This window comes from Anguilla anguilla, chromosome 1, assembly GCF_013347855.1.
Source record: "Anguilla anguilla isolate fAngAng1 chromosome 1, fAngAng1.pri, whole genome shotgun sequence".
NCBI classification, from domain to species: Eukaryota; Metazoa; Chordata; class Actinopteri; order Anguilliformes; family Anguillidae; genus Anguilla; species Anguilla anguilla.
Genome location: NC_049201.1, coordinates 73,120,310 through 73,178,017, shown reverse-complemented (window position 1 = coordinate 73,178,017; position 57,708 = coordinate 73,120,310). Strand labels below are relative to the sequence as shown.

At 40.8% G+C, this 57,708-nt stretch overlaps 4 protein-coding genes across 9 annotated transcripts; 2 read left to right on the top strand and 2 right to left on the bottom strand.

Moving 5' to 3' along the window:
* Positions 1 to 5,531: 5,531 nt before the first annotated feature.
* On the top strand, positions 5,532 to 21,301 carry LOC118237061 (carcinoembryonic antigen-related cell adhesion molecule 1-like). 4 transcript variants are annotated; one of them, XM_035435482.1, is made up of 9 exons: positions 5,543 to 5,790; positions 7,858 to 8,136; positions 8,900 to 9,157; positions 9,609 to 9,717; positions 11,690 to 11,712; positions 11,850 to 11,920; positions 12,220 to 12,265; positions 12,371 to 12,422; positions 12,606 to 12,969. In XM_035435482.1, exons 1-9 carry the CDS (start codon positions 5,655 to 5,657, stop codon positions 12,610 to 12,612), a joined length of 981 nt encoding a protein of 326 aa, XP_035291373.1. In that variant the 5' UTR covers positions 5,543 to 5,654; the 3' UTR covers positions 12,613 to 12,969. The 4 variants fall into 4 exon arrangements, with proteins under 4 accessions (XP_035291382.1, XP_035291373.1, XP_035291364.1 ...); XM_035435473.1 differs by lacking the exons at positions 9,609 to 9,717; positions 11,690 to 11,712; positions 11,850 to 11,920; ... (1 more) ...; positions 12,371 to 12,422; positions 12,606 to 12,969 and adding exons at positions 17,707 to 17,824; positions 19,902 to 19,924; positions 20,062 to 20,132; ... (1 more) ...; positions 20,568 to 20,619; positions 20,803 to 21,301 and having other exon boundaries at positions 5,545 to 5,790; XM_035435464.1 differs by having other exon boundaries at positions 5,552 to 5,790; positions 9,600 to 9,717.
* On the bottom strand, positions 14,432 to 37,761 carry LOC118237053 (NXPE family member 4-like). The gene is made up of 7 exons (XM_035435452.1): positions 37,693 to 37,761; positions 28,918 to 29,046; positions 25,966 to 26,615; positions 25,346 to 25,407; positions 23,860 to 24,078; positions 23,189 to 23,555; positions 14,432 to 14,953 (listed from the first exon to the last, which is right to left on the bottom strand). The coding sequence occupies exons 1-7, from the start codon at positions 37,744 to 37,746 to the stop codon at positions 14,785 to 14,787; spliced, it is 1,650 nt and encodes a 549-aa protein (XP_035291343.1). The 5' UTR covers positions 37,747 to 37,761; the 3' UTR covers positions 14,432 to 14,784.
* LOC118237079 (fibrous sheath-interacting protein 2-like) lies at positions 32,145 to 39,266 on the top strand. The gene is made up of 8 exons (XM_035435504.1): positions 32,145 to 32,489; positions 33,246 to 33,407; positions 34,256 to 34,345; positions 34,590 to 34,729; positions 35,490 to 35,544; positions 35,883 to 36,002; positions 36,717 to 36,928; positions 38,701 to 39,266. Exons 1-8 carry the CDS (start codon positions 32,436 to 32,438, stop codon positions 38,714 to 38,716), a joined length of 849 nt encoding a protein of 282 aa, XP_035291395.1. The 5' UTR covers positions 32,145 to 32,435; the 3' UTR covers positions 38,717 to 39,266.
* Positions 39,267 to 46,137: 6,871 nt separating this feature from the next.
* LOC118222894 (nectin-3-like protein) lies at positions 46,138 to 51,670 on the bottom strand. Of its 3 annotated transcripts, none has more exons than XM_035408819.1 (6): positions 51,374 to 51,670; positions 50,575 to 50,919; positions 50,022 to 50,136; positions 48,480 to 48,565; positions 48,317 to 48,348; positions 46,138 to 46,845 (listed from the first exon to the last, which is right to left on the bottom strand). In XM_035408819.1, exons 1-6 carry the CDS (start codon positions 51,429 to 51,431, stop codon positions 46,696 to 46,698), a joined length of 786 nt encoding a protein of 261 aa, XP_035264710.1. In that variant the 5' UTR covers positions 51,432 to 51,670; the 3' UTR covers positions 46,138 to 46,695. The 3 variants fall into 3 exon arrangements, with proteins under 3 accessions (XP_035264710.1, XP_035264727.1, XP_035264718.1); XM_035408836.1 differs by having other exon boundaries at positions 48,480 to 48,535; XM_035408827.1 differs by having other exon boundaries at positions 50,022 to 50,133.
* Between the last annotated feature and the right edge of the window lie 6,038 nt (positions 51,671 to 57,708).

Genomic DNA, 57,708 nt, shown 5'->3' with positions numbered 1-57,708 from the left:
CCCCATGGACAGTGAGGAAGATGGTGAGGGAGGCCATTAATAACCCAAGGATCACTGTTTAAGAATTGCAGAGATTAGTTTGTTTCTTGAGGGCAAGAAGTCTAAAAAAAAAACATAAAATGTCACCTCCATACCAACTAACTCTTTGGAAGGGTGGCACAAAGACAGCCCTTACTGAGAACAATAAACAAAACCAAGAATCTGGAGCTTGCCAAACCTCATTGGAATTATGACTGGAAGAGAGTGCTATTGTCAGGTGAGACCAAAATTGAATGTTTTGGCCATACACACCATCGATATGTTTGTCGGCAAAAGAGGAATGCATACAGGAGAAGCACCTCATACCTACTGTCAAATATGGAGGTGGGTCATTGATATTTTGGAGATGTTTTGCTGGCAGTGGTCCCGGGGCACTATTTTAGATTAATGACAATGAATTCAACAAAGTACCAGGAAATTCTGGCAGAAAATTTGGTTGTCTCTGCTAAGACATTAGGACTTGGTCATAGGTAGACTGTCCAGCAGGACAATGACTCCAAATGACTCAAAATCTAAACATCCATGTTTTCCAATGGCCATCTCAGTCTCCATACTTATATTCCATCCAAAACCTGTGGTCTGAACTGAAGAGGGGGGGTCCATAAGCACAAACCCAAAGATATCAATGATTCTGAAAAGTTCTACATGGAGCAATGGTCAAAAATCCCTCCAAATGTTCTCTAACCTTATCACAAATTATAGAAAAAGACTCATGGCTGTCATCTTTGCCAGGGGTGTTTTCATAAAGTGTTAAACCAGGGGTGCCAATAATTGTGGAACCTGTTTTTTGGGGAAATATTTTTTTTATTTAAAAAATTTAAGACTTACGTTTACACGTGTTGGGGGGAAAAAAGCTTATGTCAATAACTGTATTATTTTTAGTTTAGCATTTTTGTGCATTTTTATCAAGGATGCCAATAATTCTGGAGCCCACTGTATATTGCCAAAAGAGGGGACACATTTTGCTGTGTTGCTGTATCTTCAGCAGCATGTGTTGATGTACTGACATTGGAAAATATTGCATGTGCTAATTGCTGCACATTCATATACATTTATATATAAGATAAACAGCTGAGCTCAGATATTATTGATATGAACCATCAGTTGTGTCACCACATCTTCTTACACAAAATAAGTGGATTACAGTTGTAAAGGCTGGTGTTGAAGTGTAAAATCTTTCAACATCAGTGCAGATTAATGAGAGGATCTGCCAATCAAAAACCCAGAGAAAGACCTTTTATAAATACATGTTTACTGAATTCATTTGTAAGATGCATCGCTGATTTTAAATTAAAAGCCAACTTAAGGCCACAATTCAATTCTACAGAATATAATACACATTTTTTAATATACTGGTGACGCACAATATGGAAATTATGCGGCTGATACTAGTAACTGGGCTCCAGATGGCTGTCCTGATGCTGATGCCTCCCTGTTCTGCATTATACCACAAATGCAAACTACAACAAAGCTTCCGCATTCATGGCAGAAGTAGATGAGCACAGATAATAACTTATGAAGAAAATAAATGATAAAAATGACCAAATGAACATAAATAATTCATTTCTAAATTATGATTATAAATAATTAATTAGATGTCTGATTAGGATAGTTTTTGATGTAATTTACAGCATCAGTAGCTCATCAAATGCATTGCGTCTCTGGTGCATGTATGTTGCATCATCATTTAATCCATAATCTTAGTATTGGGGTGAAACTGATGAGTTCTAATATGTTTAAAATGGTGATAAGATGAGTTGTGATCAGGTGATAGAGTCCCAATATTATAGTGCATCTCCAGTATATAGATTACCTGCAGTGGGTGCATCCTGTGCATCTGTGCTTTTAAGCCCACTTTTGACATTAAAATAGAAGGTCCTGGGTTCAAATCCGGCCTGTGTGGAATTTGCATGTTCCCCTTGTGTCTCTGTGGGGGTTTCCTCTGGGTACTCCGGTTTCCTCCCACAGTCCAAAGACATGCAGGCAGGCTAATCGGAGACTCTAAGTTGCCCATAGGTATGAATGGTGTGTGTGTGCCCTGCAATAGAGGGTGTATTTTGACTCTTGCCCAGTGCACACTGGGATAGGCTCCAGCACCCTGGGTAAAGATAATTTTAATGGAAAATGTACTCCGTTAGAGTTCAATTATCACTGTTCATTTCGATGTGCACATCCCGCCCAAAACCAGTGGATTAAAGTTTGAAAGGCTGGTGCTGAAGAGTAAGACAACTTATTTCCTTTGCGGTCAAGAACGTCCTTATCCCTTCAGTTTCTATCACAACTGAGATAACAAGGCCAAAAGAGGAAAACGAATTCATAAAAGATCCACTAACCATGGTTTTCATTAAAGATGAGGCTACCTGTCAGAATACTGCTGTCATCTGAGAAACAGTGCCATATGCCAATGGGACTGTGCTCCACCGGTAAAATATCACGGTTGTGCAAGTTACTGGAGGAACTACCAATCAGAGCCTCATAGAAAGGTCTTTTATGAATGTGTTTACTTGAATTAATTTGATAGATGGATCTCTGATTATTTTAAATTAAAGGCTGACTTAAGAGTGCAATTCAGTCCTGCTGAAGATGTATACGCCTTTTGTATATAACGGGGATCTACAATATGGAAATTATGCGGCTGATATTAGTAGCTGATATTGGTCAGGCCGTGCCTTCCTGATGCTGATGCCTCCCTGTTCTGCATTATACCACAAATGCAAACTGCAACAGAGCTTCCGCATTCATGAGAGAAATGGATGCCAACTTATGCATAAAATAAATGGTAAAAATGATAAATAAATAAAAAATAACAGAGGTTCAGGTGCATCTTGGCTCATGCATCTTGTATCATCATATAATCCATAATCTTAGTATTAGCCCGATACTGATAAGTTCAAATAAGTTTAAAATGGGGTTAAGTTGAGTTATGATCAGGTGACAGAATTCCAATATTATAGTGCATCACCAGTATGTAGACTACCTACTCTGAGTTAAAGCGGTGGGTGCACCCTGTGCGTCTGTGCTTTTAAGCCCACTTTTGATACTGAAATAGAAGGCGTGGGGCCACACTACAGTCTAGAGGTCTGCAGAAAGAAGCACTGTTTTGAGGAAAAAAGGTTGCTTTTGTGTGCTTTCCTGACCTGATGATAATGTTGTGGTGATGTCATGGACCTACAGTTGATTGAGCATTTCTGACTGAGATGAAAATATATTTTTTTTAAAACCTCATCAAACACATGAGCATGTTTATACTTCAGCTGTGCGTGGAAAATATTTACAGGAACTTTTTCCCTCTTTTCCCTCAGGGTGCTCTTCTGGTCTAGTTCTCCCACCAGGACCTTTGACTGGAGCAGTAGGAGGAAATGTAACATTCAAAACAACCATTAGCCCAACAAGTCCAGAACTTTTAACAATAGCTTGGTCTTTTAATAATGGTTCTGGACGTGTAAGTGTAATTGCGTCTGCCCCTGGTGGCAGTTCCCCAGGGCCAGGGTACGAGGACAGAGCGAGCGTGAACAGGGTCACTGGTTCTCTGGAGCTCAGACAGCTGACACTGGGAGACTCTGGGCAATATTCTATGACCCTGACATCAAATACTGGTGCAACACAGACGGGGCAAACTACACTGAAAGTGTACGGTGAGTACCCAGCATGGAAGCTATATAGACCATCCCAGTACCTTTAGCAAAGTCTGTTTTTTCTGTTTGCTTATGGGCATAAATTACTTGTAAATGTCTGAATTTGTACAGACATTATAAATGTAAAATCTTCAGTTGGAGGAGAGATTTCTGATCCCACATTGCTTTACAAAAGTCAAGACTTTTTCAGTAAATTTATTTTTTTTAATCCCATGGTGATTTTTAAGGGTAAAATGTGGTGTAAATCCAAGAAAACTCCCTTCTACAACAGCATATTATCCCTGTTGCCTCAATATTCTGATACACAAGATCTGCACTTTACTAATTGTTAAATTGCCTTGTTAAAATGGTTTTATCTCAGGGTATATTCTAGAGCAAGAAGTGTTCATTGGATGCTTTAAAATAGGAATGATGCTTCATGCATCCATGTCCTACTGTGGTTTTTCTATTTACATGTTCACAAAGTAAAGAAATGCATTTTTTTTTTTTTGCTTTGAGTGTTGAGTGCCCTTTGACTATAACAACAATAATTTTCATAATAAAATGTCAGTGTTACAAAACAGAAGCTGCAAAGTAAAGTTAAATCACCTCTAATGGACTTTATGAGTCCAGTAGGGATTAGCCTAAATGTAGTCCATTTGAGTTAAAAGTTGCTTTATAAAGAGTTGATTTTACCTTTAGCATTTTGTAGTGTGCTTGTGTGATTTTGTGTACCTGTATGTGTTATGGTCTTCATGTGTCAACATTGTCCATTGCAGTTGCCATTTGAGAAGACATACAGTATGTGATACAGTAGATCGAGCCATTTTAGTGCAGATCACTCAAAATGTGTATGTTTAGCCAAACTTACTTTGGTACCTAAAAATCAAAAAAGAATCTATTGTAAATATTTTCTACAAGAATGGGTTCCCAGTGCATTATAAGGCAGAACATAGTGCTTTAATTTGCTTAATTTGCAGAATGTAATGCTTTTTATAGTGCTTTTCATATTGTGTATGCAACATGTATTGAACTGTATTCAATTGCATGGGGTAGCTTTCTTTGTGAGCGGTTAAACTTCTTCATCATCTTAACCACGTTCTTCCATATATTACTAGTCTTACTCAAGTAGTCACAATCAAACTTCTCTAACTTACAGTCTTTATGTTCATGAATTTGCCTACTGTTTACAAATCCACTCTTGGTGAAGGCTTGAGCATAAAGGGAATTGGCTGAGGAACTAACCATGCTCAACTCAAATATTTACTTGAATTGTAGTGACGAAAAACACAAGAAGTGTGAAGAAGTACTTTTGTGTGCACTGATAGCAGAAATCAACAATGTAGTGTCATCAGTCAAGGGTCATGGAGTAACCCATCATCAGTTTCTAGTAAAGCTCAGTAAGAACAGATGCCATTACTAAACAATCAGTATTTTGGTGAAACTTTCAAACGAATGAGTCAAAACAAAACCGAGTCAATGAACAGAAAGAAGTTTATTCCCATTCCCAAGTTTCTCCTCAGTACAAAAACGCCAATTTAGCAGTCTGCTCTTTCTTTCTGAAGTTTGTTTCATTGTTTGAATTACCAATGCTTCAGTTATGTAGGTGCTGTAATCAATACAGTGATTCCAGACATTAATGACTGGCCATTCTTATTGCTTAATAATACATTGATGCTTTTTCCTTTACCTTTTGCTGTGTTACTGTCACCTTGTTAGCAGTGGTAGAGCGATCACTGAGCCAATGCTGTCTTGCAGTTGGGCTGGTTGATCACTGATGATCAATTGAATATGAGCCAGTTTTTGCTTCAGCCTTCTCAAATTCTTGCCCATTTGTTTGTATTGTTAACACAAGCAATGTGTTGTAGTTGGACCGGATAATGTTCAGGTGACTGTGGACCCTTCGAAGGAATTCCAAACCCCAGGGTCCAACGTCACTCTGTCCTGCTCAGCTCAGTCCAGCCCTCCTGCAGAGTTTAAATGGGCTTTTAATGCTGGACAATGCTGAACACAGAGGGTCAGAAACTGAAGCTGGAGAACATTCAGGAGAATCAGAGTGGCAATTATACCTGCTGGGCCCATAACATCGAAACCCTGAGGTTTAAGCCTTCTGACCCCTTACTGATCTCTGTCATGGGTAAGTAAGAGGCATATAGACAACACTGGGGGTTTAGACATCTAGACATTAGAGATCTCGCAGTAGGTGAAGATACTGGTTGTGTTACTGTAGAGGTGACTAGAAGAAGACTGAGATGTTGCCACAGAATAAACAAGGTTTCTGTTAGTCAGGGGACCTTGCTCTGTTGTTTCATAAGAGGACACTGTTAATTGGTTATTGAATCAGGCAAGACGTTTCCATGTCCAGCAAGCAAAATGACAATCCATGAATAATTGCTGCGATTTACTTCTCTACTTAGACCGGAAACTATCAGTATAGTCTTAGTGCTCTTATTTTAAGAATGTGGGAACCATTGCATGTCCAAATGGCATATCATATGTTGTGGTATAAGCTAAAAAACATCTGAAGGTATAAAGAGGATAACCAGGAATTGTAAGTCAATTGAGGATTCATATATGGTTGGCAAAAGGATTTTTTCATTGTCGGACTGTTTCTTTTTGTGAGAAGCAAAATCTTGCAGTGTAATATGAGGTGGGGATACATATGACTGAAAATCATTGAAAGTAATATAAAAAATACAATAAAAACATTGCTCTTGACTGGGTGAAAAATTTGGTTTAACCAGCTGTGTTATTGCTGTAAGGGAAAATGAAAGTACTATAGACTGAATTGTTCATCGTTAAGCATTTTGTAACTGGCTTATTTAATTACCCACCAAAGTGTTCCATTTGTGCTTGTGTCCTTGAAAGTGCATTGTGTAAATAATGCAAATGAAAATAAGATTATAATTTCAGACTGTACTGTAGCTCCTCTCTTCTAAGAAATGGTGCATGATAGCGTACCTGGTTTTACTCTTTGCCCACCATTCAGTGTCACAGCTCTATGACTGGCTCATAGGGGATCATGGGAAAACATCAGAGATCACAAGCAGAAGCTGATCTTTTTTTCTATGGGTGTATATGTGTCTAAAGATACTAGGCAAATTTGTATGAATGCATATTATTTTGAAAGAAATTGATATGAGGAGCTTCAGTTTTAAGTCCAAGTTTAATAGGATCCCTATTAGCTGACACCAAAGAAAAAAGCAAGTCTTCCTGGGGTCCAAACCAAGACATACAACATAAATGAGTTTCCACCAAAGATTTTAAGGCAGTGCACATATGTTTGACAATAAAGCTTTGGCCGACCAAAACGAAAATTAGAGTTTAAAACTGACAGAGGGAGAGAAACTTTGTGTTGTTTGAAAGACTGGCATCCCTCAGACTCAGTGTTCCAGAGAGCAGGTTTCTCACAGACACAGTGATTCAGAGAGCTGGTTTCTCTCAAACTCAGTGTTCCAGAGAACAGGTTTCTCATAGAATCAATGTTCCAGCGACCAGGTTTCTCATAGAATCAACGTTCCAGCGACCTTGTTTTTCATAGAATCAATGTTCCAGTGACCATGTTTCTCATTGAATCAATGTTCCAGAGAGCAGGTTTCTCTCAAACTCAATGTTCCAGAGAGCAGGTTTCTCTCAAACTCAGTGTTCCAGAGAGCAGGAATCTCACAGAATCAATGTTCTAGCAATCAGGTTTCTCATTGAACCAATGTTCCAGCGACCAGGTTTCTCATAGAATCAATGTTCCAGAGAGCAGGTTTCTGAATGAAACTTAGTGAGTCAGAGACCAGGTTTCTCATGGATTCACTGTTCCAGGTTTTTCAGACAAAGTGATACTAGATATTTCAGCAGGTTGCTGCTAATGAGCAAACCTGTGAGGGAAATTAATGGCAACAAAATATTGATTTTTCACACCATAGATATCTCCATAATCTCTGACATTACAGTTGTTTTTTTTTAGGTGGGAACTGGTAATGTTCAGATTTTGTATATGTAATTTTGAACGGCTCATGCATGAAATCGGTTTGTCATTCAGATACCGAATTCTGAATTTCATACATTAGAACTACAATTTTGACCAACATTCCAATATTTCATGCAATGGTTTAACATAAGGATTCAGACACACATTTTGGTGTTGAAATGACTGAAACTATTACCTACTCATTTTTTGAGTGTGTGCACTCGTGTTCTCTCTCCTATGTAGAGAAGATATCTGGCGCCAGCATCACAGGTCCCACAGAAGTACTGATCGCAGGTACCAGCTCTGCCAAACTGAGCTGTCAGGCAACTGCTGGAACCATCATCTCCAGGAAGTGGCTGAAGGATGGGAATCCACTGTCTCCTAGCAACAGAATCACTTTCTCTGGTGACAACAGCTCTGTGTCCATAGACCCTCTACAAGGCACTGACAATGGACAATACCAGTGCAGACTTACCAACCCTGTGAGCACCGATTCTGTCAGCTATAACCTTACCGTCAACTGTGAGTAGAGTGAATTGTGGTCTATATTTATTTTTAAACTCTAGAATGTCTTTTATTTGTCTTTTACACATTTCAAAACTACAGTGGAAAAATAATTTCATTGTGTAATAGTTTTGACTGTGCATAGTTTATTTCGTTTATTGTTATAGTCCTACGACAAATTCAGTGGACCTGTTGTATCCCTCGTACTTTTCCCCAGCCCATTCGGACTGGGAAATGGTCACATATGCACCCGAGTAGGTCCCCTATTGTGGTTTGGTAATCACCTGGTCCTTCTGACCATGGTATGGGTCTGGCAGTGAAATCGCCTTGCACCTGGCCCCACGTTAACTTCACGTTAACTACTCAGTAATATTAATTTTAGAAATGTTACTTTGGTAGATGTGTGCGGAGGTGGCTTATCCGTCTCTTGACCTTCCTTTTCTTAAAATCGTTTCTCTGTCTTACTTCGCAAGAGAGCAGGCTGGTGTTTGTGGTCAGCACATCCTGTAGCACGTCTTTGCTGCAGGCCTCTTTTGCACACACACACACACGCACACACACATGCCAAAATGTAGACGTATGACACACATATCTTTACATTGAATTTGACCAACACAATAGTTTGTTGTTATAGCTCCACTAAACAAACTTCAACCCATGAACCCAAACCTGGCTGTCACCGCTATGATGAAGCTCTTAGTGTCTGTACATCCCCGACATTTCTGACAGCTGTGTTCGCTGGAGTGTGCTTCACTCTAACTGGCTGTGCTGTGAGTTACAGATGGTCCAGAGGATGTTGTCATGCAGGGACGCAGTGAGATAGAAGTTGGTCATACAGTGGTGCTGACCTGTTCTGCATCATCTGTACCTCCTGCAACATTCACCTGGACTCTCAATGGGACAGAGACTGCTGTGATAACAGAGCAGTTTACTGTGGAGAATGCCGGCTTTAGTGACAGCGGGACTTACACCTGTGTGGCTAAGAATTCTGTGACTGGCTCAAATATTTCCTCAGCTCCCCATGTTTTAACTGTTAAAGGTGAGATACTGATATTTGAAAGCTGAAATGCAACATGAATGCAAATATCATAGTAAGTGTAAGTGTGTAGTGGATTGTACAGTATGAGTGAAGAGTTAAGTGTTCGTGGCTGTGGAAGTGTAAGAGTATCCCACCCTGTCCCATTGGTGTCCAACAGTCATAATAAGAATTAAAATTCAGTGACTTTTCTAAATGCCTTTATGAAATGATCATATTGTCTCTAAAAGGCAGTTTGGTTAGTTCCACTTTTTAGCTCTTACTTCATTACTGATTGTGTTAGTTTCCTGTTCTCTATGCATGTCTCTGTATGCACGGAAGTCCCTCTAAGTTAGAATATCTGCTAAATGAATAATAATAATAGTAATGACATACTGAAATATATTAGCAGCATTGCTAGCGTGTGTACAGCACTGTTTAACCAGCACTGTGTGGCTATGCACAGTTTCTGCAGGACCCAACTCTGAGTCCCAACTAGGGGCAATACTTGGGGGCACTTTTGGCGCATTGGGGTGTGTCGCAGTGGCTGGTGGGGCTCTTGCTTACATGAAGAAGAGAAAGAGGTAAACACACTGGTTCTCTCTCATTTACTTTTCCTTTGTTGCACTTTATTGCATGTGCACATTTGGGCAGTTCTGCCCTAGGTCTCCGGAATGTCATCATTTCACATTATAATTTAGAATTCTGTCTAAAGAAAAAAGAAATGTCTTCAGCAAATCTATGATATATATCTTATTATCTCTAAAATTGTTGCTCAAGTAGATTTTAAGTAATCAAAAAAGTTCATTTTTTACATTATATTGAATTAAAGGTATGTATAGCTACTATATAGGATTTTGCAGCCCTTGTGGATTCTGTATTTGTAAACCCCACTCACACCTCCTTCGTCCTCAACCCCACCCACACCTCTGTTGAGGACACACCCTCGAGCACTACAAGAAATATGTCAAGCGAAGAGCTGCATGGTGGTCAGAGATATTGAAAATAACGTTTTTAGCAGTATAGACAATATAAATGATTCCATATAGATGGTAACAGTAATTAGGTAGTGCTATAACTATCTTTAGAGTGAGTGTACCCCTTAGCGTGCAGGAACATGGTATGGTAGCGACTCCGTAGTGCCGTAGTGTATTTTGTGTTTTTCCTTGTGTGGTATTTGGCTATTCTAGGCCCTGTTCCACAAAGCAGGATTACTGAGTTAGCTGGATAACTGCACTGAGAAAAACTCGAAACCCTCCAAAATCTGGAACATGAACTAGATAAGAGTTGTTCTGGGTTTTACTCCACACAGTTATCCAGCTACCTCAGTAATCCTGCTTCCTGAAATTACCTCTGGATATATAGTTAAATTTGGGATATAAAAATGTAATTGCTAGTGGAATAAGTATTAGTTATCTGTAGCCTTTTCATAATTGTTAGCAACTTTGTTAGCTTTGTTAGTGAAGTTTGCTACACATAATCTTAGCTAGGTAGCATGCATGCTGTGTCAAATTCATTTCCCTTGATTGAAATAAATTTACCAAGCTAGCTAAGTTGCAACTATAAATGCAACAGCAGTTCCCACAGGGGGGGAAGACATCTTGATGGAAGAACATAATCCGATGCAAAAGCTACCAAACCATAGGCATCTAGCTGCTTAAGGTGGACTACCTAGCTAATAAATATGACTTATAGGTCTAACAGTAAACAGGCTAACGGCTCTTCGCTTTTCATGCCCATGGCAAACTTCAGCTTAGCCGCCAGGAAAAGTAATTCTAAGGTTGACTCTAGTTTTTGAACTAGCCCTGTCGGCTTGTCTTTTTGCTTCACTGTATCCAGGCTTCTTTGCATTTTCCGTTCCAGCAGCTGACTAGCAACAAATACTTCACATTGGAATCTGACCCCAAACCACAGGCTCTGTAGCCATGCCCATGCCTCCCCACATAGAAAAGAGCGCCATGCCCATGCCTCCCCACATAGAAAAGAGCGCCATGCCCAAAAATGTTCCGAACACATTTCAGAATACCAAATACAGGTAAAAGGAGCACGAATTCGGCCAAAGTGTGTAAATACTGAGATTGCCAGTGCATCATAGATATGCCTTGGCATAGTTATTTTATTTTCAAATAGAAAATACTGCATAGTATGCCTTTAATTTAGCAGGTTCTCCTATCCTGAGCAACTTAAATTTTAAGAGAAAAAAATAATACATTCACCTGATTTGCATTTACACCATTAACCTAACATGAGGAAGAGTGCCAGATCTGGCCAACATCATACCTAGGCCAGCGAGTAAAGATGTAAGAAGTAACAGCTTGTATAGCCACAGTGTCTGTGTGTGTCAGTACAATTGTGTCAGATGGTAATTTAGCATGGTTTAGTAATGTGAGCTTCTGATGGTAATATAGCATGTACCCCTGTGTCAGTAACGTAATGTGTCACTAATGGTAATGGCAATAAAGTGTGTCTTTGTGTGTCAGTCTAGGGAAAAACTACACTCACTGTTTCTCTCATGTTAAAATGTACAATAATGCACGTCTCTGTGTCTTCCAACAGGAGGGACAGCCCATCCAACCAAGGTGAATATGCCTGTTTTGTTTAAGGGCTGCAATGGACATTTTGCCAATATTTGTATGAATTATTTTGTATTTGATCAGTGGAATTATGGGCACTAATAATCATTTTCCATCTGTGTCAATCTGGTTTGTTATTTCAGATCATCAGGCCGCTGTGTATGAAAATACCATAGATTTGAGTCCGCCTGTTGTTTACGAGAACCTTCCTACGGTGAGAGACTGGAATTTGAATTAATTTAGCCGGAGTTGCTACCCTCCCCACTGCACAGCGCGGACGCGTCGCCTCCTGTCCCTCTCGGTTCAATCATTAATCAACAGGATCACCGCTGAAACATTTCAGAGACATTTCTGCACACATACAAGCGATGTACTCTCGGCACACAAGTGTCTGAGGTTTGAGTGTTTGGCTTAAAGGTTTATAATGACTGGGTACTGCCCATACTATTTTTGTAGTCGTTATGACATTTTGGGCAAAAATGTAATGTTGGTTCCTTTGCTGTTGTGTTCAAGGGCTCAACTGATCTGCCCTGTCCTGTTGATTCTGAAAACAGACCTGGTAAGACCCTGCTCATTTTGGACCATGTTAAAAGTTGTAATCGTTAGATTGGGAACAGCTTTTTTCAAGCAACTGTACCAACAGCTTTCTCCCTCTTGTTTCTAGATTATGAGGAATTGCGATTCAAAGATACTGCTACCTACAGCAACCTGAACAGGTTTGCTTATAAATATCTGATTTAAGTATTCTTTGTAGTCCAATCAAAAGTTTGTGATACATCATTTTAACTGTACTTTTAATTCTGTTGTGTGTAAATCACAGTGAAATTGCAGCAGTCATGGTAAAAGTCATATAACCTCTCTAATCCCTCCTTGTTTCTCTCTCTCTGTCTCTTTTTCAGTATTTGAAGAATGGCAGGACTCTTGTGTGTAGATTATAAATGACCTTTGTCATTCATTTTCACATTAGCCACAAGATCAGCAGAGATATGAGCTTATGTGTGGATGTGTGTTTGTGTGTGTGCATTTGTGTGAGCAAGTGTGCCTGAATGCTTACATTATTCTAGGTCTTTGGTTCTTATCCATAATTGTATTGATTTAGTGTATTTTCATTATTTGGTTTAATTAATGATTAATGGATGGATGGCTGGATAAACAATACCTTATTTATCTTGCTGAATGCTAAGCACGTATTTAATAAATGTAAAATTCTGGTTATTGAAATGTAAATGTAAATAAATGTGAAGTAACATTTTTGTTGAATAATACAGTCTAAATGCCTACACTTTTTTCTGATTCTCTTCACTAACTTTATACCTGAGACTCAAAGGTTTTGTAACATTTTTTACAAAACCTCTGTGATAGGTTCTGTGATATTACCAGTAAGGAGTAGAATGAGGAAGTGGAGTACAAACACAAATGCGATATGCAGAAGTCAAAATAGAAGAAGTAAAGTAAAAGAAGAAGTAAAAATTGAATGGCGAGAATTTATTGACTGCAAATTTTTTAGCAGCAGTTACAGTAGTAACTTTCTCTTTCATTTTTTTAATCATTTACTGTATATGAACGTTGAGACTGTCCTCTTATCAACCTGCTAAGCTCTGCTTTCAGAAATCGCTTACAAAGATTTAATTTCCCCTTAATTCTGAATTCTATCAAAATGGGTTAATACACAAACCTAAAAGCAGTCATTAAATAGACATATTGGGTCACAAAGGCAAATTCTTGAAACTTTATTTCAGCAAAAGAGGAAGTAAACTGCAAATCACTTCGAGCAGCTGATTAAAGGTAGTTTCCCATCAGGCAGAGATTAGCTTTTCAATGGATTACTGTAACCCCTCTGACTTTGACCCGACTCACAGGTGAGGCTTTTTTACTTGTTTACAGGAACAATACAAATCAAACAGACATCCATCATTTTACAGGTTTACATTAAAACTAAGAATGTTTTGTTTAAAGTTTTATGTTCATAAAAGATCGGGTGAAATTATTCTTGTAAAAGTGGGTAAGAAAGATAAGGAAAGATAGCTCTTTCTAAATATAAGATCATTGGTTTTTGTGCTGTTTAAAATTGATACTTTAAGCATGTTTCTGTTTGGTAGATGGCTTTAGTTTCATTTATTATTAATTTGCTCAGTTTCACAAGGAAACTGATAATATTTGTGTAGTTACTAATTAACTGTATGGTATGTGCTCTGCCCCCTATTCTCTCCAAATTGATTATATGACCACTTGATAATATATTTTGATATTTAAATGAATTATTATTAGTAATTTATGTGTACAGTCTATGGATTTATTGTATAATCGCAATACTCAACACACACTTTCCTTTGGTAAGAGTGCACAATATTTCTCAGGCAAAACTACATGTAAATATGGTTCAATTCACATAGCAAATACTGAAATCTATATTTCTTCATTAAGGCATGCAATATCAGATTTCTAGTCTATGCCCATGTAGGCAATCATACTAAAATAATTACATTTATTTTTATAACCTTTTCTCTTCAAGGAGCTGTTCTGGTCAGAATTCGCTAACACTAAGACCTTTGAATGGAGCTGTAGGAGGAGTTGTAATAGAAATTCAACAGGATCAGAATGACTTATGACAAAATAATTCAACTATATTTCAACACCAGGAACATGGAGTTTGTGTGTCCTGTAGCTATGTTGGGTGTCTGATCACCAGTAATTCTAGTGTGCTGTGTCTCCAGGTAATGAAGTAATAAAGCGTTCAAAGAAGCGAAAACCCCAAGACACCACAGGTTTGCATACCTTTACAAGACCTTCAGCATGATGTCCTTTGATGGTTTTGAGGGCGGGAGCAGATAGAGAGAGCATTCCTATACTCAAACAGGAATTTGTGATCCTATTCGATCTCAAATAACACTGCGTGAACTATGAGCAAGTTTGCCAGATCAAACTATCTTTGTCTGTCACTAAAACTGTCTGTCCCTCAAAGAGAATAATGTAAAGACTAGATATCCAACACTATAAGCATATCTCCAAATGCAATTCATAAAAAAAGTACCCAAATACACACATTTACAGAGTAACCTTTCAGGGAGCACACTGCCCCTAATGACAGAAGAACGACAGGGCCACAGCCACCTCATTAGAGACAATGAGTCTTTTAGGGTGGACGGCAAAAGTGTTGGCGGCCACAGTCATGTCCCAGGCATCCACCAGAGCCACATTCATGTCCTCGAACACCTCCCTCTGAGCCCGGTTCTGCATGTAGCCATACCAGTTACTGAACTGTGTCAGCTTTGACTCCCTGCTGTTCTCCAGCTTTACAATGACTTTTGCCTGGGGGTTGCGGGCTCGTAACCTCAGGATCGCCCGGCGGATATTTCGTAGCCTTCGGATAAAGACCTCGGGGGGGTAGGGCCGGAAATGCTGCCCAATCCCAATGACCACTATCGCATCCTCCTGTGCACCACCAACTGCTATGCTATCCAGTACTTCTGGGATGGGGACTGATGTCTTTATGTTGACTTCACGATAGCCAATCCAAGGATGAGAATGCCTTACCCACAGGACAGTGATGTTGTTATGGACATCAACAGCCAACTGTGATGTATCCTCCACTTTTTTTATGAATCTCAGGCCTGAGGAAACATAATGAATAAATAATTTCTGTCACCTGTGGTGCAAAGCACAGGAGTGGACACCTGTGCTTTGCACCATAGAAATCCAAACCCACTCCCAAATGGCAGTAATTCAAAAGAATGCTCAGGAACTAATACATCATATCAGGTGCCTCTTAACCATGGCCAATGTATCACAGGAGCACACATTAGATTGCTGACTGGGACACGGCAAAGTGGCGACAGGGTACACTGACATTCTTGCCTTCAGCAAGTATAAACCCAAGCTGATGTATTTTTCCCTTAGACTTGTACGAGTCATTACCTTTCAGCTTTCCTTCCAAATGCTCTATCCACTGACGCATAGTGGAGTCACCCAATAGGTAGAGAGCCTTTCCCTTTAAGCACCTGGTAATGGCCTCTTCAGTGAGGAAGGGGCCTGTCTGACAAAATGAAGAAGACCACCTGTTTGAATAGAAATATCCCCCAGGAAAAGGGGAATTCATTCCTGCCACACACTTTTCAGTTGGTCTGGGGGCTGCATCTGAAAAATAGAAAAAGACAGAGAGAGAAAGAGATTGGAAAGTTCTACTAATTGGCTCAGAGATGTTCAGATTTTATTTTGACAGGCACACAGACATGAATCTGGCTATGGTTTTAAAAGGATTGGGTAACTGTCATTATTTTTAATTGATCTACAGAATATCATCTTAGCAGTTAACGCTAGGGATGTGCTGTTATATCGGCCAACAATCAGTATCAGCCGATAAAACTAACAATTTGCACGATGTTCTTAATTATGCCCGGCAATGTTTGCCTGGGTGCAGCAGAGGGCAGCAGCAGTCCGGGCGGTGTACGCCACGATATGCGTGCACTGACAGGAACTTTCTATGCTGTGTTAAACTATGCATTTGTCACATTGTAAAGATTGTATCGGTGAAAGTAGTATGATTAAGAAATAGCGCGTAGCTATTCGGTACATTTTGAAGTTGGCATCCCGGGGTTCGACCGAATCCGTGGTAGGCTATTAAATCTACCATGTTACAGCAATTATTTATTTTTTTGTAAATGTGTATTGGCAAAGCATAGGCTTATATTCAAACAGGACTTTTTTCTAATCAGTTTATTTTCCCATTTAAGAAAGAAGTAATTCTTACTAATTATTGTGTAATATAAGTATGAAATTAACATGTTTTTAAATGTATTAAATATATGCATATGTAAGCACATTAAATACACTGCACAGCCAAAAGTAGGACGACACCTGACATCCAACATCTCAAAATTATGGGCAGTAATATGCAGTTGGTCCACCCTCTGCTGCTATAAAAACCTCCATTCTTCTGAAAAGGCCTTATACTGGATGTTGAAGCATTGCTGCTGGCTGACACCGCCATGATGAAGCTCTCAGTATCTTGTCTGTACATCCGCAACATTTCTGACAGCTGTGTTCACTAGAGTGAAGCAGTGTGCTTCACTCTAACTGGCTGTGCTGTGAGTTACAGATGGTCCAGAGGATGTTGTCATGCAGGGATGCAGTGAGATAGAAATTGGTCATACAGTGGTGCTGACCTGTTCTGCATCATCTGTACCTCCTGCAACATTCACCTGGACTCTCAATGGGACAGAGACTGCTGTGATAACAGAGCAGTTTACTGTGGCGAATGCCGGCTTTGGTGACAGCGGGAATTACACCTGTACGTGTAAGTCCCGAGGAGAAGAATTTCCTCAGTTCCCGTTTTTTTGACAGTTAAAGGTGAGATACTGATATTTGAAAGCTGAAATGCAACATAAATGCAACTATCATAGAAAGTGTAAGTGTGTAGTGGATTGTACAGTATGAGTGAAGAGTTAAGTGTTCGTGGCTGTGGAAGTGTAAGAGTATCCCAACCTGTCCCATTGGTGTCCAACAGTCATAATAAGAATTAAAATTCAGCGACTTTTCTAAATGCCTTTATGAAATGATCATATTGGCTCTAAAAGGCAGTTTGGTTAGTTCCACTTTTTAGCTCTTACTTCATTACTGATTGTGTTAGTTTCCTATTCTCTATGCATGTCTCTGTATGCACGGAAGTCCCTCTAAGTTAGAATATCTGCTAAATGAATAATAGTAATGACATACTGAAATATATTATGTATTTAATGTGATATATAATCACATTAAATATAATACAATAATGTGCCTGTACAAACATGTAATAATATGAATGGTCTGAGTCTATAGCACAATGTATTACAACAGTCTCACAGTGTGCACAAGTGCTCAGTTGAAGCCCTGTAGCATGTTTACAACTGGAGAGGCATGTAGAACCTGTTTATTACGCTGGCTGAACTGTGTTCATGCTGTAATTAGCAGCATTGCTAGCGTGTGTACAGCACTGTTTAACCAGCACTGTGTGGCTATGCACAGTTTCTGCAGGACCCAACTCTGAGTCCCAACTAGGGGCAATACTTGGGGGCACTTTCGGCGCATTGGGGTGTGTCGCAGTGGCTGGTGGGGCTCTTGCTTACATGAAGAAGAGAAAGAGGTAAACACACTGGTTCTCTCTCATTTACTTTTCCTTTGTTGCACTTTGTTGCATGTGCACATTTGGGCAGTTCTGCCCTAGGTCTCCGGAATGTCATCATTTCACATTATAATTTAGAATTCTGTCTAAAGAAAAAAGAAATGCCTTCTGCAAATCTATAATATATCTCTTATTATCTCTAAAATTGTTGCTCAAGTAGATTTTAAGTAATCAAAAAAGTTCATTTTTTACATTATATTGAATTAAAGGTATGTATAGCTACTATATAGGATTTTGCAGCCCAGTGGATTCTGTATTTGTAAACCCCACTCACACCTCCTTCGTCCTCAACCCCACCCACACCTCTGTTGAGGACACACCCTCGAGCACTACAAGAAATATGTCAAGCGAAGAGCTGCATGGTGGTCAGAGATATTGAAAATAACGTTTTTAGCAGTATAAACAATATAAATGATTCCATATAGATGGTAACAGTAATTAGGTAGTGCTATAACTATCTTTAGAGTGAGTGTACCCCTTAGCGTGCAGGAACATGGTATGGTAGCGACTCCGTAGTGCCGTAGTGTATTTTGTGTTTTTCCTTGTGTGGTATTTGGCTATTCTATGGCCCTGTTCCACAAAGCAGGTTTACTGAGTTAGCTGGATAACTGCACTGAGAAAAACTCAAAACCCTCCAAAATCTGGAACATGAACTAGATAAGAGTTGTTCTGGGTTTTACTCCACGCAGTTATCCAGCTAACTCAGTAATCCTGCTTCCTGAAATTACCTCTGGATATATAGTTAAATTTGGGATATAAAAATGTAATTGCTAGTGGAATAAGTATTAGCCAGCCATAGGTCTATCATAAATAGCTACATGGGGCGTTTTGGATAAAAGCGCTATATAAATGCAGTCCATTTACCATTTACCATTTAGCTAATATACATGTAAAGTGAATGATTTTTTTCATGAAGTTATCTGTAGCCTTTTCATAATTGTTAGCAACTTTGTTAGCTTTGTTAGTGAAGTTTGCTACACATAATCTTAGCTAGGTAGCATGCATGCTGTGTCAAATTAATTTCCCTTGATTGAAATAAATTTACCAAGCTAGCTAAGTTGCAACTATAAACGCAACAGCAGTTCCCACAGGGGGGGAAGACATCTTGATGGAAGAACATAATCCGATACAAAAGCTACCAAACCATAGGCATCTAGCTGCTTAAGGTGGACTACCTAGCTAAAAAATATGACTTATAGGTCTAACAGTAAACAGGCCAACGGCTCTTCGCTTTTCATCCCCATGGGCGAACTTCAGCTTAGCCACCAGGAAAAGTAATTCTAAGGTTGACTCTAGTTTTTGAACTAGCCCTGTCGGCTTGTCTTTTTGCTTCACTGTATCTAGGCTTCTTTGCATTTTCCGTTCCAGCAGCTGACTAGCAACAAATACTTCACATTGGAATCTGACCCCAAACCACAGGCTCTGTAGTCATGCCCATGCCTCCCCACATAGAAAAGAGCGCCATGCCCAAAAATGTCCCGAACACATTTCAGAATACCAAATACAGGTAAAAGGAGCACGAATTTGGCCAAAGTGTGTAAATACTGAGATTGCCAATGCATCATAGATATGCCTTGGCATAGTTATTTTATTTTCAAATAGAAAATACTGCATAGTATGCCTTTAATTTAGCAGGTTCTCCTATCCTGAGCAACTTAAATTTTAAGAGAAAAAAATAATACATTCACCTGATTTGCATTTACACCATTAACCTAACATGAGGAAGAGTGCCAGATCTGGCCAACATCATACGTAGGCCAGCGAGTAAAGATGTGAGAAGTAACAGCTTGTATAGCCACAGTGTCTGTGGGTGTCAGTACAATCGTGTCAGATGGTCTCAGATGGTAATTTAGCATGGTTTAGTAATGTGAGCTTCTGATGGTAATATAGCATGTACCCCTGTGTCAGTAACGTAATGTGTCACTAATGGTAATGGCAATAAAGTGTGTCTTTGTGTGTCAGTCTAGGGAAAAACTACACTCACTGTTTCTCTCATGTTAAAATGTACAATAATGCACGTCTCTGTGTCTTCCAACAGGAGGGACAGCCCATCCAACCAAGGTGAATATGCCTGTTTTGTTTAAGGGCTGCAATGGACATTTTGCCAATATTTGTATGAATTATTTTGTATTTGATCAGTGGAATTATGGGCACTAATAATCATTTTCCATCTGTGTCAATCTGGTTTGTTATTTCAGATCTTCAGACCCCTGTGTATGAAAATACCACAGATTTGAGTCCACCTGTTGTTTACGGGAACCTTCCTACGGTGAGAGACTGTGGAATTTGAATTAATTTGGCCGGAGTTGCTACCCTCCCCACTGCACAGTGCGGACGCGTTGCCTCCTGTCCCTCTCGGTTCAATCATTAATCAACAGGATCACCGCTGAAACATTTCTGCACACATACAAGCGATGTACTCTCAGCACACAAGTGTCTGAGGTTTGAGTGTTTGGCTTAAAGGTTTATAATGACTGGGTACAGTCCATGCTATTTTTGTAGTCATTATGACATTTTGGGGAAAAATTTAATGTTGGTTCCTTTGCTGTTGTGTTCAAGGGCTCAACTGATCTGCCCTGTCCTGTTGATTCTGAAAACAGACCTGGTAAGACCCTGCCCATTTTGGACCATGTTAAAAGTTGTAATCATTAAAAGTTGTTTTTTCAAGCAACTGTACCAACAGCTTTCTCCCTCTTGTTTCTAGATTATGAGGAATTGCGATTCAAAGATACTGCTACCTACAGCAACCTGAACAGGTTTGCTTATAAATATCTGATTTAAGTATTCTTTGTAGTCCAATCAAAAGTTTGTGATACATCATTTTAACTGTACTTTTAATTCTGTTGTGTGTAAATCACAGTGAAATTGCAGCAGTCATGGTAAAAGTCATATAACCTCTCTAATCCCTCCTTGTTTCTCTCTCTCTGTCTCTTTTTCAGTATTTGAAGAATGGCAGGACTCTTGTGTGTAGATTAAAATGACCTTTGTCATTCATTTTCACATTAGCCACAAGATCAGCAGAGATATGAGCTTATGTGTAGAAGTGTGTTTGTGTGTGTGCATTTGTGTGAGCAAGTGTGCCTGAATGCTTACATTATTCTAGGTCTTTGGTTCTTATCCATAATTGTATTGATTTAGTGTATTTTCATTATTTGGTTTGATTAATGATTAATGGATGGATGGCTGGATAAACAATACCTTATTTATCTTGCTGAATGCTAAGCACGTATTTAATAAATGTAAAATTCTGGTTATTGAAATGTAAATGTAAATAAATGTGAAGTAACATTTTTGTTGAATAATACAGTCTAAATGCCTACACTTTTTTCCGATTCTCTTCACTAACTTTATACCTGAGACTCAAAGGTTTTGTAACATTTTTACTGTAACTGCTGCTAAAAAATTTGCAGTCAATAAATTCTCGCCATTCAATTTTTACTTCTTCTTTTACTTTACTTCTTCTATTTTGACTTCTGCATATCGCATTTGTGTTTGTACTCCACTTCCTCATTCTACTCCTTACTGGTAATATCACAGAGGTCCAGTACTACAATTATGTGCAGTTTTTTAATAATTTACTTCATTACTCCATATAGATGTAACTTTCTCTTTCATTTTTTTAATCATTTACTGTATATGAACGTTGAGACTGTCCTCTTATCAACCTGCTAAGCTCTGCTTTCAGAAATTTCTTACAAAGATTTAATTTCCTCTTAATTCTGAATTCAAAATGGGTTAATACACAAACCTAAAAGCAATCATTAAATAGACATATTGGGTCACAAAGGCAAATTCTTGAAACTTTATTTCTGCAAAAGAGGAAGTAAACTGCAAATCACTTCGAGTAGCTGATTAAAGGTAGTTCCCCTTCAGGCAGAGATTAGCTTTTCAATGGATTACTGTAACCCCTTTGACTTTGACCCGACCCACAGGTGAGGCTTTTTTACTTGTTTACAGGAACAATACAAATCAAACAGACATCCATCATTTTACAGGTTTACATTAAAACTAAGAATGTTTTGTTTAAAGTTTTATGTTCATAAAAGATTGGGTGAAATTATTCTTGTAAAAGTGGGTAAGAAAGATAAGGAAAGATAGCTCTTTCTAAATATAAGATCATTGGTTTTTGTGCTGTTTAAAATTGATACTTTAAGCATGTTTCTGTTTGGTAGATGGCTTTAGTTTCATTTATTATTAATTTGCTCAGTTTCACAAGGAAACTGATAATATTTGTGTAGTTACTAATTAACTGTATGGTATGTGCTCTGCCCCCTATTCTCTCCAAATTGATTATATGACCACTTGATAATATATTTTGATATTTAAATGAATTATTATTAGTAATTTATGTGTACAGTCTATGGATTTATTGTATAATCGCAATACTCAACACACACTTTCCTTTGGTAAGAGTACACAATATTTCTCAGGCAAAACTACATACATAAATATGGTTCAATTCACATGATAGCAAATACTGAAATCTATATTTCTTCATTAAGGCATGCAATATCAGATTTCTAGTCTATGCCCATGTAGGCAATCATACTAAAATAATTACATTTATTTTTATAACCTTTTCTCTTCAAGGAGCTGTTCTGGTCAGAATTCGCTAACACCAAGACCTTTGAATGGAGCTGTAGGAGGAGTTGTAATAGAAATTCAACAGGATCAGAATGACTTATGACAAAATAATTCAACTATATTTCAACACCAGGAACATGGAGTTTGTGTGTCCTGTAGCTATGTTGGGTGTCTGATCACCAGTAATTCTAGTGTGCTGTGTCTCCAGGTAGTGAAGTAATAAAGCGTTCAAAGAAGCGAAAACCCCAAGACACCACAGGTTTGCATACCTTTACAAGACCTTCAGCATGATGTCCTTTGATGGTTTTGAGGGCGGGAGCAGATAGAGAGAGCATTCCTATAGTCAAACAGGAATTTGTGAAACTATTCGATCTCAAATAACACTGCGTGAACTATGAGCAAGTCTGCCAGATCAAACTATCTTTGTCTGTCACTAAAACTGTCTGTCCCTCAAAGAGAATAATGTAAAGACTAGATATCCAACACTATAAGCATATCTCCAAATGCAATTCATAAAAAAAGTACCCAAATACACACATTTACAGAGTAACCTTTCAGGGAGCACACTGCGCCTAATGACAGAAGAACGACAGGGCCACAGCCACCTCATTAGAGACAATGAGTCCTTTAGGGTGGACGGCAAAGGTGTTGGCGGCCACAGTCATGTCCCAGGCATCCACCAGAGCCACATTCATGTCCTCGAACACCTCCCTCTGAGCCCGGTTCTGCATGTAGCCATACCAGTTACTGAACTGTGTCAGCTTTGACTCCAGCTCCCTGCTGTTCTCCAGCTTTACAATGACTTTTGCCTGGGGGTTGCCGGCTCGTAACCTCAGGATCGCCCGCCGGATACTTTGTAGCCTTCGGATAAAGACTTCAGGGGGGTAGGGCCGGAAATGCTGCCCAATCCCAATGACCACTATCGCATCCTCCTGTGCACCACCAACTGCTATGCTATCCAGTACTTCTGGGATGGGGACTGATGTCTTTATGTTGACTTCACGATAGCCAATCCAGGGATGAGAATGCCTTACCCACAGGACAGTGATGTTGTTATGGGCATCAACAGCCAACTGTGATGTATCCTCCACTTTTTTGAATCTCAGGCCTGAGGAAACATAATGAATAAATAATTTCTGTCACCTGTGGTGCAAAGCACAGGAGTGGACACCTGTGCTTTGCACCACAGAAATCCAAACCCACTCCCAAATGGCAGTAATTCAAAAGAATTCTCAGGAACTAATACATCGTATCAGGTGCCTCTTAACCATGGCTAATGTATCACAGGAGCACACATTAGATTGCTGACTGGGACACGGCAAAGTGGCGACAGGGTACACTGACATTCTTGCCTTCAGCAAGTATAAACCCAAGCTGATGTATTTTTCCCTTAGACTTGTACGAGTCATTACCTTTCAGCTTTCCTTCCAAATGCTCTATCCACTGACGCATAGTGGAGTCACCCAATAGGTAGAGAGTCTTTCCCTTTAAGCACCTGGTAATGGCCTCTTCAGTGAGGAAGGGGCCTGTCTGACAGAAGGAAGAAGACCACCTGTTTGAATAGAAATATCCCCCAGGAAAAGGGGAATTCACTCCTGCCACACACTTTTCAGTTGGTCTGGGGGCTGCATCTGAAAAACAGAAAAAGACAGAGAGAGAAAGAGATGGTTGAACACACACATTGGAAAGTTCTACTAATTGGCTCCGAGATGTTCAGATTTTATTTTGACAGGCACACAGACATGAATCTGGCTATGGTTTTAAAAGGATTGGGTAACTGTCATTATTTTTAATTGATCTACAGAATATCATCTTAGCAGTTAACGCTAGGGATGTGCTGTTATATCGGCCAACAATCAGTATCAGCCAATAAAACTAACAATTTGCACGAATGCCCATTGTTTAAAGACAACCGATGATCAGCTCCAATTATGTCCTGTCAATCAACAGGAAAATAAGTCTATTGTTCATTTGCAATCCATGAGTTGTTTTCATTGCCCTGTCAGATACAAAATAATTGCACTTTGTTTTCCATATTCAGTGTTTCCCCTGTAATTGTACAGGCGTAGTGGGCTGCCATGGACAACAAAAGCCTGTTTTTAAAATGCCAAAAATAACTGCAAAAATATCTATTCATTTTGAAGTCAATAATCATTTGCACTTGGGATACTCTGTGGGGCGCTGATCCAAAACATGAGTCAACCTCCATGCTGTTAGAGTGGAGTTGACCGGAGGCATGTTGACTTTCTTCATCTTCATTGATTTGATGTAATATTTTTGAAATTTTCCTCCTTGTGCGATTTCACCCAATTGTGAAAAGGAGGCATGTGTATCTCTTTGACGCTATGAGTGACAGCAGTTGGAGGAAACTCATGGCAGTTTTTTTTTTTTGGCACACTGGACAGGTCAAAGGTGAGAGGTCAGCACAGTCAAATCAACTGTTATTGTAGAGAGCACTGCCTGCTAACATACACATGCGTGCGTGTGTGTTTGTGTGTGTGTGTGTCTGCGTGTGAGGCTGTTGGCGAAAGACATGAGTTCCCTCACTTCACAGTTCCCTTATAAATTCCTTTGTGAGCCCTGATAACAAATTTATGATGAAATGATTTACAGCATTCATAAAAATACTGACAGCTGACCACAGGTCAGAGCACACAGCAAGGTAAAATCAAGTGTACAATATTACAATTTGGAGAGGTTTGGTGCCATTTAGAGAGGTTTTGGGGACACTTGGGCCAACCTTTGGGAAAACGTACAGTACAGTATTATGGCTCCCAATGAAAGAACTATCAATTATATCCAAATAGTCATCTGTGAATTTTTGATTTTTTGATTTATGAAATTTTCATTTTAGAAAAAGCACATTGAAGTATGAGGCGCAGGCAAAAAGGTACATACCAGAACAACCAAAGACTGTCACAGGGTTGAATCTGTTTCTTATTTCGATTCCTGTGTTTTCCCTTCAAAATACAATAATAAACAACATTTAGATGTCTAAACAAACTTTCGCAGAAAACTCAGGATCTTAAACTCACCCACATTAGCTGAAGTTCAACTGCACTCAACACAATTTTGGCTGGTTTATTCATTAGTCAAAGCCAGCAGATATTATAGTAGGAAGGCTCCAAGCAAAGGCCAGTCATGCAGAAGAGTTTATACTGTGTTAATATGAAATTAAATGGTCATTTACCTCCCATTCTATATGCGTGGTCTGAATGTGCAATCGTCAATAATGTACTAGGATTAATAATCAATAATGTAAAAAAAAAAAATTTTTTTAAACTTCAGTCCCTTGATGGTGTTCTGCCAAATCAGGAACATCAAAAACAGAAACAGGATATAATTCCTCTAACATAAGCTGGCTAAATATTTCTCAATTAATCATAAGTATGAAATAAGATGCTAAATACCAACTCAAAACATTTTTGAGTAGCAGGTGAGACTTCACCAGCTTAAGTGTAAACTGCCATATTGGGCAGCATGAGTCCAGCACGCATACAGCATTGCGGATGCCTTACTGGGCTAATAGCTGAGCTTCCTCCTTTGTGCGATGAGGACCTGGGGGCATGTAGGACTTCATGATGGTCAGAGAGTCACAGGGAAGGGTCTGGGGCTTGTAGCAGGCGTAATATTCTCCCTCCTCCTCCTTCCTGTACTCACACAGGGGCCTGTCTGAGCTCAGCCGGAGGGCGCACTGAGACGTCTCCCTCTTTTCCCCACTGATGAAGGTTCCCTTGTGCAGGGCCCTACCGTAGTCCTGCATCCAGTCTCTCTGGAGGACCCTAACTGCCTCAGAGGAGTGGATCAGACGCACAGAGACGTGCACCTCTCCGGGCCAAAACAAGCGGAAACGCACGCGGTAGGAGCCGCTGAGGAGGTCAGTGACCTCTCCTGATGCACATGCCTGGAGCTCTGGAGAGTGGATCCGGGCCAGGATGAAGTCTCCTCCATAGGCTTTTGGACACCCTGCATAGTTCCTCATCTCCACCAGCACGTTCAGCGTGTCCCCCACACAGTACTGGGCCCTAGGCAGCTCTAGCCTGACCTCACTGTGCTGAGCACTGGAAGAGTTGTTGAAAGAGGTGAAGCTGGAAGTTGACGGAGGCCATGATAATGAGAATATTACTTCATCTACGGTCATGTCTTTGTGGGGGGTTTTAAATTGCTCCTGCAATGACAGAACATTACAATACAGATTAAATTCATGATCATCTGAAGCCTTTTTTTGACATTTTATGCAGATGGATGCTCAAAGCAGAGGATTATGTTCCAAGGAGCAGATAAATCTATTCCCTATCGTCCCCACCCACCCAGAACCGCAGTACAATTAAATATAGTATTCATCTTCAGCTTCCCTTTCACTTTCATTTTTAAACTGATTGAATCTAGTTTGTTTGAGAATTAGCCGATTTATATTCACTATGAATAATTCGAATAAATACAATTTTCTATATCTGCATATTTAAATAAAAACCAAGTTTACGCGCTTGCATAATTCCTGTGAATGCCTTGAATTGTTTTTCCGAGTGTATGGTCCTGTTTTATATGATCATGGTAAAATTGCATAGATTATCCCATTGGCTAAAAATGCAAATGTTCCTTTCTCTGGACCTAATTGTTGTCCCATTAGTGTGCTACCAGTTTTTGGCAAGAGAATAGAACAAGTACAACACTATTTTATGGTTAATAATTGTAACACAGACTTCCAACATGCATATGCATATGAGGTGCACTCAACATGCACTGCTCTGACACAAGTCACTGACGACTGGCTGAGAGAGATTACAGGGATATGTACTCTGGTTATATGATAAAGATGGAAAACAAAAGCAACTGTTGGTAACGTTGATGTAATAGTGATTTAGCCATAATAGGTGGCTTTTTTCTCTGTGGAAAGCCTTTTGCTGGTCTCACAGAATGGAGCAATGAATTGTGTGGTGTTGTGCTTTGTCGGTTTGTGTTGTCTTTGACGTTTAGTCTGATAATATCCTAGGTACTTAATGTTGTGTTTTGTGTGGACCCCAGGAAGAATAGCCGCCTGCTTCCACTGGAGCTAACGGGGATCCTAATAAATGGAATAAAATGGTAGCAAATGCAAACAGCAATAATCAAATGCACAATAATAACGTGATTTTGTTTATCTGAAATAGCATTTATGTCTCCTATTTAATTTGTATGTCAATTTCTGACGCTACATCTACCCTTCACTATCAGCCTCTTTGAATTAATGCAGCTAATTATGCCTAAGCATGTTACTAGCCGGCTTGCAGCTGGCCGAGGCCTGTAGTTTCATTGTGAATTTTTAAAACATTGGCACATGTTCCTCATTCCCAACCAGTGGACACCACAAGTAGCCATCTAACTGCCAATCTAGAAAATACTCCATTGATTGCTTCACGATGGCTCACTGAAACCAAAGGCATCAGCCAGCTTGATGAGCCTACATTATCTACATTACTTCAAGGATCCTGATAGTCAGTTTCTTTTTAGAGACCAAACTTATATAGGAGTAGCTGGATAAATCAAAAGCAAATCTGAAACCTTATCCAACGGCACGATGACTAATACTGAAAAGTTTACAAAAATGTTGAATAATAGGCCTGGTCCCTCTCCAAAAACTAAAACAAAAAGTAAAAAACAAAAAAAAATATTTTAACCCATACAGGATTCAAACAGTGACCACGAGGTTAGCAAGCAGGAACCACTTTCTCCACCGAGGTACAGCGTGTGTATTGTTTTGTTTTTTTTGTTTTTGTTTTTTATTCAAACTGCCAATGATATGCAAATGAGATGGTAATCCAGAAAAGTTTTTTTTATTTATTTTTTTATTTGCCAGACCAGTATGTCTCCAGGCTAGGCACGTGACTGACCAACCAAGTCAGTAGCAGATTCAGTTGGGTTGCCAGCCTCGGCGAATCAACAGCCAGCTCCTCATTTACCGCGACCGGCCCCCTCAGTTACCGGAGCCAGCTTATCCGTTTCCAGCTCCGGTTACCATATAGCCATCCATTTTTCGCACTCATCTGGCACCATATCAGACGCATACAAGCCGGCCTGCCCTCCTTTGCATGCTCAGTGGGTGAATCAGCTGAATTTTATATTCAAGTGCTTCCCCCCCCCCCCACAATTCAACCATAGAACTGTTAAGAAGCAGATAAAACATATTATCTAGCAAATTTATTATTGAATTGCATTGATTAAACAATCACAAGACAGTTTGAATAGATGATGGATATTTGACATTGGAAACAAGTCAATCAAGCAGTTTGACATTATCTGCTTTTTCTTTTTTTTTTTTGGTTGTTTGTTCTCTCAAAAGGGCCCTTCTTGGCTTATAAGCACTGTTGAAAATACAAATAAACCCATATTTTGCTTTGGGTCCCCAATGAAATTCCAATACTTAAATTCTGAATCCTTGCAGTGATAACGGGAATGAACAATAAAATAATGGGAAGAGAAATTGCCATTACCCATATTGATAGTATGAAGAGAAGGCTTAGGGCACACAGAGATATGAATATCAATTTCTTTCTTGAATATGTGCATTCCCATGTTCTGAAACGATGCCCAACTGCTGATGGAAGGTCTGCTGTTGTGATCTGTATGACAAATGAATTAAAAAAAACAAGTAGGCTCAATAAGCACTGCAAATACAGGCTTTCTGACCGGATATGCTGTCTGTAAGTACACCAAACCTGCAAGATGAGGATCTGTATGGAGTCAGAAGTGTCTAGTCAATGTGGAAGACAAACTTAACTAAAAATACTACAAAAGAAGTGTTAGGAGATCGAGTGAAAAAAAATGTCAATTTTCTGGCAGACCTGGCTGATACAAACGAAAATGACAAAAAAGTCCAAAAACAGCACTGAGGGGCACAGAAGATGCCAGGTGCAAAACATAAAGTTGGCATCACATCATGATAAAGTTTAATATTTCATTGTGGGTGAGATTAACTTTGTTGAAAACCCACATGATAACGTGACTCTACTAACAAGACAAAGAGACCTCGCCACTTGCCACTGTGGGCTAACCCACCCATAGAAATAACAAACATTATATATTAATACTGTGGGTCACGTCTCCATATGTAAAATGTTTGCCTGTTCCTTATGTTTTCTTGAACTAGCTCATACAGTTTCATACAGTTTAACATAATTCATCATCAGGACTGCTATCATTCACACTTGTACAATGTTATATAACTGATATCAAACTAAACGTCTTTGAATATTCTTTTAATTCGATTTTATGTTTTCATATGCTGTGGTCACATAATCCTAGAGGATCAACAACAATGGTAAATGGACTTGCTAACCGAAAATAATAATTCACATTCTATACCAATATTAAGCAACTAGTAAATGTTTTGGTATTGTTTGATCAAACTTGTCGCCACTCTGAACTAGTTCAGACATTTTCCAACACTAACCTAGACAAAAAAGTGGACACAAAAAGCTATTTAAGAAAATGCATCATACAGAAGTAGACTACTGACCGTTTCAAGCCTTTCCATGGATCCAATAAATTCCACTTGAAAAAGAGTTTGATGTTGCCCTTACTGTATAATCAACCAAAGAACTATAATATCACAATGGAAAAAAACAACAACATTACACAATTTTATAAGCCATATTATGGTAAAGCAGTGTAAGTGCAAGAGTAGGGCTTCAGTGTCAAAAACGGCGGAAGTTGTTTTTTCTCCGTCGTTTCTCCCGTCTCGTGATAAGAGACCATACTCTCTGTCTGGCCTGTACACTTGGTTAATTGTTGCGGATATTTTTGGGCGTTGGGACAGAAGATGACGTCGCTGAATTTGGCTCTCGGTTCACAGCTCCCGATTCAAAATTTCCGTCCACCTTACAATTGGTTGCGTTATGGGATTATAGCCTATGCTTTTGCAAAGGCTACTATGTGACACCTGTTCACATTGTAGCAGTGGTTTCCAACCCTGGTCCTGGAGAGCTACAGGGTCTGCTGGTTTTCATAGTGACTCTGCACTTCATGAATCAATTAGAGCAGTTGATTACACAGTTAACTCAACTCACCTGGTGTCTTGGGTCTCAATTAGGCGCTGATTTTAAGGTGAAAACAAAAACCAGCAGATCCTGTAGCTCTCCAGGACCAGGGTTGGAGACCACTGCATTGTAGCCTTTGCAAACTTTTGACACATGTGGAGCATTAGTGGAGTTATTAGGTGTTTGTGGTCTAGTGTGATTCAGATCAGGGCATTAAACATGGGTAACTGAGTTTGATGCACTGTCCTATCTCTCTTTGTCACGTTGAATTAAGTCCTGGCCTGCTTGCATTTCAGGGCTGCTGCTGTGCGCGGATAAAACTTTGAATGTGAAAACTACTCTGTGAGCTTCTCTGGAATTCAGAACGGCCGTCAGAAAAAGACATCTGGAGACATTCTGATTTGCACTGTAATATTTACCAGACTGAAAGACCAGTACCCACCACCAGGCAGTATGTAATTATTATTGGCAAGATAAATATGAATATTGTGCTATGCATGCATACATAGTGTGTATGTACACACATACGCACTCCAACACACAACGTGCCTTTTTTCACTGTCCTGTTATACTTCGGTGACTGATCACTTACTGATAATATCAAGTACAAAACTGGTTTTCACTCACACTTTACTTAGCCTACTCTTCTGTCTGTATTTCAGTCATATTGTCAGTACCTGCTCACTTCTTTCATTTAAACAGTAGCTACTGTCATTTCTACGGGAGTTTCTGGTGACAGGGTGTTTGGGGAAATGATCCTCAGTTTCAACAGCCTGCTGTAAAATGAGTGTGAAATGACCAGTCTAATACTTATGGGCTGTGAGTTTGTGATTTACATCAAGCTTTATTTAAAATATTTTAAATTCGTCATTTTTGCTATCGGACTCATACACCACTCCACCGTATAGACTGCAATGAGAAGATATGTTATCATAGTCCTGAAGTGTATTCGCCGATGGAAAGCATGGAAAATATGGTATGTATAAAGAAAACTTTGTTCTTACTTCAATAAATAAGATTTTGTCATCTCTGTGCTGAAAACCTATTATCAGATATGTACAGCATGTATGTACAGCAGCCTATATCCTATTTCTTATTACCATCAGCACAGCAGCATCTCTCAAACACCGAGCGCTTGATCTGCCGATTATGAGATAATGGCCACCCTTCCTGCCTGACATTATGACGTCATGCATGCAATATCACGTTTTATCTCCTATCATTTATTTGCATCACAAGAACAAGATAAACAACTGAAACAATTACAGTGAATATACATCAAACCTAAAAGTATTTTATTTTATGTGTGAAAAAATAAAATCTGATGGTTAGCCTACTTTTGGGTCCCGGGAAAAACAACTGACGGAGTTACAAGGAATTTTACATGTATGGAAAAATAAAATCTGATTTTACATTGTAGTCTTTTTTTAAGTTGGCCTGATGACATTCACTATGATTATCCAATTAGATTTTTTCCTTTATTAGACCTACATTAGCCTGTTGACAGCTTACTCGTTTTGAAATTAAAAACCGAAGCCTAAACTGAACTCAGACGTGGCTAACTTGGTTGTAAATGAAGTAGATTATTCCGCTTTATCGCGTTGTTCATTTAGAAAGCGTTTAGTTCCCTCTAGTGGTAGTGTTGTGTTTATTCATTCAAACGCTTTTTGTACCACACAGTTGCAGGTGTGCTGCGTCCCTTTTAGTTAAGAAAAGCCTAATTGGCGTTTTTTAAATACGCTTTTAAATCAATTCAGATTTTTGAAGCAGGCTGCTCGGTAGAAAGTTAACCCTGACTGCGCGACAGAAGGCTGAAAAAAACACTTTGACCATTCGACAGCATCATTGTCTTCCTGAAGCTTCCGAAGGCCCTTGTGACGCGAAGAGTATTATATAACGTGAATTCCATGCAAAACATGCTTAGGAAACAAGTGTCAGCCGTCTAACCACAAGGACCTTGTGCGAGACGTAATATGAGCCAAATTAGGTCTCAGGCGAATGTCTTCAGAGCCAGACTTGGCGAGTCGGTAAGCGTTTGGTGGGCCTTCATAAATGGGAAGGCGTTAACAGGGTGTGTGCACATGTACACGCTATAATCATAGAAATTGCGCTAAATTTCAGATAATTATGAGTAGTTAAGTTTTCCACTTACTCTCTGGTGGGATAAGACAGACCGGTAAAATTGAATCGTACAAAAGATTATGATTGTGTTTGTCTGCGATTTTCCCCCCTTTGTATTTACAGAATTCTGAATTTATTTTAATTCGTGCGAGGAATAAAATGGGTTGTCGGTCATCTTTGGACTCAAAAGTTATGCCTTTATTACCAAAAAGGAAATTAATTTGAAGCATAGTTTTTTGGCCACACGGTGATATTTCATTTAATTTGAGGAAGGAATGGTATGTCCCTATATTTTCCTCAGTAACGTGTTCCCACTCTCTTAAATGCTGTGCAGTAGGGCCTACAAGTAGTTACAGAACAATATGTGAAACGCAGTGCAAAAACGCACCTTGTGTATCACACCTTAATGACTGTGTGCCTCCCATCCAAACCAATCATTTTATTGCCCTTCTTTTTCCTCTCATGAACAAACATAGGCCTTTGAATAGCCTTCAACAGATATCCAGAGTAATTGATTGGCCTCATGAAAGGACAAAACGTGACTTTAACAGCAGCCGTACACCAGGGGGGAAACCAACGGAGGAGGGGGGGGGGGGGGGGAATGAAAATTATTCAATGTGAGCTCTCAACTGACATAAAACCATTTCAATTTCCCCCCCCAGCTTTATACTCTGACAAATGAATTCCTCCTCACCGACCCAAACATGCACATAATGCAGCCCAGCTACAACAGGTTCCATGACCCACACACTCGCAGGTACTTTCACCGGAAGGACCTGCGAAACAAGTTACAGAAGGATAACTTCATTACAGAAGACAATGAGGTAAGACTATAAATGAGAACATAATGGCTAAATGATGACTATGTTCAGCTGCTTTCACACTGACCGGATTTGGGACATAAACCCATTTTTGAAGCAGGATCATTTTGTGCCCTGTCTGGCCCTTGAATTTTAATGAGTTTGGTCGCAGTAGTAGGCAGTCTACAGCTGTGAGAAAAACAGATTCTGGACTCGCACACCAAATACCTTTGAGCATGATTGTCTCTGGACTAAAACAACAAGATCACAGTAAAGTGGTGTTATTGAAATAATGTATATAAATGCTTCCTGCTATCTCCATGCACCCATAATACTCAAAGGTGGAAAGTCCAGGGGTCAGAAAGTAAAGGTCCTGCCATGCGTTTCTTCCACTCATGAACTCAAGCCAGCTGATTACACAAATTAGTTCTACCTCCTGGCTGAAGAATTGTGCAGATTAGCAAATCCAGGTGATTGGAATAAAATGCTGGAGAAGACTTTTACTTTCTGAACCTACCTCTGGTAATGCAGAAACATTTGTTTCATTAATCACATTTTTGTTTGTTACTTGATAGCATTTAATCTTCAAAACAATTACTCGTGTTCACATAAATAATGGGCAACAAATGTGTTTTTGTATCCACAATGTTAACTTCATGGAATGACGTTCTAAAGTCTCTTCCTTTTGTATGATGTGGTTTGAATGTAGCCGAGAATGAATAATTACTTTCAAGGAGCTGTTAAGCCAAATGCTTGAGACATTTTAAAAATATCTCAGACATTTGTCTGCATCGCGTGGTATGTGCAGAAACACCTGGTTTTCTCTTACAATTGTTATTATTAATAATTCTCTGCTTTTCTTTGCCTCCCAGGTGACATGCACTCTGAAGGAGTACAGATTACATCAGATGTACCTTGAAAACCTCAAGCGTGCCTCAGACCAAACCATGAATGAGATACAGGTGGGCTGCTGCTCCGCTATCGGGCTAATGTCGTAATATCGGGGGGGTCCCTGGGCTCAGCACACACAGGCTGGTCCCGGGCCGGAGCCTTGAGGAGCCCTGTAAACACGGTGCGACCCGGCCAGTTCCCCCCGGGCTGCGCTCAAACTCGGGAGTCGCGTTGCTCTCCGCGCAAGTGCCGCGCGCGCGCGTCGACCCTGACGGGAAACTGGCAAACCCCGGGTTTCTGCGTTTCTTTGCGCAGAGGGACCAGCTGCGGAAATTCCTGACGTGTCGGGAGGAAGGGCGGATTCCCAGCGACGTGACCCTGGCGGAGATGAGGGAGATCCTGCTCGACGAGGAAGTGCAGGGCCTGCGGCAGCAGCTTCAGGCCAGCTTGGACTGGTAGCAGTGAACTGCAGTCGCCGCTTTGCAGCTAAAGTGCAATTAGATCTGCACGGATTTACTGACCTGGGACTTAAAACCAGGGGTGCACTAATTAGAGGGCTGGGCTGCTCCTTTGTTCAGGAGGGGTCTCAGGGTTCTGGAGATCTACTGCTTGATGGCTCGGTTTTTCGCTTAGTTTAGTTTGTTGAGGAAAGTTAAAACAGAACTGTGAAATACGCACAGTGTCTTTTCCTGAGGATACTACTATTGAAGTATTAAAAATAGTTATTTTCAATACGATTCTTGATGTTATACAGAATATAGTTAGTGTTCAGGTATTATTAAATCACAACACGATTTGGACCTTACTTTGGGTATCTTAATGGATGTCCATATTTTCATACTGCTCCAAGCTGGAAAAGCTTTATCCATTACATATTTAAATCGCAGAACCATAATAGTCCTGAGACAATCTTAGCTCTTTTAAAAAGAAAAGTGACTGGTCTGTCATTCGTTTGTAAGTGGCTCAACTTGTCCAGAAAAGGCTGATTTTTAGGCTTCTTTTCTTTTTTTTTTTTAATTAAACTGTATGATGGGTTAGATTGATAGATAGGAGACCCCACTGCCCTCTGTGCCTTGCTAAATGGTACCGTGTCATCTGATTTGAGAACCCTAACAAAACAACCTACAAATTCTAGTGGGTGACATGTTGGCTGAAATGTGAGAGAAACTATTTTTTAAAAATATATAAATATACTGTTTTTTTTAATACATAAAGGGGGAAAATGATTAAGAGACTACCGGACAGGGAGCAAGAGTATTTCAAGGAGATGGTAAGGAACTATTTGAAATGTTATTTGAATTTTACTTGAATTTACTATGATTGTAATTTAATGCTAATATTTAACATCTGTAACCTCAGAGCCATGCACACTGAAAAGCAAAAAAAAAAAAAGCAGCAAAGTTGCAGAGTGCATAAAACTCTTGTTTTCCTCCGTAATAATACCTCCACACTCTGACATCACACATGTAGAGGTCCCCTTTCCGGCACATGGAGTGCATGAGTGAACCGTTTGATTGCTAGATTGTTCCCATGCTCACACGCATGCATGCTAGCCCCGCTTATGTACGCCGCTGAGTAACTTTCCCCCCGAATTTCGGCGCCCCCCAGAACCTGCTGAATTGGAAGGCGGGGGAGCGGGCGCGGCTCAGAAGGATTGAGAGAGAGGTGAGGCACGAGTGGAACCGGGAGAGGCAGCTGAAAGAGGCCCAGCAGAAGAGATCCCAAAAGGTGCCCTCGTGATACCGATCTCTGAATGTCGTTCGTTTATTGTGCCCGTGGGAAATGACGTGCTGCGATGTATTGTGAATGCGTGGACTTTAATTTAATGATAACGTATTTCACAGTGTAATACAGTATATTGCTGTGTTTTAAAGAGGCAATGATTAATAAATTGGCAATAATGTATGCCAATATGTTGTATTGCACTGATAATGTATCAACACATCAAATATATTAGTTTTCCATTTGGATATATGGAAAATTGGGCAATATTACAGGTTCTTCGGAAGATAAATATTTTGAAAAATCTGAATTAAAAATAGGTATTCATTGTATACTGCAAAAACATTTTTGGTACAGACATGAGGACATGTCTGGGATCACTGCTCTCAAACTGCATTTGTTTAATTGAGGAGCAATCGGAATAAATTGTGACAAAAATGAACGCCTTACAATCTAAAAGTCACTCACAGACTAAGTAGAGGGACGAATACCATTTCATCAGTGCCACACAAAAACCTTTATATTTCCATTAGATGTTTCAGAACTTATGACAAAGTCACCCCAAAACACATTTTTGAGTTGAGGGGGTCTTTAATAATTCAATTTATGTAACATTTTGTGTGACACTGATGCCCTGTTACATACATATATATATATAACATGTAATAACTGTATGTACTGCAGCAGATCTGATGTCCCCTTCTATTCTGCCCCTTGCAGAAAATCAGTACACTGGTGCGCAAATGTGCCAAGCAGAACAAGGCACTGCTGGAGAATATAAAAACCGCGGAGGACTTGGCAAAGGACGAGCTGAGCAAAAACAAGCCCGCTAAACAAAATTCTGTCGCCAAGGGAGGATCACCATCGACTGGGATCACACGAGCAGCGCCCAGTTCTGTGGCCAGACCCAGGAAACCACAATGGGGCTTTCGGTAAGAGAAACAACTGATGGTGTACATCTCTCTGTGAAAAAAAAAAAAAAAAAACTCGTAACATGGATTATTTATGTTAAGTGTATTAAGTAGAGTTAAAAAGTTAAAAGTACTCTGTGGGTGACCCGTCTTGCTAAAACACTGTTCAAGTGCATGAATGGGCCTGGCGGCCTGTGATCGAACGCTGGAGCGTGCCAGTGCTGGCTGTGGCCGGCGGCCCCACGAGGCCGCTCAGAATTGGCGGTAATGTCGGCCATTGTCTCGCGGGGCTTTCGATCGCCCCGGGAGCCGCGTCTCCTCGCTCTCCGGTGGCGCGCTGGTTTGCGGGGAACCTGGCGTCTACGCGCTGAGCAGCGCGAGCACCACAGCAAACAGCTGTGACATTCCTTAAATGTCTTCATTCAAATCACTTGAATGAAGACATTTAAGGAAGCAGGAGAAGAATGCATTATCAGTTTTTTTGCACTGAGTAGTCGGCTGTGCTTGCATTTTGTTTCTGAAGTATAACTCTGTGATAGTCTGATTATTAACAAGGTTAATTCTGACATTCGTTGAAATAGCCATATTTTTATTTTCAAGGATGTTCAACATCTGTCAAGCCACACATTGCTCATTGCAAGTAGGATAAACCACAGTACGGCATACAGCATACCTGCCTTTTCAAAGGACTTACAGCCCTCAGTGAGCTAAATCTCAACTGCTTATAGGTAGCACATTATTTACGTTGTTATGACTGTTTGTATATCGGTCGTAGTTGCTCCTACCTTGGTTTTGGTTATGTAGATTTCTTCTTGAGTGAGGAGGACCTGTTTGTCCATAACCCTTGAGGAGACTTAACTGTCCAAATTCTGTACAAAAAGGGAAAAAACATGCCCCCATCTGAAACACCTTGTCAATTTTTGTGCATTCAAACTGTATCCCTGCATATGAATATCCTCAACAATTAATCATATTTTTTACATTTACACTTACATTTTAATCATTTAGCTGACATCCTTATCCAAAGCTATTTACAATGAGTACAAAGAGAAAAGGCCTAGATGTACACATCATCAACATCTGAAATAGCTGTCGCTAATCTTGTCATCCTCATATCAGAAAGCAGTTGTAGACCCATGACTGTTCCTGCTGCCCTGACTTGGTCCATATGCAACAGGGCTTACAAAGTTCACACTACCGTTTCCCCCTGTGCTCAACAGTCAGCTGCCCTCCACCAGTCTCACACACTTACACACTGCAACAGTCTTCATCATCCTCGTCCCATATTACTATTGGGGACAACAGATGGAAATTAGCGATCTGGCTAAATCTGGCACATTTACATCACAGAATAGTGCATCTTCAGATCTCCGAACAATCCAGAATACCCAGGTTTCTTACAGTCTAACATTCTTTCGTAGTCGGGCAGTTGAGCTTGCGTGAAACTCCATCTTGCTATTGGTCAAAGCATTGTTGGGTCCCCTGTCCCACTGATGTAATTTACATCTTTTTTTTTTTTTTTTAAATCTCATTCCCATGTGTATTTTCTGTTTCCCCTTCCTCTCTCCCTCTTTATTGTTCTTTACTGTCTTAGCCTACACCCTCCGTGTTCTTTCTCAGTGGTTTTTTTTTTTGTGTGCCATACCAATTTCCTTCCTCTCTCTATTTACAGTAATGAAAGTAATTTCCAGGGATGCATGATGGAAATTCTGGGGCTGATATTTCTCTAACAAAGCTGACCAATGCAAATGCTGATGCCTCCCTGTTTTACATTTGCTTTTGTTTCACTGCAGGTCTGGAAACGACTGAACGACTGAAAAGCAATCTACTTTACTGAGTCAGGCCCAAAGTTACAGCATCTATTTTTTTTTTTTGTGAATAAATGTTCAATGGTAATTTTACATAATAAATGAATGATATCCAAAAGATATTACAGAAGCATGAAAGGGGCACGGCTTAGGTGCACCATAGACTGCAGGACCACATGTTTGAATTAGCTGATGGAGAACCTGTGTTCAGTGGCATTAAGCCAGTCAACATATCGAAAGACCCTAATCAAGTTCCATCAAAGCAGGGCAAAACTTACATAAATGTCATTAGTCAGTGACCAGGATGGTGTCGGAGAGAAGGTAGGCAGCAGGAATTTTAGGGTGTTGATTTGCAGCATTTGTTGTAATATTGCAGTATGTACAATGTCTTTTCCATATCATGTCATGTCAAATCCTAGACTGCCCATGTAACGACACAAAATACCTGAGCTCTTGCCCACCACTGGCAGTCAGGATTGATGTCATCAATATGCTATACATTTTGCAAACCATGTTTGAGTGCAATGAATAAAGTAGTTTTCACTGTAAAACTGAAATTGCGGCGTTGTATTCTTAATAGGTAAAATGGGTTCAGATAGGCCTATCAGAGTTTAATTCAGCATTGTTTTAATTAACAGCCACTACCCTTCAGAGAACACAAGAGAAGCCTGAATGAGAAGCAGAATGGGAAAATGAATTCAAACACGACGTGACTTTGCATGTTTTTGAAATATTTCTCCGGAGATCAAATCTGGAGGATAAGGTGACACCCTTTCTGGAACAGAGTGCTCGGAGCATATGGTACTATTCCCTTGTTTGTCAGTTCAGCTGGATTTTCAAATTTGGAACTTTAGATTGCCCCCACCGTGCCCACTTCTGTCGCCGCCTGGCCCCGCCCATCATCTGAGTCGCCACCTCAGGGTCGTCACCTAGCTGCCACTAAATTAGATTAAAGTGAACATTGCCTGACTGACCGCCTTGGTCATTTAAACCTACACCCTGAGCCGACCAGAGGAGGGTGGGTTGCCCCCTTGAGTCTGGATCCTTTCGAGGTTTCTTCCTGTCTGTTACCGGGGGAGTTTTTCCTTGCCACTGTTGCCTTAGGCTTGCCCCGGCAGGGGATTAGGCCAGGGTTGCCTGTGAAGCGCATTGTGACCGTTGTTTGTGAAATGCGCTGTGTCAATACATTTTGTTTTGATTTGACTGGATTATGCAAAATCGGTTGGGCCTGTTCCCTGGAGACTATGGTTAGCCCATATGACCTGCCATAGCTTATGAGGGAAAACATACTCAGCCTGTTTAAAGGCAGAACTGTATTGTCAGCAGGTGCATTAAAAAAAAAAAAATTTTAATCTGTGGGAAAAAATCATTGGAAAATAAACTTTTAAATAATACATTTCATTTGACACTAAGAAGATGGCAAAAACAACTGCTTTTGAAATCACGACCGCACAGCTGATAACAGTAATTTAATTTAGTTTATTGCGCAGTATTTATCTCAGCAGAAAGAGAGAGTTGGCCGCTCATAACGGTAAATGTACACCCTGGCTTGGGCACGCTGGCAGATCAGCGAAAGCCTGGGGTATCTACTCTCGGCTGCATCTGGATCAAACCAACACGGCACAAAGTTAGCACCGTAGGTGCACTGTAATCTCCATGCGTATGATTAGCCTGGCTATAATTAAAAGGGGCTCATTTTAAACTGAACTTTCCTGTCATAGGGGGCTGCTGGCAAGCCATGGAACGTTTTATGCAAGCCATCCTGTCTCCTGCCAATGGGGTCTGATACTTACCTAGTACTGAATGGGCTAGTAAATATCTTGGTTATCCTCTAGTTCATATAGAAATGGTTTAGGCCAAATTAAAGCATATACTAAAACTCAAATAATTTCAAAAATTCCACCCAGTATCTGTCAGGGCGGGCGAGGGGATGGACCCAAATGCAGAGTCAAAAAAACACTCAAAATCCAGGGTAAATGCAAAACCAGGAGTGTAGCTTTTAATTTGAACAAAAACAAAAGGAAACAAAAACGAAGCCGCGCAGGGCAAGTCCTAAAAAACAAAGTAAAATTTACGAAACTAAGGAAGCAAAGAAAATCCAACACTCCAAAAACACAAGAACAGGAACGTGGGCAAAAACACTGGAGGCAACTCTTAGCGGGGAACACACGGGGCAGAAGCACAATCGGAGGCACGGACGAACACACTAACCAACAACAGGCAAGGATCCAGCACCTGAGTCAGGGAGAAGGGAAACTTAAATAGACACGACGCAGACGAGACACAGGAGGGCACAATGAACAATCAGGCCACAGAGAGGGAAGGGAAAACGTGACAACCAGGAAACAATGATTAGACAATTGAAAACAATCATACAATCAAACAGGGGGGAGCAGGACACAAAACAGAAGTGCTGCCATCTGGCGGCCCAACAAGGGAAACACAGACAGGAAAACACAGAACCTTGACAGTATCTGAGAGTGCATTTTCCTACAGTGTGCTGCTTCATGAAATAATGGTGATAAATAATATAGCATACAGATATATATAATCTACCCAACCTACACAAATAGTAACTGTTATATTTGCAATGAAGTGACTGCACAAGCAATTTAATTAAATGTATTTACTCTACTAAGGGAAAATATTAAAATATGCTTCTATTAAAGAACAGCTGGTGCCATTCAAAATCAGTGGTTAACCATTTATGTTTTGCAGGGCCGTCCCTAGACTTTTGGGGGGCCCTATACAAAAAATAATTTGGGGGCTGGCAAAGGAAGGTGAGAAGGGGGGGTCCTAGTGGGACGAACAACTCTGATATTTTGACACGTGCACAAAACTAAACCAGTGTAACTCCCTCCGAGGGTGTCACAAAACAAAAACATAGTTTTGAGTGTGATACTGTACTTTGTCCAAGAGCAAAATACTGATGGATCACCATCCCAATCTTGCCTGTAGGATTCTAAAAATGAAGCAATTAACATCCTGTCATGCTCTGTGGAATGCATAAAAAAGCTGAGCATGCCCAATAGACCTCAATTTTGGATCAATATGGCAAGAGGAGAAAATCTAAGTGACTTTGAAAGAGGGTTCATTATTGGGGCACAGGTGGCAGGGGCTTCAGTCACAAAGACTACTGGGCTAGTGTTTCAATAGGTAGAGTGACTAAAGTGACATCTGCATTTAGATCTATGGGAAAGACATTTATAAATACAGTAGGGTCATTCAGTCAGACTTTATGTTGGGTTTTTTTTATTTTTTTTATTTGTCACACGTCTGTCTATCATGCACAAAGTACCCGTTCAAGTTCCTCTTTCTCATTGTCTGTTCCTTCTTTTGACCACTAAACTAAAAACCACATGAGACATTAGCTTCCTCCGTGTTTTCAGAGTCCTATATTTAGCCTTTGGTTGATCTGTGACTGCATCGATCTTTCCCTGAGCAACAGGTCTCAGGTTTTTAGACGAGGGAGAGGAGCAGCATTTTTGCCTCACTGGAGATACTTACATTACAAATGCATACAAAAGATTGCAGGTTATTGCAGTGATGAGTGCGCTCATCCTCAATACATGAATACTGAGTGGGTAAAATGTGGAATGGCATTGGCTGATTCACTCAACCATATCTGAAAGCTACTGCAATTAAAGATGCAAATGTTTGTGGGTTCTTTTTGTTTGGATTCTATCCTAGATGCAACAGAAGTACACATACATTATGCAGGCTGTTTTTTTTTTCCACACAGAATTACACCAGGACAAAGTTTTGGGATCTCCTGAGCTAAATCAACAGAGCCACATTATTAAAAATTAAAACAAATTCATTTAGTGTGTTTGACAGGGACAAAGCACACGGATAATGTATCTGTAAGTGAGCGCCAGAGTTAGCTTTTCATCAGAAGACCCTGGGCCACATGTCTTTGGAATGCTGGAGGAGACCAGAGTACCTGGAGGAAACCCACACATACATGGGGAGCACATGCAAGCTCCATGCAGGAAGGATCTAGGCCAGCCAGAACTGAAACCCAGAACCTCCTCTTTTGAGGCAACAGTGCTGCTAACCACCCGTCACCCGTGTAACCGTCATTAGTGTCTCTGAGCTGCAGCAATTCTAATAATAATAGTTCTAATAATACCTCTCTTTCCTTTTCTTTCAGATGCTGAAGATAAACTTGAGATAAACTCCATGGTCCTGTTTAACATATTCAGTTATTGTTCGATGTATTTTGTTATCTGTTTTCAATGTGTATTTAGTTGGAAGATATTCCTAACAAAGCCATGTAGTGAATTTTCTGAATTTTTTTCTCTGGACAAATTCATAAATGTAGAATAAAGAAAAAGACAAAGGCAAAAACAAGTAATATGTAATCAATCCATCAAGATAATTATCATTTAAGCTGTTTATTCTATTGCTATATTTCCAATATTTAAATGCATCCACCAGTCTACTGATCTTGTCCAGATGTTTTTGGAAATGCGATGGTACACGGGAGATGGCTATATGCAAGTCACATTGCCGTTTCCATTTTCTGTCCACTAAGTCAAACATCATACATCCCCACAGAGCCATCTTCAGTCATTACATGGAAAACAGAATGTACTGCGTGTTACTGAAAAAGCAGAAAAGGGCGGAGTGCGTCAACAGGAAGATATTTGGTGCATGTAGGGGTTTAAGAACTGGGCCTGAAGTCATTCATGTAAGTCTTTCATTTTTATTAAGAATCTTGACACAGAAATGTTCACAGAAATGTTCTCTCAGCCAATTGGTCTTGAAGCTCATTCACCTAAAGAAGAACTACATCAGCATCAGTGACAAATATGATATTTAAAGTTTTTTTTTTTGACTTACTGTATGGCATGCTTTCAGGAGCTTCATACATTATATGTTTGCTTGTAGGGTAGTAGTATATATCCTACACTTTCTGTCAAAAATGATTTATGACCCCCCTGTCAGTTTTATGGACAGGTCGGCTTGATTGACATGTCAGTTTGATTGACAGGTCAGTTTGACTGACAGGCTAGTTTGTCAGTGATATTTCTGACACCTCCCCAGACAGTTTAAAAGGAGACAACCGTTTGCCAGTGAGGTTTTTGACACTATACATTTATATGACACTATATATTTGTGTGTTGCCCGGGCATGTAGTGACACGTGTTGACCCAGACCTGTTGGTAGTCAGTTTTGCTATGCTGGATTTAGTAATCGCCGTGGCCACAGTTGCAAGTTCATTTGCGATGTGTGCAATGACTCTGAATGTCACAAGAATCTGAGAATGCCAAAATATTGCAATGATTGTTAAAGGTATTGCAAATCAGGCTTTTGTTTTTAGAAACACAAACAGCCAGTTTCCACGGGTGAGTCAGGAGTGTTAGTGGCGCCATGTGATGTTACAAAGTATTATGAGAAATGTAACAGATGCTACCATGTCAGTGTAAAAAAACCAAAAGCGCACAAATGTGTTACAGGGCGTTGTGTTCATTGCGGCGAAGATTTGTTACCAGATGCAGAACATAATTGCTACATACAACCTATCGCGTTAAAAAAAACGTACAACAAGTAGCTACATTTTCTTTGACTTTGAGACATGGTTTGAGAATGGCAAACACAGTGCTAACTTTGTCTGTGCCATCACATTTAACGGCGATGAGCTTACAGATGAAGGGGGTGACTGTATTGAAAAACTTTTGAGTAGATGTTCCACTTATGTAGGTTATATATGGCTAGCACACAACGCTGCGGGATTTGTCCATTTTATTCTCTTGGAACATTTTTCCAAAGTGGGCATTACTCCAAAAATCACCATGATGGGGTGTAGGCTGATTTCCATGTACGACGAGTGTTTTAAGCAGCGATACACAGATAGCTACTTGTTCATCCCTATACATATTGCTAAAACGGCCGCAGCGTTAAATCTGAGCGCTGTGGAGAAAGGGCATTTCCCACACAAATTTAACAATCAGGAAAATAACAACTACCGAGGCCCTTGTGCCGACAAACATTACTATGGTTATGAGGCCACGTCGGATAAGGACAAGGTCGAGTTTGACAAGTGGTACAACGAAGTCGCTGATGGTGTTTTTGACTTCCTGCTAAGAGAGGCGTGCTTAAAATATTGTGACGAATTTATAGAAAGTACAGGGCTTGACCCGTTTAACCACACCACATACCATATGGGGTTTTAAGAAAGCGTTTTGATGACAAACTGGAAACTCTTACAAAGACGCATGGGGTGAAGGTTGAAGTTATGTGGGAATGCGAGCTGAAGCATGCTAAACAAAACAATCCTGCCGTTGTCGAATTTATATCTACATACACACACCCGACACTATTGAAACCTAGAGACAGGCTCTTTGGTGGTAGGACAAATGATTACAAGCTATACTGCAAAGCTAAGATGGTCTTTGTTTTTTTCCAGGGGGTAGAGGAAGTGCTCTCTGTGACACTGGATCCTGAGGTCCAGGGGGTGGAGCAGGTGTTCTAAATTATGGGCTAGTGAGGAAGAAGGGATGAAGATGGAAGGCAGAACTAGCGGGGGATGCCACTTAAAGAAAAAAAACAACAAAAGCAGCTTTTCTTTTGAACTTTTTTGATTCTTTGTTATTTTTATATTTCTATAATAGTGCTAAATTGATTATTATTATTATTATTATTATTATTGAATCGCAAGGGTCACTAGAAGGGTTCCAACATCTGGCTTGTGGATTGGCGGTGGGGGGGGGGGGTGCGAGGTGACGATCACAACATGCTCTCTATAGCGACCCTCTGATGTTAAACCTATAGACACACAAATGCGTTTTGAATAAAAAGAAATATTCAAACTCTCTGAGTTATGCCATGTGTGGTCTTTATCTGCCTGTAATTTAGTGTGTGCTTTTGCCTCTGCCGGACTCCAAACCTCTTCCAGCGTGTGTAATTGTGTGAACTCATATTTCAGTGTCTGTGTGTGGCCGCGTTACTGTTACAGTGTCTGGGTGTGTGTGTGTTTGTGTGTGTGTGCGTGTGATACATAATATTTCAGATTCAACTGGACTTTGTGTCAGTGTATTACTTGTCAAAGCATAGATACATATACTGATTTTGACTGTTCAATTTACCCAAGGGAGCGACATAGCTCAGGAGGTAAGAGCGGTTGTCTAGCAGTCGGAGGTTTGGCCAGACAACCACTCCTACCTCCTGAGCTATGTCGCCCCCTTGGGTACATGGAACAGTAAAAATGGCCATGTCGAAGTATCTCTGAGCAAGACACCTGATCCCTAATTGCTCCCAACGAGCTGATTGGTACCTTGCATGGCAGCCTTTCACCGTAGGTGTGTGAATGTGTGTGTGAATGGGTGAATGAGAGGCATCAATTCTAAAGCGCTTTGGATAAAAGCGCTATATAAATGCAGTCCATTTACCATTTAACAAGGTACTCATAAAAAGGGATGAGATTGTTGAATGGCAAACACTTTATTAAGCAGAAATAGCAGTTTTCTTGTGTATTTGGAGCCATTCTGTTCAGCTTGTCTTTAATTAAAGGGTACATACTGGTTTTCAGTCATTCTTCCCACTAAAAGTCTGAAAACCAGTATGTACCCTTAGCATTGAAATAACTGAAAGAGGGCGATCAAGCTTTTCGTCATAGTACCTGTACCTTGTACCTGCACACTGCCCATGTCTCCCTGCAGTCAAATGTAAATGCTGGACACTACAGGTAGCCCTTCCAACAGGTAGTTTCTGCTTTGCACAATGACAGTTACACTTTTTTTTCATAGCAAACGCTAAAGTGCATCATTTCCTTACAGTATGATACAAGCTGCTCTGACGTCACATAAGTTCTTTCACACATATAGTTTCCGAAATTTGACGTTCTGCTCGATTCTCGAGCTCAGGCAAAGTCAAGTTAACAGCGCCCCCCCCCCCCCCCCCCCTCCATGGCATGAGTCCAGGGCCATCTCACCCCCGCTGGCTCATTGCACCCGCAGACATCAGGCATCGGCTCCATCATCTCTTGTTCACCTGGGCGTAGGTGACCTCTCCGCACCCCTCCACGCTGCGCTTCACTTCAGCGTACTCCGTCCCTTCCCTGGACGTCAGGATCGCAGAGCCGCCCTGGGCAGGCCGAAACCCACGCATGTCTGCGTAGGTTACGCCCTAATAAAGCCAAAAAAAGGGGGTAAGTTGGAAAATGATCTCAGAGTTCTCTGTTCTTTATTAGAGCTCTGCTTTTGGTTCTTACAGCCGAGGCCTGTGATGTCACTATGAGACCGTAAAAACCACGCTTTTCAAAATGGAAATAAAAGGGAAGCAATTTTGAAACAGAAAGATGCACTTATCTCAGCTTTTTTAGTTCATGTTTCCTTTAAAGCTGATATTATACATGGATGTGCACATCTCCAGTCACACGGGGCTGAGCCCATGTTCGTAACCTCATTAAATGGTAAATGGACTGCATTTATATAGCGCTTTTATCCAAAGCGCTTTACAATTGATGCCTCTCATTCGCCAGAGCAGTTAGGGGTTAGGTGTCTTGCTCAAGGACACTTCGACACGCCCAGGGCGGGGTTTGAACCAGCAACCCTCCGACTGCCAGACAATCAGTCTTACCTCCTGAGCTATGTCGCCCCATTGTCATTAGATCATGTCATTAGATCTCATAATCAAAATTTGTCTGGACAGATGTCCCAGCTCATATGCACCAACACAAGAGCACCTCAGGGATGGCACTCACAGCAGCGGTAGAAGAGTTACCCAGCGCTAGTATACAAACGAAAACAAGCTCAACTTGAACAAAAGTCAAATTCCCTTAGGCCCTCTACGCATCTATCTATCTGAAGGCAATCAGCCACCACTGCCAGGCCTTCCAAAATGCCGATTTGTTTTGTTTTTCGCCACAAGACGCGGTAGCGCTCTGGCCTGATTATCGGCACTGCGAATAAAAACGATGTGAAAAACAAACGGAGCACTCCGGAGAACGGGAGACAGCTGCCCTGCTCTCATCAACGTGGTGCTGAGCACATCCAGCAGTTCAGGGAAAAAAAGTCTGTCCACACTTCACTCCCTACTTCTAATGTCCGTAGGCCACCAGGGACTTTTGGGGCCCCATGAAAAGAGATCCCGCATTGGGCCCCGCTACCCCCACAAAGTCCTGTTCTAATATTTTTTGAGGGCTCCTGTCAGTCAGGGCCCTTGGAAGCTTCATAACCTGCAGAACATGCAAACTCCATCTGGCTGACACATCAACCCAGAACTTCCTTCTTGCGAGGCAACAGTGCTATCCGCTGCACCACTGTGCCACCTCATACAGGACATTACATTACCTTTATTTGGCAGACGCTTTAATCCAAAGCGACGTACAATAGGGGGAAATGGTCCTACACTATGCCCATTCACTGCCAGCTGCTATGGCATGCTGGCTGTCCTTATGATTCCACCGTCTCCTTGCCAATGGTTGGCTAGATGTTTCAGATCTCTTGCAGCACAATTGATTTTTTTTTATTTTTCTGTAACCATATCAGGCAAATTCTGTCCTTCACGGACCACCATGACAGCCACCCCCCCCCACCCCCCCACCCCCCACCACCAAACATGTGAATCAGATCATTAAGAAACTGCATGACCGTACCTCCTCTTCTCTCCCAGTGACCCGAGTTGCCCCTGAAACACAGAACGACACGGAGCTTTTCTCAAAACGTTAACTGGCTGGCTGGAAAAGCGCTGATGAAGGAAGTTGGTTTTGTGTCGAATGGGCATGCAGAAGTCATGTGGTGAATGGGTCTGACACTTACGCCTGCTGCTGCTGCTGCTGCTTCTGCTGCTGCGGCTCTGGGGCGCAGCGTCGCATCTGGGGAAGCCATGCACGGCAGTGAGGTTTCTGCGGCGCATTTCACACCATGTGACATCTACCGTGCCACTTTTGCATCTCAGCTTATCCCTCCTCATTACACAAAACAACAGTGGCCTTTACATGTATAAATTTACATACTTATATACTACATAATGTACGCGTATCTGTTTATACAATTATATATAGATTTATGCATTCACACAAATACGCACACACAGACCTTTTTTTTTCAGATGCATAACTTACAGTTGTTGTGAAATTAGGTGCTGCATTTGGTTTGAAATTTTAGATTCTCTGCATTTGCTGCCCTTGTGGTACAGTAATCAGTGAGCTACATGCATTTTGACTGGTGTGATCTTCTTCAGGAAGCAGTTACTCTAATGCTAACCACTTAAACCAGACACAAGCTGCGGTACATGTATGCTGGACATATGCTAAAATGTTTTATTCCTTAATTTAATTTTCTATTGTAAAAACATCAAAATACAGAATACCACCAAATACCTGTGGCATGCTTGACCTCTATAACATTTTAATGGTGACTTATACTATGATCGTTTGATAGTTTTACCCTTAAGAACCTATATGAGTTAACAATGTACACTATATGACCAAAAGTAGCTGGACACCCCTTGGTCTGGGGCTGTTCTTCATAGTTTGGGCTAGGCCCCTTAGTTCCAGTGAAGGCAAATCTTAATGGTACAGCATACAATGATATTATAGACGATTCTGTGCTTCCCCAACAGTTTGGGGAAGAACCTTTTCTGTTTCAGCATGATAGTGCCCCCGGGCACGCAGCGAGGTCCATATAGAAATGTTTTTTTCGAGAACGGTGTGGAAGAACTTGACTGGCCTGCACAGAGCCCTGACCTCAACCCCATCCAACACCATGGTGATCAACTGGAAAGCCAACCGCGAGCCAGTCCTAATTGCCCAATCAGTGCCCGACCTAATGCTCTTCTGGCTGAATGGAAGAAAATCCCTGCACCAAAGCTCCAACATCTAGTATAAAGCCTTCCCAGAAGACTGGAGGTTGTTATAGCACGAAAGGGTGGACCAACTCCAAATGAATGCCCATAATTTTGGATGAGATGCTGGATGTCAGGCGTCCACATACCTTTGGCATGTAGTGTATATATCCCTCTTCAAAGTTAAATTGAAATCATTTTCTGCATACCAAATATTAAAAACAAAGTGGAAGATTACATTACATTACATTATTTAAGTTTTTTATTCCTAAATATATCATAAATCTAGATACACAAATCTAGGATGATGATATTCCTACAGTCAACACATTATTTTTATGTTATAATTAATTGTACAAAAAATATAAACAAAACAGTGAAGATTGCAACATTGGAGATGGGAAAACTCATTCTTTGCAATGGGTAAGTGGTCTCAATTGATCGTGAATTTTTTAATTACAACTGCACACTCGGGAGCCTGTTCTTTTTTCTCTGAAATAACCAAAGCCTCTCACCTCTGCCTCCTCTTCATCATGATGAAGCACAGTGCTGCTGCTATGAGGACTATGAGCAGCAGGGCAGTTACAATCCCAGACGCCACTGCTGTTGAGTGCTCCCAGGGTTTGTCTGCTTGGATATGCATTTGCAGCCATTAGCATGATTGTTTGGTTACAACTCTAATGTACATTCATAACATAATTGTAACAGGCCAGTGGAAACAAAATATATATTGAATATTTTTATTATGAATACTTTCTGAATATTCACATGGGATAGTTATTCCAGGAACTATTTAAGCAGTGTTTGATAGAAACAGTCTGTAGTACAAAATCTTCCTGCACATAATCTTCAAAACTCTAAAATCATAATGTGAGAAGGAATCTGTCTTTAACGTTTTTCTTACTGAATTCTGCCAGGAAATATATATGTCATGATGTAATTTGGTGGTCCTGTTACACTTGAATGAACTAAAATTTAATACGTTATACTGCCTCCAGTTTGAAAAACAAACAACAGCACTGGAACTTCAAAGAAAAACTGATACAGTATGAAATGTGGCTCTCTTACCCTTCACAGTGAGTGTGGTGGTGGCTTCCTTGCTTCCCAAAGGGAAAGTGGTGTATGTACAGGTGTACTTTCCCGCATCTGTCTCATTAATATTAATGATGATGATGGAAGCATCATCCACAGAGCTGCTGGTGAAACGGGCTCGTCCACCCGAAGATTTGGAGTAATTCTTACCAAGTTGAGGATGGAAAACGGCTAAAGGTTTGGAAAATGATTCCTTCCTCCATTCGACCTGTGTGGCATTTGCACTTGAGCCTCCCTGAATGAACTGGCAACGCAGTGTGACTTCACCCCCCAAGTAGGCAGTAACCTGTGGCTCAACACTGACAGACTGACTCTCAACCACTGAAGTGGAAGAGGGGGAAAGAGGGAGAGAGGGTTAAGACAGAGTGGAAAGTATGCCTAATATTAATTATTCAAAGAATGTTTTTGGTCAACTGCTATTATTACTGCGCTGAAATTACAACCACCACCAAGTAGTATACGAATTCAAGTTCACATATTAATTCATTATTTTATTTTATAAGTAGCATGCGACCACAATGGCAAAATAGCCAATTTCTTTGGCATTTGTGTACCCTTTAGCGCTTATTATAACGTGTTTAGACGAAATAATAGGTAAGGCGATTGATTTGTCTTATAAAAAACTCCCTTGCAAAATAATAATAATAATAATAATTACTGGATTAACCCCAACACGACACGAAACGAGTAGCATTATTTAGTAAAATTTTAAATAATAGGTAGGCTACTTGCCCTGCTTTTAACTGTAGTCTACTGTCAAATAAACGTCCCTTACCTGTGCGGATCATGCAGCTTGAGAACACAAACGCAAGAAAACATTTCATTAACTCCATGATAGCCGATTTCGTTACGGAACTGAGAGTTAACCCGATAGCTTTCGAAATTGATATGAATGTGCAGAATTTTTTCCCCCACTCAAACGGGTCGCGAATTGCACCTTTCAAGTCATAAATAGTCTATTAGACATTGCCTTAATTAGGTAGTGTAAATTAAATGATTATTAGGACGTAACCTCGTTAATTCCGGCTTGTTATGGAAATCATTTGATTTCCTGGTTATGAATAATCGCGCGACAAGAAAGGGAACTTCAAGCGGAAGAAAAAAGGGGAACCTCTTTAAAAATTCGATCATAGTAATATTTCGAAAGTGTCAAATAATATATATATATATATATATATATATATATATATATATATATATATATATACATATATATATATATGTATATATATATAAAGAATATCATATAAAGTCCAAGCTTTAATAAAACATGTTTGTGCAATGATTTTGACTTCCTATCGCCAAAGAATACCAAAATATTAACACAGTTTCTCCAGAATGTTAATGAACATAGTTTGTAGTCTCTGTATCTGTAGACTATATTGCAAAGGCTATTACCCATATGTTTTCGTGTTTGCTGTATACAGAAATATGTAACTTGGGAGAGGTTTCAGCTTTGTGTTATTGTCCAAATGTTGACAAATACATATTTTTATGAAACCATCCACATTTTCAAATTGCAATTTAAAACTTTAAAAAGGCCTTTTCTTGAGCTTTGTTGGTTTGGTTGGTTTAATCGAATTCCACTATCCAAGAACTTGGGAGACTTTCGCGATGTAGATGGATCTTTTATCCTCATTATTAAATCTAAAGGGTCAACTGGATGCAAGCTGCGCGCGGGGTTTTACCCGAGCATTAGAGTTAGTTGATGAGATTAATCAACACTTAGTTCCACACCATGTAAAGTTTGGTTATGACTCTGTAAAAAACAAAATATACATACAGGCAAGGCGTGACATAGCTCTAAAGTTCTATGGAAAACTCGCAATAATTCTGGGTTTAAACACGGAGGATGTTTTTGACCTGGCTGAACAGCCAGAGACGTCTGAAAGGCATCTGGAAAGAGTTTATGCACTGAACCCCATTGATATATACGGGTGGTTCTACACACTTTTTGTGTACACTGATATAATTGAGCATCAAGTTGTGGGCGACTACTTTGTACCGTTGTTGAGATGCATACATATATCAGGGAAAGACAATGAGATAGTCACTATTAGATACGACAAGGTGCACTACGTACCTGTGTCTAAAACCCACATCAGTGACTCGCTATAGAAGTAAAAACTGATCAAAACTATAGCGTGCCATTCAAGTACGGTAAAGTGGTTGTGAAGCTTTATTTTAGGCCTGCGAGACAAAGGCTCAGATTTTTAAAACGATAAAACCATTTAACCCGTACGCTCAGGATCCACAACGTTATGTGGCTTATTATCAAAATCAGGCCGGTGGGGTGTTGCCCGGATATGCGGGCAGTACTGTAATGTACGGATCAGGGCTTGGTGGAATTTTTCGCTGACTTTTTTGAATGGCCGTGCCACTATTAAAAAAAGGGTTCAACATTGCTAAACCTCATCTCAAGACTGCTGCTAAAAACATCGTTAGCGAAGAGTTGGACTTCACAATTCCTTTGACACAAACAACGATAGAAAAAAAACACATATGTAGAAGTACCCCCTATATCGGCAATATCTGACACATTGCCGTTGGAGTTTTTCATCACAGGGAACAGTGGAGGCCATTGACGTAAACAATACGCTGTTGTACATAGGACTCAAAATCACAAGACCTGATGGGGCAGACATCGCCGACGAAGCGACTGTTGGGATGATAAACTATCCTGGGGCTACTATTTTTTTCCAGGTTGATGTTTCGTTGGGCGACAGACTGATCTCGCAGAGCTCGAACACTTACCCATACCGTATGATAGAATGTTTAATGAACTATGATAGGCACACCCGGGAATCACTTTTCTCTGTGGGGCTTTTTTACAAGGATACAGCCGGACATATGGATGGAGCAGACCCCGCTGGTGATAATAATGATCTGACAAATGGTCGCTCCAGCAGAACATCACTGCGGGCTGCAGAGAGGAAGTGGAGGAAATCCCGATCCTCTGATGACCTGACCGCATATCATACCCTGCTGGCGACTTTCACATCTGCCCTCACATCAGCTAAAGCCTCATTTTTCCAATCTAAGATCAGTGCATGTGTCCCTAACCCACGCAAACTATTCTCCACCTTCTCTTCCCTCATTCCTCCTCCACCCCCATCACCCTCTTCCCTTTCCGCAGATGACTTTCTGGCCACCTTTGAAGGAAAGGTGGCTACAATCCGGAACTCCTTTGCCCATCCAGTGAGCCCCCCAACCTGTCCTGATCCTTCTTGACCTGTCTGCAGCATTCGACACGGTCAACCACAAAATACTCCTCTCCACCTTGGCTGAGATGAGCATTCTCTTCTCTTCCTGCTCTCAACGAAGGCGGATGCTTTTTCCTCTGCTCCCTCCCTACCCTTATCTGCCCCTGCTTGCTGCTCTCTTGTCTTGTGCTGCGTCTGTCTGAACTATCCGGAGCCTCTCTCTGCATTTCTCTCCGAAACCTAAAAGCATGGATCTGATCAACTGGTCTCTCAACGCAATTGATAGTATTTTCTCGACGAGATGAACGGGTCAGGGAGAGCCCTCTTGCCCTGACGGAACGTTTGCAGCCGGATACACGATGGACTCCTGGAAGGAGTGGAGGGTCGTGTGCCTGTCGATCCTTTCCGTTGAGGATGTTGAAGACGTCTACTTGATTGGAATTATGATAACAGGCTTTCTGCTGTTTGGAGCTGGCAGCATCCTGATTTATCGCAAAATGCCAAAGGCGTTGGCAGCACTAATTGGGAAGCTGCCCGCCATTGAGGGAACGGGCAGGGCTGTCAACACTCAGACTCAAGCGATTTGTGAGCTCAATCGCAAACTGGATGCGATTGGATCGCAAATTCGCATGACGGATACCAACTTGGAGAAGTTGTCGGTTCGGCTCACTGAAATGGGCCACTAATTCGGATGATTGGAACAACGCTGAGAGAACCACAGGACTAAAGGTAGACGAAAAATGCAGAAGTCAGCCTGAACCCAAAACAATCCTTATCCTCATTGGCTCCCCCACATCGGCCTTGGAAGGCTGATATCTCTCCACTCTCCTGGATTGTTATGCAGACAGATGCTCGGCCCTACCCCCACCTCCCTGCTCCTATGGAACTTTGTCTCTGGATCAGGACTCTTCGAGGTCGTCTCCGCGGCAACGGCCGTGTCCTCGTCATCAGTATCAGACGGCAGAGACAATGTTGAGACTGTGGTGGAGATGAAGTCCATGGACTTACACACACATGCACACGAAGATACATAACACACACACCACCTCCTACTCAACGCCTTCTTGGCTCCCACCCCCCCTCCCTCCCCCGTTACAGTGCAGTCTGCTGAGGGTTGATGCGATGCGCCTGAGCGGCTGCGCGCTCCCCCCAGTGTCTGTGCTGCGACACTTCCCCTCCCCGACACCCTACCCCCTACCACATGTGCAAGTCTTCGAGTTTTGTTGTAATGTTTGTAATGTTTGTAATGTTTTTATGATGTTGCTATGTGCCGACGTTTTTCTTCGTTTCAATGAAAGGAGTGCCCTCTCGTTTCATTGAAAGGACTGTTTTTTTCCTCCTCCTTCCTCCTGTTCTCTCATTTCTCATCTAATAAGTTGGCGCCGCAGATGGCTGCCTCGGTGTGTTGACCAAAACAAATTCCTCGTATGTGCAAATGTACTTGGCAATAAAATACGATTCTGATTCTGATTCTGATTCTGATTGCTGGGACTGCCCTGTCTTGGTTCGCTTCCTATCTTGCAGATAGGTCCTATCAGGTCACCTGGATGGGGTCTGCCTCTGCTTCTCATCCCCTTGTTACAGGAGTACCGCAGGGATCTGTACTGGGTCCTCTGCTGTTCTCTGTCACCAAAAATGTATCGAGCAAACTGTTCAGGGTCTTTCAACATTTCTGCTACATTTCTGCTTTCCCTCATTGAGAAGCGCCCCCAAAGGCTGTTGAGGAGAAGTTTGTTGATGGATCTCTGGGCTTGACTCATGCATATTTTATCAGGATTCAACCTAATATTCTCCTTTTCAAAATAGTCTTCAACATAGGCTCTCTTGTCGGCCTCTGACACAGAATGCAGTGGGTAACTGATAGCCTCCTGTTTGTACTGCAGAAAAGTTTTCACATAGTCAGAAAATAATGTGACTGAGCTTTGGGGGAAATGCCACACCTCATCTATCCTGACTACCACATAACCCTTCCCAATAGCTTTCATCAGCTCGATACTAACCCAGCATCATGAAATCGACCTTTCTTCATCCTTGTGGTGACAGGGTGTCGTCTGATTTTCCTGTTCAGTGCATGTTCGACAGAGAGGGAACATTAAAGTAGCCCTCCTGGCGGATGCATCGTTGCTTTGACTAAGGCAATGTAATTTTCGAGAGGTTCAAAGTCCTTGAAAATTATCTGAGGGTGACCTATGGGGTAGCTTTTCCTAGCCTGACAGTATGGGTATAAGCTTGTGAAATCCAAATACCTGATTTTCTCGCCCTCCTTAGCTTTGCAGTATAACTTGTAAGCATTTGTCCTACCACCAAAGAGGCTGTCTCTAGGTTTCAATCGTGTCGGGTGTGTGTATGTAGATATAAATTTGACAACGGCAGGATTGTTTTGTTTAGCATGCTTCAGCTCGCATTCCCACATAACTTCAACCTTCACCCCATATGTCTTTGTAAGAGTTTCCAGTTTGTCATCAAAACGCTTTCTTAAAACCCCATATGGTATGTGGTGTGGTTAAACGGGTCAAGCCCTGTACTTTCGATAAATTCGTCGTGATATTTTAAGCCATAGTGATGTTTGTCGGGACAAGGGCCTCGGTTGTTGTTATTTTCCTGATTGTTAAATTTGTGTGGGAAATGCCCTTTCTCCACAGCGCTCAGATTTAACGCTGCGGCCATTTTAACAAGACGCATAGGGATATACAAGTAGCTATCTGTGTATCGCTGCTTGAAACACTCGTCGTACATGGAAATCAGCCTACACCCCATCATGGTGATTTTTGGAGTAATGCCCACTTTGGAAAAATGTTCCAAGAGAATAAAATGGACAAATTTCGCAGCGTTGTGTGCTAGCCATATATACCCTACACACTTGGAACATTTAAATTTACTCAAAAGTTTTTCAATACAGTCACCCCCTTCATCTGTAAGCTCTTCAGCAGCAGCAGGAAACTGATTATAGAGGAAACGTTGGCGGCTGCGACACCAGTACTTGCCAGTAGACAGTAGCAGCCGTGCTCCTATACTGCAAAGCTTATAGCTTTTGAACGGAAATTATTTCAATGCCAATGGATGAAAGAAGCACATGTCCAAAGCCCCGTAGCTTCACTGAGGATGCCGGGAACCGTCACTGCTGTCGTTGCCGCACTGGAGCAGGAGTGGTGGTGTAGAACTCCGGAATCGGGCCCACGTTGCCAATGAGACGGAGGCGGACGGCAACCAGATTTCGTCATGGCATTTCCCAATAAAGGCTCCTCAGGGCTCGCATGGGGGCGCCACCACAGGTACCGGGTCATGGAGAAGAGGATGGAAAACAGTGCTAGTATGCAATAATGACACAAGTTCCTTCATTTTCTCAGATTAAAAGCTTGAGGTGTATACAAAATATAGCTAATCTAAGCATATTTGCCACGGTGAGATCACATAAAGAACCATGAAACATAAGGAAATGCAGTTCCCAACAGTGGGTACTTCAAGGTTGAAACTCTTGCCTTAAAGAGAGACCAGTTTGTGAGTTATATGAGGCTGAAGAGTCCATGCATCTTTTAAAAATTGGGGGGAAATGCGTTCTGCAGAGATTGGATGAACATATTACTGCTTCTGCCCATCAGGCGTCACAACGAGGCTAATCTTGCGTTGCGCTATCGGAAGCGACTCCTGCCAAATGGATGTGCTGGAAGAGATGCATAGCCCGGTCCCGAAAGCCAAGACGATTGGCGATTGCGTTTTTGAGTTTCGCTTAATTCGCTGAGATAAGGGCCACTCCAGGTGAGGGCAGGCATCTAAGCAATAAGGTTCGAAGAATTATTTTTCAATACATCACTATTTAAATATTATTTAACAGTTGGGCACAGTGGGCTGGTTTAAAGCGCCACATTGCACTACTAATATGCTTACCGAATGAGTATATTAGGAGAGG

Bases quoted from the DNA above. Each gene is read 5' to 3' on its own strand.
- LOC118237053 (XM_035435452.1), bottom strand. From the start codon at position 37,746: ATGGACAAACAGGTCCTCCTCACTCAAGAAGAAATCTACATAACCAAA. The intron at 29,047-37,692 runs GTAGGAGCAACT...TTTGTCATACAG, and splicing joins TCTACATAACCAAAACCAAG to ATCACAACAGCAGACCTTCC. The intron at 24,079-25,345 runs GTATGTACCTTT...TCTGTTTTTCAG, and splicing joins GACAGTCTTTGGTTGTTCTG to ATGCAGCCCCCAGACCAACT.
- LOC118237079 (XM_035435504.1), top strand. From the start codon at position 32,436: ATGAGCCAAATTAGGTCTCAGGCGAATGTCTTCAGAGCCAGACTTGGC. The intron at 33,408-34,255 runs GTAAGACTATAA...TTTGCCTCCCAG, and splicing joins TCATTACAGAAGACAATGAG to GTGACATGCACTCTGAAGGA. The intron at 34,730-35,489 runs GTAGCAGTGAAC...TAATACATAAAG, and splicing joins CTTCAGGCCAGCTTGGACTG to GGGGAAAATGATTAAGAGAC.
- LOC118222894 (XM_035408819.1), bottom strand. From the start codon at position 51,431: ATGGAGTTAATGAAATGTTTTCTTGCGTTTGTGTTCTCAAGCTGCATG. The intron at 50,137-50,574 runs GTAAGAGAGCCA...TGCATATCCAAG, and splicing joins CACCACACTCACTGTGAAGG to CAGACAAACCCTGGGAGCAC. The intron at 48,566-50,021 runs GTGAGAGGCTTT...AATGCGCCGCAG, and splicing joins ATGATGAAGAGGAGGCAGAG to AAACCTCACTGCCGTGCATG.
- LOC118237061 (XM_035435473.1), top strand. From the start codon at position 5,655: ATGCTGAACACAGAGGGTCAGAAACTGAAGCTGGAGAACATTCAGGAG. The intron at 5,791-7,857 runs GTAAGTAAGAGG...TCTCCTATGTAG, and splicing joins CTTACTGATCTCTGTCATGG to AGAAGATATCTGGCGCCAGC. The intron at 8,137-8,899 runs GTGAGTAGAGTG...TGTGAGTTACAG, and splicing joins CTATAACCTTACCGTCAACT to ATGGTCCAGAGGATGTTGTC.